General features: G+C 44.7%; 2 long non-coding RNA genes across 6 annotated transcripts; both read right to left on the bottom strand.

Annotated features, from left to right (window-relative positions):
- Positions 1 to 11095: 11095 nt before the first annotated feature.
- Positions 11096 to 14048, bottom strand: LOC109250615 (uncharacterized). Its single transcript, XR_002073107.2, has 2 exons — positions 13612 to 14048; positions 11096 to 11366 (listed from the first exon to the last, which is right to left on the bottom strand). It is a non-coding gene; the product is annotated as an uncharacterized LOC109250615 (long non-coding RNA).
- Positions 14049 to 17105: 3057 nt separating this feature from the next.
- On the bottom strand, positions 17106 to 23697 carry LOC109254560 (uncharacterized). 5 transcript variants are annotated; one of them, XR_002074883.2, is made up of 5 exons: positions 23527 to 23697; positions 22999 to 23078; positions 22528 to 22713; positions 21134 to 21225; positions 17106 to 17322 (listed from the first exon to the last, which is right to left on the bottom strand). It is a non-coding gene; the product is annotated as an uncharacterized LOC109254560 (long non-coding RNA). The 5 variants fall into 5 exon arrangements; XR_002074884.2 differs by lacking the exon at positions 22528 to 22713 and having other exon boundaries at positions 21134 to 21218; XR_002074881.2 differs by lacking the exon at positions 22528 to 22713.
- Positions 23698 to 71906: the final 48209 nt, after the last annotated feature.

The following is a 71906-nucleotide window of genomic DNA, read 5'->3' on the forward strand; positions in this document are numbered from 1 at the left end:
GCTCTCAGGTTCCTTGCAACTCTAACTTTCTGTGATTTAAGAAAGTTGCATCGGAAACCCAAGTGTGGGTAATCCATTAACCTGAAGGTTCACAGCATCCTTAGGGCCTCAGTGATATGGTTCATGGTGTCCTGAGGTCGAAATAAATACCCCAAAGTTCCATCTGTTCAATGGCCCAAACAATAAATAGCTATGTCCTAATCATTTAGTAGCCATTTGAAAAAATAATACACATGAGTTGAAGTGACATGAATTGGAAGCTATTTCACGCCTACATAACCACACTTACTCGCAGGTGCTTGTGACTTTCGACTACTGCCCAACTTCTCAAATCTTCAAGGCAGACTGGACCACAGCACTGTCATTTCCTGTTCTGCATTGCTGTTTACTCAGTATTTGCTTTTTATCGCAGCAACCACTAAAGTCTAGCTTTTCACAGCTATGATGTCACCGAAAGGAGCATAGCACCATCTATCTTGAAACTGTGAACAACCTCGAAACCCTGGTGAGTTTGCGGCATCGCCCTGGGGTGCCTGGGTGCACGGTTTGGGAACCATGGCCTTAATCAGTGTACAAGGTCTCCCTCTCACTTTCAATGGTACCGCGGGCACCTCCCCGTGGCAGACATTTTTGGAATCCGTGGGCTAAGCACAGAATGAGATGTTTTTCAAAACTTGAGTGCACTCCCTCTCTGAATCCTGCCCTGTTAAATAATGAATCACCCAGGGTGATCTTCCCCACGTCCCAGTGCTGGGCATTGACATTCCAGAGATGGGCAAGTTTCATTCTGACTCCACTGTGGCCCCTGCTTGCTCCCAGGGCACACACTGGGCTTTGTCAGCCCTTGGAACTCTCCGCCCTCCTCTGAAAGCCCAGGATATGACTCTGCTGTCCTGCCTACCACTGGGCTCCGTCCCTGCTCCCGGCCCACTTGCTGTTTGAAGTCATGGAGACCCGCTGTCTCCTGACTTTTTCTTGTTAATCTCCCGAGGGGGCTTCACTTCTCTGGCCAGCCCTAGGATCTATCCCTTCTGCCGTCTTCTCCCCAGCACCCTCAGTGGCTTACAATCCTGCAGAAGCTCCTCCTTGCTTCAGTCCAACGAATCATTTGCATCACGCCTTCTCTCAACTGAGTTCAGAGGAAGTAGTCCCCCAAACGGGTGCCTTGGGGCCACGGCGGGTGGTGATCTGTGGCCTCAGCTGGGCCCTTAGGTTCCAGGGCACATTTTAATGCAACCAGATAAGCCCCTTCCCGTCTGCCCCCGCAGCTCCCAGTAAAACACTGCCTAGTTTCTCCACTCTCCTCCCTCATCCCAGCCTCTCTTGCTCAGCAGATAACCTTGTAGCTCAGAGCAATGCAGAGCTCTGAGAAGCAAGCGCCAAAGCTCCGGCCTCTCTGCGAGGCCTTCTCCGCGAGGCCTTCCCTCCTGCAACCCGCCTTCTCATTTTGTCCCTCCAGGCTCGAGGAAGAGGTATCGCCCCTGCGCCAGACCCTCGCTCTGGGGCCTTGATCCCCTCCCTTCCCGTGACTCCTGGCCCTGCATCTGGCTCCACTGACTGAGTCCTTCCTCTCCCTGTGATGTTTTCAACGTCCCCTTCTTCGCCGGTTCCTTCCAGGTAGCCTATGAGTGTGTTTTAAGTCTCATACTTGAAAAAAAAAAAGTCTCTGACAACATCCTTTCGATAACTGGTGCCTGACCGTCCTCCTTGCAGTAGCAGACGCATTTCTGGCGAGGAGTCCGTACTCACTGCCTCTATTTCTTGACCCCCACACACTCCTGCACTCCCTGCAGGCAGCCCTAGTCCCTCACTACCCTCTCCAGCCTCAGCCTGTCACTTCACTTGTCCCCACCCAGCCCTCCAGCCGCAGGAGCCACCTGCCATCTCAGAACAGGCTGTGCAGGCCACTTTTTGATGTCATTGTTCCCCACGCTCACTTTCTCCCTGGTCCACCTGGTAAGCACCACTTAATTCAAAACGTCCTCTGAGAAGCCTTTCCGGACTCTCCCTCCCTCCTCCGCCCACCAGGGAGACATGGTCACTCCTCCATTGTGTTTTCAGCTGTCCTTCGAGTCCCAGTGTCTGTGACCATTTACTTTCCATGTGTCTGTGCTTTTTTCCCCCCCAGCAAATATCAGAAGCTCCTGGAGAGCTAGGATTGTGCCTTAATTGTACCTGCATTTCCAGTGCCCAGAATACCTGGTGCATCTCCATGACCCCCAGGCAGCGAGCCAGGGAATGAGGTTTGGTAACTCAGTCTCCCCACACGGCAGTGGTGGGGTGGAGGGTCTGCCTCGTGACGTCCCTGTAGGAGATACATGATCCCAGAGAGTTTCCTCTAGATCTCTGAGCATGCATGGCACTTTCTAGAAGCTATCTCATTCTTCCTCATGGCAACTCTCAGGTAGGTAGTATGACCTATGTTTGACAGATGAAGAAACTGTGGCGCAGGGAGTCGAAGTAAGCTTGCCCTGGTCACACCGCTGATAGCGGTGGAAGCAGGATTCCAGCCCCACCCCGGTGCCTTTCCACACACCCAGGCACCCCTCCATGGCCCAGCCTGTCTAGGCTCCTGGACCGCCACCTTAGTCGTCAGCCTCCAGAGACATGATTAAGACGGCAGGGCAGAAGCAAAACCGGTAAGTAGTACATTCAGATCCCAAGAGAGTCCTAAGTGCTGTGGGTTATCAATGTTTGTTTGGGGACATGAATTTGTGCTTTATTTTTGCTAATTTAGCAACTCTCATTCCTTTAATTAACAAGTGCACCTTACTGAGAAATTAGACTTTACCAGAACTATCAGCAATGGCACCCTGAGAAGCCCTCAGCTCTGTTCATCAAGGTATGCGTGAACATCCCTCTTAACACTCCTGCCTGGGACAGTCCAAGAAGTCCCCTTTGTGGACACCAGCTGCCGACCTCTCACCTTGAAGCATTTGCAGGGCTTCCCTGTGGCCTGCGGAACTGAACCCCGGGGCTGGGGTGGGGCGACGGGAGGGGGTCGGCCCTTCGGGGAAACTTGGAGAAGTCTCCTAGCTCCTCAGAGCCCCTCAGCTCTCGTCCTCCTCCCCACCCTTCCCTTTTTGTTTAGTTTGACCTTGGTCACTGATGACAAGGCTTCTTTTCCTGCCAAACCAATCAATAAGCTAAACAGACAGAAGATGAGTATTTAGAATATGGGAAGCCAAACTCAAACACAGATAGGTTATCAGTCTAGACCAGAGCAGACTTCTGAGCAAATATTTCATTAACAAATTTTTCATGGCAACTTGCATGTTAAAAAAAAAGAGGGGGGGGGGAGGGAGAAAGAGAGAGCGAGAGAGAGAGAGAGAGAGAGAGAACAGTGGTAGGGGGTAAAGAAAAAGGCTGGCTGCATCCTTGACGTTGCACTGCCCTGGGAGGGGGTGCTTTTGGGAGTGAGGGGCACAGAGTGGGGAGAAGGGTAGGGCGCACCGAGGAGCCCCCAGGAAGGGGAGCCCCAGACCCTTAAAACCTTCCAGCTTTAAACCTCCCTCTCCTTTCAGCACTGGTCTGTGTGATTCATCTTTAGCCATCTCCACGCACTGGAGCGGGTTGAGTCTCAGCATGCTAACCCCACTCAGGGAGCCAGCAGCTGGCTGCAGAGACCTGGGCTGGTCACACCGAGGGGGCTTGGGAGAAGGGAGGGGACACGGTGCTTAGAGAGCCCCACTGGGGAGCTGGGAGACAAAGGGAACACTGACCACAATAATAGTAAGAGCAACTGTTTACCGGTGCCTAAGTTATAGGAAGGCTCCCAGTCTCCATCACTTCATCCTCCCACCCAGGCCTGAGCTGTGGCGAGCACGGGTACACAAGCCCACCGCTGTCTGCTCTGACGGCTCAATATTTTGCACATCGTACTCTACGCACGGCAATCTACGGGTAAAGTACTTCGGTTTTCATTTATAGGTGAGGAGCCTGAGATTCAGAGAGGTGAAGCAGCTTGCTCAAGTTTGCCCAGCTGGTAAGTGGTAGGGGCAGAATTGGGAACTAGGTCTGTCTGACTCTGAAGACAAACCATTTCTGGCTCATTTCCACTGCTTCCATGATAGTTTTAAGAATACAGTAAAGCCTTGGATTGCAAGTGACTTGTTCTGCGAGTGCTCCACAAGACGAGCAAGTGTTTCTAAAAAAATTTAACTTGATAAACGAGCGATGGCTTGCAATACGGGTAGCACGTGACGCCGAATGTCATCTGATCACAACCGAGCCAATGGTTCTTAAAATTCACTTCGATGCACAAGTGCTTGGGATTACAAGCGTGTTTCCGGAACGGATGACATTCGCAAACCAAGGTTTTACCACGCTTTAAAGGAAGGGTCAACAAAACGTGGAGTTACTAATATTCAACTCTTTTAAGTGCTGAGGGAATAGAAGTAGGACAGAGTGGGTTTTCAATTCCTTGTGTCCTGTGCTCCTTCCACCTTAACTTGTGTAGACACAGCTCCTGCCTCCTGAAGATGCCTTCCTGCCTTCATCTGGACTCGTGTGCATACCATTCAGGCTTCAGCCGACAGCCACTTCATGGGGCAGCTCCCCGGCTCGCCCTGTGCTATTTGTTCTTGTTAGTTTCCATCCTTCCTTTAGAGCCCTCTGCACCAATGCTAATCTTCACGTGCAATTTATTGATGAATCTCTGTGTCCCACATAGACTGGATTAATACTAATACCGATACCTAACCTCTATTCACTGGTTCCTATAATCCTGGCACTCTCTTAATGGTTTTACATACGTTAACTCATTTAATCTTCTCAAGGGCTCTGCAATAGTAACTGTTAGTGTTCCCATTTTACAGATAAATGAGACATAAAGGAACTTGCCCGATGCTACTTCACTAGCGCTTGAGCGAGTGACAGAGCAGGATATGAACTCAGGGGGTCTTTGGTTCCAGAATCCACGCATGCCCTCTCTCTCTCTCTCTCTCTCTCTCTCACTCGCGCGCACGCGCGCTCTCTCTCTTTTAGATAGAGAGCCTGTACATGTGCACGCAAGCAGGGAAGGGGCAGAGGGAGAAGGAGAAAGAGAGAGAGAAAATCTTAAGCAGGTTCCATGGCCAGTGCAGAGCCCCATGAGGGGCTTGATCTCATGACCTCACTGTGAGATCATGATATGAGCTGAAATCAAGAGTTGGATGCTTAACTAAGGGAGCCACCCAAGTGCTCTTAATCATGATGATGGCCAGAGTCCTCCCATCTCCGTCTGTACACTCCTTAGAGGTGAATTCTGTTTCTCTACCTCGAATCTGGGATGCTCACGTGATTTGCTTTGACCAGCAAAATGCCATAAAAGCGATGCTATATGACTTCCAAGGCTAGGGCCTGACTTTGCAGCTTCTGCGCTCTGTTTGTGTGTGTGTGTGTGTGTGTGTGTGTCTCAGAATGCTGCCCTGGGACTACTGCATAAAGAAGCTGGAGGAGAACAGAGACACTCCAGCCAACAGCCTGCACCCACCGCTGGACTTGTCGCTAGAGTGAGGCTATCTCGGACCTTGTGGCCCAGCCAAGCTTCCAGCTGAAGGCAAGCACACGACCCAGCCAGGCAGTCAGCAGGGGAACCAGCCAGCCAGCCCACAGAATCATGAAAATTAATAAATCATGGTTGTGCTCAGCCACTAAGTTTTGAGAAGTTCTGTCGCACAGCAAAGGCTAACTGGGCGAGAACTGTCTTGCTCATATTGTATGCCTCGTGCCTGGCGAGATGTCTGGTTCATTGTGCTTTCGTGGCAAAAATGTGTCGACTTAGTGAATAAACAGAAGTGGAATTGAACCAGGGAGACCCCTGAAAGATGGTGGCTGGCTATACAATACGTTATGGAATCCATTCCACATGATGCACTGTGGAATACCAGAACAGATGATAATTTCAAAACACTGGCACTCTTAGTTTTCTGTACTTGTTTTCAAGTCCTTATTGACCCAGTTTGAGAATAGGTTATAAAGTCACTTGTTGACATTTTAACATTTAAAAAAATTTTTTTTAATGTTTTTATTTATTTTTGAGAGAGAGAGAGAGAGAGAGCGCTTGAGCAGGGAAGGAGCAGAGAGGAATGGAGACACAGGATCCGAAGCAGGCTCCAGGCTCTGAGCTGTCAGCATACAGCCCTACATGGGGCTGGAACCCACAAGCTGTGAGATCGTGACCTGAGCCAAAGTCAGACGCTTAACCGACTGACCCACCCAGGCGCCCCAACATTTTAACTTTTTATCCTTTGTGTTCTCTTCTTTTTTAAGGCTCTCCAACCCATACCTTGACATTTTACATTTGTTTGTATGATTATTTGATTGATGTGGGTCTTCCTATGAACTCAGACAGGTCAGGGACCCCGTCTCGTTTTGCTCATGGTTGTAGCCCTTGTTCTGGCTCATATCAGGAGTCCAGTACGTACTATTCCATGGCCTGAATTAAAAATGTGAATTTTAATTTATCTTAACTTCCGGTTTCCTTAGGCTGGTATTAAGCCCTCATCTACATGTTTGAGCTTTCCTTTTCAAATTCTCAATTACAGAATGCTAGCGGGGGCAGGGGGCCTTTTTTTAATAGGAAAAGGACATTCAAAGGATAGCAGGATGTCCCGTGGTCACACAGCTGGTTTACAGCAGAGTCGGGACATTAGGTCACATGGTCGTCATCCACTGACTTTACATTCTTCCAAAGGGTAGACTCTGAAGTCCCCATCGTACAGATGGGCAAACTGGGCCAGAGCCAGTGCCGGACCACAGATGACTCATCTCTCAGCTGAAATCTGTCTTCATGAGTCCAAGCTGGCTCTAGGGTTAAGCTTCTGCCAGCTCCAAGTGTTTTTTTTTTCTCTTTCATGTTGCTCTCAAATATATTTCTATCCTCGTCAGACCATCCCCCTTGTTCCCATTTAACCTGAGAAAGTTAAACCCACTTTTGATCATCATGTGAAAATCTGAAGCAAAGTGCTTCCTTCAAGGCAGATGTTTGGAAATGCTGAGCTGCAGGCGTTCAACTTGTCAAGTAACTTTTCAAATGATGAAAAAAGGGGGAAATGTAGGTCAGAAAGCAATAAACTATATTCACATCCAATATATCATTCTGGTTAAGGAGCTGACTTTGAATCTCCACCTTTTACTAAAATGAAACAAAAATCCAAATCCAACCCAAAGCATTACAGCTTTAAGTACTGAAAGTATTTATTATTTCTAGTCAAGTAATCCAAAAACATAATCTCAAGAACATCTATGCTCCAGGAATGTCTCAAAACGCCATGGATTTGATGTGATTCCTTTATCCAGATGTTTGTAGAAAAGACTCTGGATGGCATGAGGGGAATTAAAGGTTTATTTTTAATATTTGAGAAAAGTCATATTTCTAATAACAGTGAGCCTTAAAATGTGTCCTCAATCTTTGCTGCCTCTCTCATCTTTCTCATTATTATTTCCTCAAGTAAGAGCTCTCTCCTTCCAAATTATCAGTCTGTAGTTTTCCACACATTAGTATTTAGATATTAGAAGAACAAGGTCATTGAGGTGCCTCCACTATGACTTTGGCATTTACATCAACTTCATTTCAAGAGACAGTTTTCACCCACTGGGTACGTTAGAGCCAAGTCCTACAAAAAAATCACTTTTCATGGGGCTAAATCTCCAATAAACTGCCTGAGTCTTGCAGTCTTGCAGTATAGCGTGACTTGCCTTTGAGGACGATGATATGTTTCCCAAGTGTCCCTGAAATCTAGAATCATGGCACCAGAGACCCCAACAGTTGCTGTATCCGTCCTGTGTCCAGACATCTGACAATAAAGTGGCTGGGAGTCGTGAGCTTTTTATTATTTGAAGGCATCTCCCTCACCCATTATCCTCTTACCCGTAGAGAAGGATATTCTAAAACGTGTTAGATTGTATGAGTTGACTGAGTTTACCTGCTGGAGAAGATACATTTCAGGTTCTGGTGGCAGAGAGAAATTTAAAATTAGGTCACCTCATGGTTACAAGTTGTATCTATAACAGAAACTAAAAGGTCTCGGAGATCATACGCGGTCTTTGGTTGGGAGCCCAAAAGGGGCCTACTGTGAAACATTCTTTAATTGGTTTGTTACATTCAAAATAAAAAAATATATACTGAATATCTCTGTGGAAACTGAAGTTTTGATATAAAGTAATACAGCTAGGTTAAAATCCAAAATCTGAGCTCCAAAATCAGTCCCTGGAATACTGCCGTGTGTGTGTGTATGTGTGTGTGTGTGTGTGTGTGTGTGTGTGTGTGTGTTGGGGATGCCAACCTGTGTGTTGTGATTTTAGGGAAACACAATAGTCCTCTCTAGCTTCCAAACCTTTCATTTAGTTTACTGTTTCTTGAAACTTGGTGCATTAGAATTCAGTCTCCTGTTTTAAGATTTGGAGACTTCTGTAACACAAATACTTCTTTTCCCTTTCGCTAACATTCATATGGTGCTTACTTCCTGCTAGGTACTCTTCTAAGGCTTTATGAGGAGTAATTTACTGAATCCTCTCAGGAACCTTCTGACTTAAGTGCGAATGTTGTCCCCATTTTGCAGATGAGGACGTCAGAAGCCCCAGGGTCATGTGTGAAATCAAGAAGTCTGACTCCTGGCTTTCTTTCTGCACCATGCCGCCTCGTTGGCCCCTTGGTCTGCATGCTTCAGGAGGCTTCCTCCTTAGGGAAAGGCCGGGAGGATGAATGGAGTTACATCTTACAGAACAGGGTAGCACTGGGGGGAAACAGGTGCACCAAGTACACTGGGGAGGAAGGGAAGCCTAAAAGAGAGCAAAAAGAACAAAAGGGAGGGTGTGAATAATGAGGACAAAGTCTGCTTATGTCTTCATTATGGCAGCAGCTGAAAGAAAATTGTCACAGTGGATGCCCTTGCAACTGTAGGCAGGACCCTTAATTGTGGAGTTCAATCCCTCATTTTACAGCCAAGGAAAACTGAGGCTGGGAGAACAGACTTAGGACAAGGGAAAAGAAGGTACTGAGACTTCATAGCCGGTTAGTGGCAAAACCAGGACTGGGGCGCCATTGCCCCGATTCTAGATCCGGGGCCCTCTCCTCTGAAAGTAACCTTGTGGGCTCCTTGTGGGCTCCAAATCACTGAGGGAGCGGGAGGAAGCTCAGTGCAAAGAAGCCTTCTTCTGTCTGTGGTTCTTCTCATGAAATGTTTGCTCCCCGGGTGGCATCTGGGTAGACAATGACTCATGGAAGAGAATTTTTGTCCTACGTCTACAAGGATTATTTCCTTACGGACACATTTCCTGGGAGCACCCTCTTCTCTCCCTCGCGTAACTTTTCGGGAGCGGGTGATGTAGCTGAGACTAGAAGCAGAGTTCATTGTCACTATGCCATTTCATGAAGACGCCCCTTCATTTCTGAGGAGCATCGGAGGGGCCAGGTAAAAGCACAGGGGCTGAGGTGAGGGAAGAAATGGAGAACACGGTTGGAAATGAAAAGTATTCAAATATAAATTAATATAAACCCAGGGGTCATCTTGCATGCAGTCCTGGCAATAAGAGAATCCACAATGTGGATGAACAAGTTAAAAAAAAGTAATCAAAGGTAAGAAAGAGGCGTATGTGAGGCATTAAGCATCAGGTACAGAGGCGGCCGGGGAGGATTACCGAACAAAGTCCAGAGAGTGTAAAAAAAGATAAGAAAGGCAAAGGTAGCGAATGAAAAAGATTGCACTGAAGGTTAAGAGAAATCATGGGAAAATTTCCCTAGTGCGTAAGGAACACAGGGGTCATTGAGCTAGACAGCTGGGTGGCGAAGACACGGGAAGGGTAATTTATTGAAAGGAAAAAAAAGCGGTAGAGGTGACTAAAAAGGTTTAAATAAATTTTTTGCCCTGGAACTTTCAGGAAGATGGGGAACAAACGTTGGAAACTGACATACATTTTCTAGGGGAAACCAAAGAAAGATCGAAGACTAGCGAGGAAATGTCACTTTGACAGATTCAGAAATGAAGCACGGAAAATGGAAAGAACCTTTAGAGACTTCAGTCCAAGGAAGAACATACACTATCACACCTGAATAATAAATAACAGGAACTTAAGAAGGGAGAGTTTGAAAAGCAAAAGGTTTTTTTTTTTTGGTGGGGGAGGGGGGAATCCCATCAGCAAATGGTCAATGATGGCTCCTAGCTGTCTTACATCATTAGACCCACCTCATATTTGAGTCCTCTCTCTTCTCCTTACCTATGTTCCTTCCATATATATTGGAATATATATGGAATATATATATTGGAATTCCATATATATTGGAATATATATAACTTTCATATATATTGAAGATTTGCTACATGCTCGGCATTATGCTTTCTATTTGGGGAGGTGCGTAGACGAATAAGATGTCTGTGGTCCCTGCCTCAGGGACTGTACATTTCAGCGGAGTGCACATGCTCAGTGTGCAGCTGTAGGATGTAGCCAGAAGCCACGGAACTATGGGTGGTCATTTTGGGTAGGAAAAGAGAGCTGGGTGGTCATTTTGGATTGAGGCCATCAAATTCCACCTGAAGGAGGAAATGGATCACATTAATACTTCTTAGAATCACAGTAAAGAATAATGGCCCCAGAGTGTTGGGTTTTGTTTAGTTTTGTATAGAGTTGAAAGGTTTCGCATGAAGTCAGGTGCTGGCGGTAAGGGTTATCTGGGGGGTAGATATTCGAGGAGCCCCTTCCATCACATTATATGTGGTAATTTCTGCAAAAGCTTGGGGAATCCATTCCTGGATGAGGCTGGTGAGTGATGACTGTGTCGCTGAACCTGGGGACTAGAGTAGGGGTGAGTGTTCGACCCACAGGGAAAAGGTATAGGGGCTGAGCTGGGCATACTCGTCTAGGGGACCCCCAGTCCCCCACACAGAGTGAGGGAAGCCCCGGCGGGAGCTGAAGAGCACGGAAGTGCCTGAGGCAGGAACAAAGGCGGTCAGGAAGGACAATAAAACTCTAAGCGGTCCACCAGGAGAGATGGGTAATTTGATTATCCAATTCAGTGTAGTGACAAAGAAGGCAACGAGACTAGGGACAAGAAATTCAGAGGTCAAACAGACCCTCCACGGCCACAGGCAGTAGACTTGAGAGGAGGAATCCGAGGGCAGAGGAAGATAAAATTTTAATGCCTTTGGCACCAGGATCTGGAGCAATAAAAGAAATCAAACGTTATTCTGGATTGCATAAATGGAGGGACTGTGAAGAAGTCAAAGGCGATTAACTCAGCAATAAAAGGGAATGGTGGTGTTTGACCAAGGAAACTGGGGGAGATACCTGCTAGGATGTCTCCATTCCCTGTCTCTTTCCACCCAGCTCTTCTCGTTGCTTGTGTTCACATTTCACCTTGACTTTGGTTCTGTATGTTGTTGCTGGCCCTACGCAGCGAGAACAAAGTTGCATTAGTAACAGTCGTTCATCCAGATGATATTCTTATAGACAAGTAGGACTGGGTGGGAGTGGGATGTGGGGAAACATAACATTTTCGTCCTCCTCCAAGCTTTGCTAGGGGCGAGGTGCCTTATGCTGTCTGAGAATCCTTCCTTTAGACCTCATTCCAACAATACAAAATACAGATTCAAAAAACCAATTAGTCATTTCTGCTTCTCAGACTGTCTTCTATGACTACGAGGTACCAAAGAATATTCTCTCAGAAAGAAATGAGTTATAATCGGGTACAATTATTATATTACTAGTGGTCGGAAGGAAAGTTGCTACAATCTTTAAATTCAAACAGAAACAGATCACGTTACTGATTTAAGAATCTTGCTTCCTTTGGGGGGTGGGGGGTTAACTTCTCACTGACACAAATGTTCAAGTTTCTGTCTGTTACAATGCAGCTTTCTCAACATTTATTCTCGAGACGGTTATTACCTGTGACCATGCCAGAGGCACATAAATGCCTGTAAAGGCGTATCGTCCACAACATCTCTCAGAAATAAATACCTTCGGATACCTTGGAGTCTATCGAGTTTTAAAAAAGAAAACGATAGGGAAAGGGGAAGTAGTTTATCTGACTTCAGGGAAACTATCTCCCCCATCCCTTGTTTACACCTGATACGTCCACCAATTAAGCATTTAACTGATTTCTTTAAGGTCAGGTTGCAAAGGGGTCAATTCAAGTTGGGGCGTCAGGGACAATTTCACATGGGAAATCCACTTTATTCCTACAGCAGGTGTGTGTCTTGGGTCAAAGAACAAGCTTCTCAGGTGTGGTGGCCCCCATGTGCTCTCGGGGAGATCCGAGGTCACTGGTTTAATATTAGCTCCGGGTGCCTCAGCCTGGTTACAAGGGTCCCTAAAGCTACCCTCTGTCCAGGAGGCGAGTTTGTTTTGAAATGGTTGACTGTATAAGGGACAGGCAAAGATAATTCATTTCGTTGGGGGGGGGGACAGGGAGAAGAAACGGGAAAGGGAATGAAGTTTAAACGGAAGCCAGTATCTCTAGAGAATGTGAAAAATGTCAAGTGCCAGGTTCTGAAGCCTTAGGGGATTTTGATGTCAGTGAGCTCATTTTAGACCCTCCTCTGCCTCACCCGCCCAAGGCCTCTGGGCACATGTCTGGAATGCGGAAGGGAAGAAAGTGATCTTCACCTACGAGGGCAGCCCCAGGATTTCCATTTAGAAAAAGGAGACCCATTTGGAAACAAAACAAAACAAAACAAAAGCAGTCATTGCTCACTGACTCAATTTAATTAATCACACATTTATTGAGTACCTACTGTGGGCAAAGCCAACCCGCAAAGAAGATTGTAAGTGGCTCATTTCTTTTTAGATGTGTATTTATTTATTTATTTTGAGAGAGACAGAGCATGCATGGGGGAGGGGCAGAGAGAGAAAGAAAAAGAATCCCAAGCAGACCCCTGCTGTCAGCAGGAAGCCAGACCGGAGGCTGGATCCCATCAACCGGGAGATCAGACCTGAGCCAAAATCAAGTCGGTAGCTTAACTGACTGAGCCACCCAGGTGACCCTCAGCGGTTCATTTTTAAGCCGCTTAGGAAGCCTGTTGCCTATACAAATAACACAAACGCTTAGAAGGCTGGCATCGTGACTTTAGTAAAAGAGAAGGAATGAAGAATCATGTCCTCTGATTGTGGTTTATGCCTCCCTTTGTTCACACTGCCTTCTGTGGCCCGGAGAAATCAGGGGGTAACCGTGCAGGCCGGCCTCCCCCTCCCCGAAAGCGTGCACAGTAGGGCGCTGCGCTAACACCACCGGCTTCATCCAGGGTCTGGAGAAATCGTTCTCATCGATTACGGTCATGCGGCATATTTACCCATTGTGCCAATTAGCAGCCTGTAAGTCCTGCGGCAAGATTTCAGAGGTCATTCTGCCTTTAGAAACCAATTCTGAGCAGCGAGGCTCCATTCTGTCAGTTTGAACCTTGAGGGCTGTTTTCCCAGCCTTCTCTGGGAGCCTCTTCTAGTCTGGAACATTTTCATCTGAAGGGAAATGCTTTAAGGTATGGCTGAAGTCGCTCCGACGACTGGTTAATCTTGTCCCCGCTTCCAGATCCCAGAGCTGAGGCCACCCCCCTCTCTTTACCCTGGCAAATGGGAACTCCCTTCCCCGACATGCAGCCTTTTTGAAATTACAAATAAGTCGATAACTACAGGACTGACCCAATTACTGGCGCGTGAACTGGGTGAGCTGGAGCCATGTCCTAGTCTGGAAACCCGGGGCCAGTGTCAAGGAGGCCGATGTGATGGCAGGATCTCAGGTACTGGGAAATGAAAAGCAATCGCCTGGGCCCAGATCTGGAAGTCGGCGGAGTGGAACGGCCTGGGCGAGCCTCCTTGTCATGCCTCCAATGGCCCTTTTCACAGTGTGAGCAGACCTTACAAAGAGGCAGTGACCTCGCCTTTCAGATGACTAGCAGCTCACCGTGATAACCAACCCCTCGGGGATTTCTTTGCAGTGATGTATGGTAAAGGTCAGCCTGAATCAGGAAGGAGCCTGAAGTGGAGGAGGAGTTTAAGAAATGCACTTTTACTTCTTATGAGGGCAGATGATAGCTCAAGCACCCAGACCGGGTCTTGTTGAGGAGCCAAAGGATCCTCTTTAATGAAACGACAAGAGGGATTTATAAAGAACATCGCCTCCGCCATTTTACGTGAACGATGCTCGTCAGGATGTGGGAGAATAACGTGAAAACGTTTGACTCTCTCAAATGTGGTAGATGCCCCCCTGAAATATTTAAACGTGCCATGTGTCCTGGTTTATGAAGCATGAATTGGCTTAAATGAAGGTGAAGTTTTGCCTAGCCAGTTAGAAGAGTCACAAATTCTAAATTCGTGGAGCTGGAATTAGTGCCATACCTCTGTTTTCATGTTAAGATTCTAACTATCTATATTCATAAAACCCTGAAATATAGATCCCACCGAATTCATGTTCATGTGATTGGAACTGGACTGAAATTTTGAAGAAAGCACTTACCATATCCATCCCCAGGGTGAAGTTAGACGCAGGAAGAACCAGGTGTTTTCAGGACCTTTCCTTCCCTTCCCTCCTTGTCAACGTAAGAAAAAGATCCACCGTCTGACTTTGGGATTACTGGTTTGGCTTCCTTTTTCCCAGGCACACAGGCTACACCCCCAAGAACCACCTTTTTTTTAAAAAAATTTTTTTTAATGTTTTTATTTATTTTCGAGACAGAGAGAGACAGAACATGAGCAGGGGAGGGGCAGAGACAGAGAAAGACACAGAATCTGAAGCAGGCTCCGGGCTCTGACCTATCATCACAGAGCCCGACACGGGGCTCGAACTCACAGACTGTGAGATCATGACCTGAGCTGAAGTCAGACGCCTAACCGACTGAGCCACTCAGGCACCCTGAGAACCACCTTTTTTGATCACCCCTGCTCACACACCTACATGACAACTACATGACAACTCCTGTCTGTTCCTGTGACGAGTATCTTATCAGATCCTTTCCCTCCATCTTCTTGGAGCCTTCCTTACCTCCTGCCTGGTCTATTCTCACACGTTATTGATATCTCCTTGCTCTCTGTTTCTGTTTCCTCTGATTCATTCTACTCACTATCAACTAATTAACTTTCCTACGGCATGACTTTGATCATATCTCTTCTGCTTATAAATGTTCAGTGGTTCAAGATTACCTACCAAATACAGCACACACTTCTCGGCCTGGAGACTCTACTGGTCCAAACATCCTTCTTGCTCCCTTTAAGTGCCCTAAACTCCGGCCAAGCTGGCCTGCTTGCTCATGTGCAAGCTCACTTTGCCATTTTCTGTTCTAGACCTTTGCTAATGATCTGCCCACCTGTTTTTGTCCCCCATCCCCAAAGCTTTCCTCTTAAATCCAATCCAAGTTCATTCATTCATTCATTCGGTTCTTTTAGCAAACCTTTACCAAGTATATGCTAAATGTTGGGCACAGCCTCTGAAAAAAGCATCCCCTGATTTCCCCAGCTGGAAGCAGCCTGCTCCCCTCTCACTGATATTTTGGTGTTTTCTACCACTCTGAGAAAAATTTCTCCTAGGCAGCAAGTCAGGTCCCGGCTCTGCCTTCTGGACTGTCTACATCTCTGTTCCCCCATCTGTGAACGTATAGTTCCTCCCTCATGGGGTAGTCGGGTTGTTGTGGGGATTAAATGTGATATGTTATTGTCCTTACTATTATTATTTATTGTGTTATTATATCTCATTTCGTTCTCCTTGAGACAAGGGCTGGGACTCTCTAGAACCTTGCAGGGGGTCTTTGCCTTCATCTTTTAATCAGTTTTATTTACTTGCAAGACACAGAGCTCTTCTCTGTTACCTCAGGAGAAGAGGGTTGATTACAAGTGTCTAGACTGGAAGTGAAGCCTCATCACATTCCAGAGGTAGCTCTTGTTCTCTATGTGTCAGCTCCTCTCTCTACATCCATTTTGTTCTCTCTTCCTCACTAATGGCTTCTGCAGCTGACTTAGAGTCAGGACCTATTCATAATTTGGTAGGTCCGTTGCAAAATAAATGAAGGGTCCCTTGTTTAAAACGGAGGAAAAAATGCAAACTAAAATGTAACACTTCTTTCTTCAGCGGCCCTTTGTCTCTCTTCTCTGTCTCTTTCTGTCTCCACTTCCTTGGTGTTTTATATTTGCTATTTAACACCACCTTCCCCAGGCACGGAGACACTGGCAGGGCAGCGCAGACTCTCTTGGTGTCTAGGAGCCCAAGCCTGAAACTTGGCACCCACGGCTGGGTTCCCCTTCCTTGCCATCCACCAGATGAGCACCATGCCTAAGGGAGGAGTGGAGGAGTTGAGCCAGGCATCATCCCTTCCCACAAGTCCACTGCCCCAACCCAAGGCAGACGGCCATCCCCAACACCCAATCTCTGCGGGTGATGATGCACCAAGTACCTGGGTTGGGGGAGGCTGAGAGATTGCTCCACTGAATCACCAAATGAATCACACCAAATGAACCATGGTGTGCCAGCCTGGGGCAAGGACAGCTGTCACCGCACCCCATTTCCAGATGCCACAGGGCACAGGGGTCCAGCCCTCCCCGGCCCAGACTCGGCTCCCTGCTGGGCAGTGTAGGGAGGAGGAAGGAAGGAGAAGGTGGGACGGACGAGGGGGAGCAGGTCTGAGAACTCAGGGCTGGGACGCAGCCTCGGGAAGCCGAGCGCCTGGTCCATGTTCCATTGTCCCATCCACTTCACCAACAAAACCCAAACTCAAAAAAATAAAATTCAGCACTAAATCCAAGCATGGGGCCCTGTTTGACCACTGGCTGCCTGTCCACGAAGCTGGCCCTTTTCGGAGTTTAAAGGGGTCAACATACATACGGAAGAGCATAGTTCTGTCTGACGACTCTTGGGGTTGCACCTTCTACTGCAAACTGGTTTATTCTTTCAGTTTCCCAAAATTAATTTGCCGAAATAGAAATCTGACTGGCCCCACTGTTTTTCTTTATTCTTTTTTTAAAAAATAAATCACATGAGAACACCTGGGTGGCTCAGTTGGTTAAGGGTCTGCCTTTGGCTGAGGTCATTGTCTCATAGCTAGTGGGTTAGTGAGTTCAAGCCCCACATCGGGCTCTGGGGCTGTCCCACAGAACCTGTTTCAGATCCTCTGTCCCCCACCCCCCCCCCACTCGTCCCCCAACCCCCCCCCCACTCGTCCCCCACTTGTGGCGGGGGAGGGGGTGTCTCTCTCTTAAAAATAAATTAAAAATAAATAAATAAGTCACATAGGTCGTTCGTTGCTGTCCAGCCAATGGATTGGCTGCTTCTGGGTCAGGTGTCCATTCGGGTCCAATCATTTGGAGCTTTAGAGGACACAGCCGCTCAGCATAAAACGTGGACTCCTGGGATGCCCCCTCGTGGAACTGCGGAAAGCAAGTCATGATTAAATCGTTAGTTTGGAGTTCATCAAATATGTTGAATTTTGAATGAATTAATTTTATTTTTTAAATTAAAAATATCCATTGAAGGCCCCTCCTGTGCAATATTTTCTGGCCAACATTATGGTTACATTTTACATATGGAAGGACTAAATGTTTTATTAAGATACATCTTTTCAATACAGTGTTTTCTGAAATTTACACTGGCTGCCATATATTTGTCTGAATCAATGCAGTTCTAGATCATGTAAAATCCTGACTCTATAGAACATCTTTAAAAATTACCTTGCTCAAGTCCTATCATTTTACAAATGGAGAATGCATTAATTAGGTCAGGACAAAATAAGACAATTATAGCATAATACCAAGCCAGAGAGAGTAAAGAGACAATCCCTATGTCAAAATTAAAAATAATTTAAAAATATAACAAAAGTACCTAAAACTTGCAGATAAAAGAGTTAATATCCTTAGTACACAAAGCATTCAAATAAATCAATAAGGAAAAAAATCAATAGAAAAATTGACAAGCAGGAGCAGACAATTAAACAAAAGAGTGTACAAATTGCCAGTAAAATGTTCAGCTTCACTATTTAAAAAAGAAATTAAAATGACAACAGATAGAATTTTTCTCCCAATTGTCCAAGATTATAAAACCCAGGGCTGGTCTATAAACCCAGGGAAACAGGAATATTCAGATGCATAGGAGAATATTTCAGAGCAGCCTTGTGAAGGTCAGTTTGACAATATTGATGAAAATGTGAAAGATACAAGAATTCTGACCCTAAATTTTGACTTCCAGGTTTGACTCCAAGAAGCACTTACATATGTAGACAATGGCATATATATGGAATGTTTCATGACAATACTTGTGAAAGTGACAAATTTGAAATATCCAACAATCTACCAAAAAAAAGTTAAAATAAACTTATGATATTTTAGTCCATTGGATATTTTAGTCCAATATTTCGATGAAATATTATGTAGCCAATACAAAGAATAAGGAAGATTTACATGCACCTACATAAAAAGATGTCCAAATTGTAGTGTTAAATGGGAAAAAAAAGTTAAAGAAAAAATATCCATATTATGAACTCATGTATTTAAAAACTTCTATATATTACTATGAAATGTTACTTAATGTCCATTAAACATTGTGTATAACATAAAATAATGTTCCAGTACAATTTCAGAAGATAGCATGTAGTCTGCATACGCCTGTGGGTGTGTAGGAGGAATGTCATCCAGGACCCTGGTCTCAGCAGTGGAGCCACAAGACGTTATTCCTGCTCTTAAAGAGCTTAGAGTCCAGGAGAGGGGATGAAATTGCTTCAAAGAATAAAAAGCACAGGATAGAGTGTCATTGGGTACTTACTGGCTCTGAGGCATTTTCATGTTCACAGAAACCCTGGGAGGTAGATCCCCATTTTTCAGATGACCAAACTGAGACTTTTCTAGCAACACAAGGTGGGGCTAAGTACATGGCCAATCATTTCCCCATAGCCCTTAGACAACCACAATTATACAACTTCCATACCCACCTGTCCCTTGCAGCAGAGGTCCCGCACCACCTTTGACATTTAAAAAAGAAATTAAAAGTAGCACAAACATATTGTGATTACGTATATAAATATTTGCAAAAATGTCAGAATTCTACTCCTGTTTTCTCTCTGTTGTAACGTCACGGAACTTTTTTTTTTTTTTTTTTTTTTTTTTGAGATTTACAGTGACAAGATTGTTCGAGAAGCCCTGGGTTCCAGGCCTGGTTCTGCCACTTGCTGCCTGTGGGCTCTGGGCAAGCCCAGTGATAAAAGTGTCACTAACAGACCTGCTTTGTTTGTCCACCTCCAGATGAAACAAAGCATGGGCGAGCCCTTTGAACCCAATAAAATAATGAAGATGACAAGTTTCTCCTCCACAAGCCTTGAATTTGGGCTCTTCCCCGGCCCCCCCCCCCGCCCCCTTCTCTCTGATTGAAGCATCATCACACAGAACCAGGAAACAAGGTCATTTTCTCTCTAAGAACCAGCTCACGTGCATCTCCCTGCAACATATGGGGATCTTTCTTTGGAGAGGTTGCTTGGCCAGGTGAACAGCTGTTGCTGGATGCCCTTATGAATAAGTGGCAATAACTCTGATGGAGTGAGCTTAAGAAGACAGCTTAACTACTTTGCCTTGCGAGTAGGCTTGTTTGGGGTTTTCCTTCACTTACGCCACCCCTGGATTGATTTCTCCTTTACTTTGTGTGGTAGCGATCACGGAAGTTGGCATTCGCTGAGAAAAAATGCTCTTTGGGATCTCTAGCTACTGTAGCTGGACAAAATATATGTTGGCTGGCAAAAATGTACAGAAAAACAGATTTTTACGAAATGTAAGTTAGATGGGTAAACGGCAATATGCGTCAAATGCCTTAAATTATGCCCATCCTTTGTCCCAGTAATTCCACTGGGAGGGTTTTATCTGTCTGATCATATTGGATAATTATGAAAATGTGCATTTTTAAGGAGGTTTATTACAGTATTATTTATAATGGTAAAAATAAAAAATGATCTTACTAGATCCTATTACAGGATTGTTTAAATAAATGAAGGCACATCTACCCAATACAATATATACGACTATTAGCAATGATGTGGCAGATGTGTGTATACATTCACACACATGCTCATACACAAATATGTGGAGAGGTATTTTGTTGTTAAAACTGGGGTGGAAAACAGTATGTGTAGTAAAATCTCATTCTGCTTTAAAATCTCTATCTTCACTTCTATACAAAGTCTAGAAGATTATACGTCAAAACGTGAATGGTGGTTATCCTTGGATGATGACATAGGATAAACACAAACACACACACACACACATTGTGTGTGTGTGTGTGTGTGTGTGTGTGTGTGTGTATAACAAAATGACCATTGATTTTATTGCACTTAAGAAAAATATGTTGAGTTCCCGGGTGGCTCAGTTGGTTAAGCGTCTGACTTCGGCTCATGATTACACCATTCATGAGTTCCAGCCCCATGTCAGGCTCTATGCATAGGGCCTGGAGCCTGCTTTGGATTCTGTGTCTCCCTCTTTCTCTGCCCCTACCCTCCTTGCTCTCTGTGTCTCTGTCTCTCTCTCTCTCAAAAATAAACACTTAAAAAACTTTTTTTAAAAACATGTTATTTTTTCTTTAAACATAGAATTAGGAGATTCTATCCCCCCCCCCCCCATAAAGATTAGATGTATAAATGCAAAAGAATCCCCACTCACTGCACCAAGAATTCTGGTGAAGGGAAAAAATTAACAAAGACCTTAGATCTCCCAGGAATTAACTGTTCTGGAAGGGAGTCTGCAGAATTTTCAGAACTTTGTATTTCCTTTTAGCAATTTCCCTAGTCCTGAATCTCTGATCTTTGACAGTCTTGACGACTCTTTCATCCTTAGACCATGGAATTTGCACATCCACTTGTTAAAGGTTTATTCCACCATGTTATGAGTGCTGACCTCTCTGCGGCCTCCACAGACCGGGCGCTCCTTGTGGGCAGGCACCTGAAGAGGATGTGGCGAGTGGGCAGGCGGAAAAGGACAAGGTTCTCTGTAAACGTTGGGGACTGAATGCTCTGACAGAGCGACAGGCGTTAATGAGGTAGGTTTGTTAGAGGTCTGTGGCGGGAGAGAAGTCGATGTGGAAAAGTATGGAATGGGTTATGGAGGAGATGGTATTTGACATGACTTGGAAGGATTTATCTGAGCGAAAATGCAGAGTGGAAGGCCACTGATTCCAGGCAGAGGGAACAGCAGGGGGGAACCAACTGACCTGGTGTGCTTAGCACTGAAGGGGTTCCGGGGACTTGGGCCTTTCGGTGTTAAAATCCTATCAGTCCTCGGCAAACCGTGATTGACTGGTTGCTTGGCAGAATAGTGTAATCAAAGGCAGGAAGATAGAAAAGCCAAGTTAAGAGACACGTCATCTACTTTGGTTAGAGAGTGGCTTCAGCGTAGGGAAACCGTAGACAGCAAGGTCAGGGAGGTTCCGTTGGGCCTAACTGAAGAGGGCCTTGAATGCCCCAGTGAGATTCTTGTGCTTCATTTTGTGCAAGTGGTAAGACCAAAGGCACTTTACATCCGAAGGCTTGACTCCTCTAGCACACATTAAATCTCTCTCTCTCTCTCTCTCTCTCTCTCCAATATCTCTCTTCAAAAGCATCTGTTACACTTCCGGCTCTTTTGCCCTGACATGATGTCTCCCCCTGATAAAGCACACCTCGAATTTTCAAATGTCGTAATCAACTGCAAACGAGAACTGCCTTCCCTTGTTTGAGGGAAGTCGCTTTACCCCTCATGGGGACAGACGCCACGGAGCCCTCCACCTCCACATCCAACCCTTCTGTCACTGGCGGACATGTAGGAGATGACTCACTGGCTGGAATTCAAGACAGGGCGGGTGGCGTCTAGGGAGCAGAGCAGAGGTGGGGGGCTCCTGGGGAGTGAGAGCGGGTGACCCTGGCCTCGTGTGCACCGTGCTGCTGAGCGGGGTGCCGCCCGCCTCTCCTGGAGCATCTGAGCAGAAGCTTGGGCTGTTGCAGCATCGGGGTCTACACAGAAGGCCATTGCCATCCACATCCTGGTGTCTCTGTCTGTGCACCATAAAAACTGACAAAAGGGGCCTCACTGCTGAGTTTCAGACTGAATGTTTAATGCAATTAATGCATATTTCATAGCACAATAACTGCCAGAGCTTTGCTCTGCCATCCTCCCCGGCTGAGTTATTTACACAGCCATTTTGAGCCCAGTCACAGAGGAAGTTGACAAATGAGTATCTGTGCAACACGTCTGGTCTTTTCCCATGCAGATCAGGGCCTCACAACTTCAAAAAGTCCCTGAGCAGCATCTCAAACTCACCCCCCCGCCCCAGTTGGGTGAATAGATTTTCCCTTGGTAAAAATCCCTTGACTTCCATCCTTCCCTTTTCTCTCCTCCCTAGCCCCAAGAAAAGTATTAAAAAAAAAGGGAGGGGGGGTATGCTAATATCATCGTGCCCCGAAATGAATCTTAGTGATTTCTCTCATTACAAAATCCCTAAAAACGAAGAGAGTGAGCTGTCCCCCTGGTCAGTGACTTCGTTTATTCATTGATCAGTTCTGACAGTCCTTTGCAAGGCAGCTCTGCCCCTAGGATGCTTTGACATAAATCAGGGGCTCCTCAGCTCACCTGCTCATCACCGGTGATGGATTTGGCAGGTTTTCAGGTTCCTGTGAAACAGATCTCTGGACCAGGAGAGCCAGACTGGGACTCAGAAGGTAGCATTCAGCACGAGAGGGATGTCGACTGACTCACATCTTGTGTCGTTTTTCACTTACTAGGCATAAATCCAGCCCTTTGAGTCTTAGTTGTAACCTTCGATTAAACATCAAGAAGCTTCACGTGTACTTTGTGCAACTGTCGTGTTCCTGACAAGTTGTAGATAATCATTTCTTTGGGTAAACGTGATCCTGTGTTTCCAGTGACTCATTTAGAGACTTTCCGGGTTGCTCTTTCTGTACCATGTGAACTTTTTCTGCCTCCCTCTCCCCACCCCAGTCACTCTGCCAAATACTTAGTAAGAGAAAAAGAAACCAATTTAGGAAAGAGCAGTTGAAATGAACATTGAAACGAATCCTTTTACAACGTGTGAATATTCACCCTTAATATATCGATTTTGTCACTATGGGCTTTTAGATGCCAAGTTTTCCCAAATAGAGGTCCGTCCATGGTAAAGCACCCTAGCAAATCAAAACAGCCGGATGGTTTTATTTTTTAATATAAGTACAGAGCTAAATTCAGCAAGTTTGATTTTTATGATGAATAGATTCTTAAAAGTGCAGTCGGATGTAGCCAGCTCTCCCCTATCTACCACGTTTGGTTTGGGGGAAAGCATGGGGATAGTTGTAAAACTCAGGCCTCAGAGTCAAAAACTGGGCTCCAAATAGGACACCCAGACACTCAGAGAGAAAGGTCATTTAGCCCTTTTGGCCGAGGAGAAGATTGAGATGTCAGTGACAGACTGTGGTGACATGAGACACTGTCACGGATATGACTTTATACTTGGAAGTCCTACCGGCCTGAGTTTGGTTGCTCACTCCACCTTCTACCAGCTGTGAGACTTAGCGTCACTAGTCTTCATCAAGCCTTCCTTTTCTAACTGCAAAGTGGGTATAAGATAAAACTTACCTCTAATGCCCTTATGATGGTCAGACGAGATAGTGCACGTAAGCCGCTTAGCGTGGCACCTGATCGTCACAAACATGCGCTAACTACCAGCTCGAACGGGGTAGACTGTGATTCAGTGTGTTTTGATCTTCCCAGGCTCTCAGTGAGGCTGGCGGGACTTTGGATGTTATCATCCCCATTTCGCAAAGAGAATACTGGAACCCAAAGAGATTCTAGGTTCTAGGTCTTGCCAGCCACACAATGAAGGACGTAGGAATAGAGGCCAGTGAGTTCTAAGAACACAAACATTGCAGCCCTTTACCTCGCCCCTTAGACACTGGGCAACGTGGGATAAAATGGAAGTCCTCACTTCCTTTCCCAGCACCCAGTTATTCAGCCTGAACTGACCAGGGCTGGAGAGGGAAGCAGCCAGCCTCCCACTCCGTAGATGTGAGGCCTCTGACACTTGGCTACTCCTCTCTCTTCTTTAGCATAGAAAGGATGCTGAAATGCTAACAGCTTCTGGTTATTGAGGGCTCGCTGCTTTTTGCCTGGGATCTCGCTAAATGTTTTACCCACACGACTGCTGTCCTTTGTGGATGTTACAAACGCCGGCGCAGGCTCAGAGAGGTGGGGTGACTTACTCAAAGGGGATAGCTAGCAAGTTGTGACGTCATGACTGAAATCAGTTAAGTCAGGGTGATCCCAAGTAGAACTTTAAATTGCTTCACCACGTGGTGAAGCAAGTTCAGGTTTCAGGTTCCCTCAAGCAGAAATGACCAAACCTGACTGGTCATCAGAATTGTCCAGGGTGCTTATGAAATAATGTAGATTCCTAGGCACCACTCTTGGAGACTGATTCTGTAGGTCTAGGCGAGACCAAAAATCTGTATTTTTTCAATCCTCAGTTGAATCTTGTCATCAACCAGGTGTGGGAAGTCAGCTTTAGGACACATGCCCAGCTGCCCTCCAGAGTGACCTTGCAGATGGCTTATTCATTACTTCCTTGTCCTCTGGGGCCATTTTGATCTCTGGTGCCTTCCTCACCTTCAGACTCAGTGTTTCAGTCCACACATCAAATATTTATGGAGTGCCTATTGTGAGCAGGACACCCTTGCTCTAAGAGACCAATAACTTAAGGCCGCTGGAATGACTGTGTTCATAGTCCAGAGCTGGCTGTGTGTATGCAAGGTTCTGGAGGCATGTTTCTTTGTAGAGGCTTTAAGTTTTTTGCATATGTTTTTCTGTTATCTGTTTTCCCAGAAATCAAGAGCCAGTCCCCTTTGTCTGTTTTTAAAACACAACCCATACAAACTAATGACGCTTAGTACCTGGCTCCGTAGTTAGTAAAAATGGTTGATAGCATGGGTTTGAACAAAAAGGAAAATCCCTCCTTCAGAAGGTATTAAGCAATCACCAGTTGGGGGTCTCTGACCTGGCCCACGGAGGTTCTTACCTGAGTTCTTTTCTGCCTCCCAATATACAGCAACCCAGCCTTCTTCTTCCTAATTACCCTTCCCAACCCCACCCCAAACATAGACTCAATGAATTTGAACAGAAGCTGGGAAAGAGGCTGAGAAGGAGCATGCAATACAGTGATCCTGAACTCTAGCTCCACATGACCATCATATAGGGAGTTCCTAAAATATACTGATGCCTGCATCCCCCAAAGTCCAATGAAATGAGAATTCTGTAGGGATATTGGCAAAGTTTTGTTTGTTTGAAGATCCCCAGGTGATTGAATGTGTAGCCCATTGAGAAGTACTACTGTAGGAGAAGAGAAATGGGCTAGGAATTGGAAGGATATCTGGGTTCACTCTAGCCTATGTGACCATTTACACATGGCTGTCGCTGGCTGAGCTTCCTAACACCCGTACAATGAGGATGCTGGACTGGATTTCTCATGGACTAGTCTATTTTCAGCTATCACATTCTAAGTTTTAATGATCTGGGGTCAGCTCAGATGAAGAGGGAGGGTTGGGTGGGGAATAACAGCACAGACCTTGTTTCTTTATAAGGGCCAGATGCACAGAGGGAGGCAGACAGCAAGAGGGAAAGAACGGGAGCTGGATGCTAATTGGAAAGGATAAGGGACATGTCGAGTTGTCAGTTTCACTCGCAGGGACCTGGTCTGTGCCTGCTGGAGCAACCCTGGTGGATCCCAGGAAGGATCTTGGGCCTGCCAGTGTCTGTCCTCTCTCCTATCTGTCTATCTGCCGGCATGCTGTTCCATGGCAGAGGGCTTCTGTTTGTTTTCTTAAGACGATTAAGTCTTTCTAAGTCCCCCTCAGCAGAGCCTGTGATTGAAAGTGACAATTGAAGGCTACCCTATTTAAAAGCTGCCACTTTGTATTAGCAGAAGGATCAGCTCTGGTTGGGGGATATTTTACTGATGCATTTTTAAACTTGATCACAGAGAAACGAACAGGTGTACAGGGGGGGCGGGGTGGGAGGTACAGAAAAGTTGGAGAAGAAGTGACAAGGTTCCAGTGTTTAGAAAGCAGCTCCAAACAGGTCAAATCCAAAGCCCTCATCCAAAAGGGCCAAATACAACGGGAGACTGGGCAACGGGGAGGTGACTTTGAGTGGTGTGAACAGCTGACCTAGGGGACCTAAAGGCCAACGGGGCAGAGGACTGTGACCATCTGTCCATTGCTGAATTAGAGCTCAGCCCTCACCACAACTTTAAGTTGTTGCAAAGTATTTTGATGCCTTCCTACCTTCCTTCTCCCACAGGAAGACAACTCCGCACATGCAGCTCCTTTCTTTCATCTCCATTCCTCAGACAAAATTGCTATGAGACATTTGTAGTGCCTACTACGTGACAGGCACCATCCTGAGCACTGGAGGCACGAAGACGAATGATTGGTACTCTCCCAAGGACTCTAAGGACTCTAGGAGACAGAAGTAGGGCCACATGTGACCAGTGCTAGGGGGAGGGAGCTTAGAGCATTGGAGGCATAGAGCACTCACCAACCTGGAGAGTGAAAAGGGATGCTTAAGCTGATTTTTGCATTAAGAAAGAGAAAGTTATTCTAGAAAAAGAGAACAGCATGCACAAATGTATGGAGGCCCCAATTCTGCATGTTCTGTTCAGAGAATGACACGTGTTTCAATAGAGCCTTAAGAGAATTGGAAAGGAAGCTAGAGAAGAAGACAGGAGCCAGATCACAAAGGATAGTGTAGATTCAGTTGAGTGAGAAATTTAAGAAGCCATTGAAAGGCGTGAGACAAGAGGGGAGCCTGGGTTACTCAGTTGGTTAAGCGTCCGACTTCGGCTCAGGTCATGATCTCATGGTTTGTGGGTTTGAGCCCCGCATCTGCTGCTGTCAGCACAGAGCCTGCTTCGGGTCCTCTGTCTCCCTCTATCTCTGCCCCTCTGACACTCGCTCTCTGTCTCTCTCGAAAATAAACATTAAAAAAAAAGGCTTGAGAGAAGAATATACAATTAAACATATATTTTAGAAAGATCACTTCAGCAGCAATATGAAAGATGCATTAGAAAGAGAGAAACTTGGTGAAAGGGAAAATAAACCTACTTCACACTAAAGGTAGAGGGCTTCTCTAATAGCCAGGAAGAGGGAGCTGTTTCTCCAGCACATATTGAAACCTCGTGACATAGGGAGATGTCTTTGTACTAAGAGTCTTACCCTCCTCTTGCGCATCTAGGTCTGGTCATGGGGCAGACACCCTGGTCGGAATTTCTATAGATAGTGCTTGTAAGAGTGCCTGACCTTGACTGGGGAACATGCCTATTTCATGCTCAGAACCCACACCTGCCAGGGATATGTCATCAAATTCTAAAGCCAAACCCTCATCACTTCCAGCTTCTAACATCCACTGAAGTTTTTCTAGTGTGAGCATTGCTAGTCTGTCTTGTTCTCAGGTGGCTGACAGATTCACCTCTCTTTCCTCTTCAACACTGATGAGATCTACCAACAGTGAAAATCTAAGTGGCTTCTAGACAAGCAATGAAATCCAGTGCTGTTTAAAATCCAGGGTGGTTTAGACACACAGTGTCTGATTGTGTGTTTCCCGGAGAAAACTTGCCTTATTCTACAGTCCCCTGGCAGATGGGGAGTTGAGGCATTTTTTCTAATCAGGAGTAACAGCACAGGGCATCTCACTGGGCCGCTGATCCATGGTTATGAATCTAGCATATGAATCCCAGTTGCTGTCACCCCTGCGTGAGAGCTTCTAAATCAGAACCACATGGAAACTTTAGTCTTTCATGGCTTTGGGCCCAGGAAAAATTCTTAGTGTTGAAGCCCTGGAGGCTCTCTCATGCATAACTCTCTCTCTCTCTCTCCCTCTGCCCACAGTTTGTCCATCCCTGTGTAGCTTCTGTGGAGGTGCTTGCCACCTGTAGCTGGCACCACATTCTAGCAGGTTTCTCTAGGATCTGACGGAAGATAATGTGTTTTGTCTGCATTGGTCCTTCCACAGACTGAATGTTTGGCTGACCCAGACTAGCGTCCAAGGCACAGGGTCTAGTGGCAACCAGGGGAGTAAAAAGAATGCCTTGAATTGGCCTGAGAGTACCTGGCACCAATATCCTCTTTCAAACTGGAAGGACTCAACTAAGAAATTGAATATTTGTGGGGCACCTGGGTGACTCAGTTGGTTAAGCATCTGACCCTTGGTTTGGACTCAGGTTCATGATCTCATGGTTCTTGAGTTCGAGCCTCTGCTGACAGTGCAGAGCCTGCTTGGGAATCTCTCTCTCTGCCCCTCTCCTGCTCACTGCCACTCTCTCTCTCAAAATAAACAAATAAATGTTAAAAAAAAAAAAAAAAGAAATTGAGTATTTGTAGGGTCCAGATAAAAATCAGTTCTGACCCTTATTTCTTAGGGAGGTTTTACTTTTTCCCTCTCTTAGGTTTATAAACTTAATATGATATATAAGTCTAGTTTTGTTTTTTTTTTAATGAAAAGTTCTCTACCTAACGGTATTCTCCCCTAAATTGTAATTTTAATCTTACCATGGTCTTTTCAAGGTGCCTATGATTTTCTTAAAATCATCATGGCTCATAACTGGGCCCACATTTACTTTTTTTATCCATACATTCAGCATCTAGGGATTCAAATATTCTTAGCACCAACTTAGGATAATCATTCTAATGTTGGGTACAGGTGGTTATGGTACCCTAAGTCTAGAATTCTAGATGACATTTCCCCAGATTATAATTTTATAACTATGGACCATGTGGTCAAGTCCCATTGGGTTATTGTTGTTTAAAAACAAATCATCAACAAGCAAAAGTCTTTAAAAATAACTCAAGTTTTCTACTTGTATTTTCAAACCTTTGTCTTTCTCATTCACTATTATATCCCCAGCCTCTGAGTTAATGACTGATACATACTAAATGCACAATAATGTTTTTGTTAAATTAATGAATAAATACATTGACCATGCCAATTTATCCCCACTTCCTCTTTTTTTCTCTCTCATTCACTTCCTCATTTACAAGAGCTCCTCTTGGGATTTTTACCCCAAACTCCATCCCTCATCCTTGCCCCATCTTGGCCTTAAAAGGTAGGAGAGGAAAAACAATGAATGGGCCAAGCCAGAGGAAGGGCAGGCAACTCTATTTAAGTTGTTTTGTCCCATCATACAGAGACTGGCTTATAGTCACTGGTGAGTTTTTAGTAGGGTTCCCTTTAGAAGAAGGATTGTGAATTTGGAGACCTGCCCCACTCAGTCCAGCATATATAAGTTGACTGATTCCTTATATAGATGGTCTTCCCAAGGAAGAGTTATTATGGAGAGTCTTTCCTCCGTGCCACAGAGCTGGGTGCTCATGGGATAAAAAAAAATATTGCATCTTGGAAAATGAAAATTCTATGTTTTTATATTTTAAAGAAGTAAACAAAGACAGAAGGGAAAGAAGTATATAACTTGGAACTTGGGCAGGCTCTTGAGTTTTCCTAGCATAACCTAACCCCAAACTCTCTCTCGCACTGTTGATATCCAGGTTCTAACATCATGATGGGAATATTCTGGGTAGAGAAGTTAGAAGGAACAAAGACCCCTAGAAATGCAAGACAGAAAACTAGAAAATGAGACTGAGGTTGTATGCAAGAGAATGGTCTTGGAGGTCCATAGGAACCAGGGTGGGGTTATGATAAGATAAAAAAAAAAAAAAAAAAAGGCTTCAACCCAGGAAGTGCCATGGTCAGATCGACATTTAAATGGACTTTTTTTTTTTTTTTTTTTAATTTGGTGGCTCTCTAGAGGATGGATTTGAGAGGGATAAGATTAGAGGCAGGGGGATCAGTTGGGAGAATGTTTCATATTGATGGGAAAAATAGAGAGGATGGGGCAGATTTGAGAGTTTTTAAAGAAGGTGCAACAGACAGGACTTCAAGTTTGATGGCATTTGAGTGGAGGGACAGGGATTCTCAAATTTCTGGTAGTATGGTCACAGGGTGAATGGAAACGCCAGCAACTGAGATTGGAAATGGTCAAAGTAATGCTGTTTGCAGATGAGAAATGATGAGTTCACAATTGGATAGGTTGAGTGGTCCATCTGGGTAAAAAAAAATCTAGCCCAACTATACAAGTGTGAAGCTGAGGAGAAAGTTTGGGGCTGTAAATATTGATTTGAGAGTTACTCGTTTACATGTGGTAGTTGAAACATTCAGACTGGATGAGGTCAGAAGACAAGAGTCTAGGATAAAACGTTAGAACGCCTGTATTTCACGGGTGAGCAGAAGAAGAGGTCCCCACTCAGGAAATGAAGGAGCAATAAATCAGAGGGATATGATGAAGACCAAAGGGGTATGCAATCACAGAAGCTAAGGTAATCTAAAATTTGAAGAAAAATGGCATTTTAAGTGTGTTATTTCGGTGAAGAGGTATGATCAAGATTTGAATTTGGCACTTGATATTTTCTAATGACTTTGGCAAGAGTCCTTTCAGTAGAGTAGTGAAGGCTGCCAGCAGACTGAAATTACTATGAGAAGGAGAGGGAGCTATAGAAAGAGAGGCTCGGAGTCTAGACAAATCTTTCATGAAGTGGATGAGAAAGGGAGGAAAGAGAGTGGGTTGTGGGCATCTTTGTATGGAGATGTTTTTCTTTGCATGGAGAGTTTTTGTTGATTATTTTATAGGATGAGATATATTGAGCATGTGCATGGACTGAAAGGAAGCCTTGCTCATAGAGAAAGAGGTTGGAAATGGCCAGTGGAACAAGGTCCTGAAGATATGGGTGGGGGTGGAATCAAGATCATCCCGGTAAGACTTGAAGAAGAGGGACTGACTCCCCATCCTTTGATACTAGGATGGGTGTGCTTAAAGATCCCTGTATAGGTAGGGATTGGGGTTGGAAAGTTGAGGGCCATCACCCTTGCTAGCCTCAATTTTCTTAATGAATACAAAAAAAAAATCTGGCTGGAGCTGAAGGTTGTGGAACGCTCAGATTTTCTCCCTCCTCTGTGCTTTTCAGTCAAAGCTGCCAACAGTTACACATGAATTTCGCATTCCAAACTGCTGAGTGGGGCCCCATCCTGATTGAGCCCCACAGCTTCCTGAGAGTGAATAGTACCAAAGGTTTGAATCGGCAATACTGTTGAGTGAGCCTGGCTAAGCTAGGGACCTGCTCAAGGTCACAGAGGGAGTGAGTAGGAGCACTGGAACTGGAAGCCGTTTTCCTGGCCCTGTCCCTCAGCCAACCGACAAGCGACAAGCAGGAGGGAAGAAGGGATGTGCATGATTCAGTGGGACCATCCCCACCACAAACGAGGGGAAATCAGAAAAGCAGGTGCACTCCGCTGCTTCCAGGTCAGTCCTCGCCTGGCAGGTGCAGCCCAGGTGCAGATGTTTGCAAACACAGCCAGGCCCCCCATCCCAGCCTGGGGGAGGGAGGCAGCCACTCACTCTCCATTGTTATGCTTGGCTCTTCTTGCTGGGGGAACATTTGCTGTCTGTTCTTGAGAGCAAGGAGGCTTTGATTCTGAAGGAGCGGTACTTCTGACTTTGATCTTTCACAAATCAGGTCTTTGCACACTCCCAAGAGAACATTTTACATTTTAAAGGCTCGGAGCTGGCTGTCTCTTTTGCTCACCTGTGGAGCTGCTCTTCCCCCCACTGGCTCATCCTTCCAGCAAAATGGGCCCCTGGGCAACTTGCCCAGGATGGAGTCAGTGAAAACAGGCTGCCCGAGAGGGCTTCTGAGCGAAGAGCGAGCTCGCAGCAGCCCAGATCATAGACTGACACAGACCCCTCCCTTGGCTTGGGGCTTTGGGGGGCATCCACAGTTAAGGGGAGAAGAGTGAGAATAACAGAAACTGGGAAGCCTCTCTCACCCGTGAAGAGCACAGGGAAATCTTCAAGGCACTTGCAACACCCCACTACTGAGGCATCACTGCCTGTGGGAGGGGGTGGGTTGGGCAGGTAATGCCACCTCCCTGGTGCAGGTGACAAAGCTAAAACCCGGAGCAAGTCACTTGAGCAATTTCGGATCCGGCAGGTCCAAGATCATAGCACTCACCTTCAGACTTCTTACCCTGCCCCCTGTTAACCACTCCAGAGGCCCCGCAAGTAGAACCAGAAGAACCCAAAAAGGCTTTCCGGGGCACGGATAGCCAGGCTGGCAGACAGTGCTAGCCTTACAAGGTTTCAGACCCCATAGCTAAGGAGCACTGAACTTGGGAGTTAGAAGAAGTTGACTCTGATCATGGCTTTCCCGTGTGTCAGCAGTTGGAATCTTGACCAAATGATGTAACCTTTCTGAACTGCTTCTGTAATAAAACCTGTCTGCCTGCATCATAGGGAAAATTGAATAAGGTAAATTATTTGAAATTTCTCTGTGAATTGTTAAGTGCTCCAAGCAAGTAAGTAGTTCTTTGTCTTCATTCTTATTTTGCTCTGGAATCTTCTTTGAGTCAACCTGGGATCACTGGGGTCAGGAATCCTCAAGCGAGGCCAGGGACACAACTCCCTGGCCTCTACCTTCCCTGTTTGCTGGTCGAGCACTGCTCTCCATTGTTCTTTATTTATCCTCAGGATGTTGGAGGTGGAACAGACCAAACCCCTAACTGTGATGAGAAATCCATTTCTCGAGGTCTCCAGGTTAAGGCTCTTTCCACAATGTACACAGTTAGAAAAATGCGTTTTCCTTCCCACCTGCTACTTTCTAATCCTCCTCACCCCACCCCCTTCTCACCCTCTAGGGACTTGGCCCAGGCCTCCCGAACTCTCCATTCCCCACCTGTTGCTGTGATTTCTTTGGTGGTGGGGAGGGGAAAGGGCCTCCCAGAAACCAAACACTGGCCATGGGCAGAGCCAGCTTCCTTCCCCTACCTGGGAAACCTGGCCTTGCGTGGGCAAGTCCTCCTTAACTAGAACTACCTGGAGCTCCTTTCCAGGCACTAACTTACAGCCATAAAAAACAAAACAAAACAAAACAAAACAAAAAACCCTCTTTCCAATACCATTCAAAGAGAGAAAATAAGACCAACTTTCTGAGACCAAGTTTCAGACCAAGCTGATGTGTGTGGAGTTTCCGTATGTAAGACTGTGCATTCATGGCCCTGGTTTTTCTGACCTGGCAGTCCAATCTAGTTACCATTCTCCTTACGCACCCTACTTACTCCTGTCTCCTGTCTCTGCTGATGGTAGCCCCTTGCCTCAAACACACTCTGATATTTATAAATCTCTTTCACTTAGCATTTCAAAAGGCTTTCATGTCTGTGATCTCACCCAATTGGATCATATCATGATCCTCACGGCTACCCAGAGGGTTTTGTTATTACTATTATTTAAATTATTATTCCCCGTTACATTTGAGGAACTGAGACCCAGAGAGGCTCAATGACTTGTTCAAAGTCACATCAGTAGTCACATCAAGAGCTGGAATTAGAACAAGGACTTTGCGGCTGCCCCTCCCGGGGCTTCTCCACTGCCCCATGCTATATCCCTTTCACCAGTAAAACACCTACCTAAGAATGCCTCCAGGACCTGCCCCCAACTCAGCCTCTGGGTTAATTTTTGCCTGAGTCATAATACCCCAATTTCCCCCAGTCTCGAGCCCCTCAGATCATGTGATTCAGGTGGGAGTGACCTCATCCTTTGGGTCTATTGGTGAACGCAGGATCAGAGCTGGGCATTCCAAGCAGTGTATCCCCTTGACAACAGAGATTGGTTCCGAAAAGAACGTGTGACCAAAACCAGCAGGGTGAAATGCATTCCCAGGTCTTCTGCTGGAGTTATCTGGGAAGAGACTCTTTTCTGTGGCGATTTCTCAATCTGGAGAATGTAAGCACGGACCTGTGGGGCCACCGCTGGGAGATGCCTGCCTGAGAATAAAACTGACCAGGAGGAACGCAAGGCCAAGTAGGGACCGAGGGAGCCAAGTCCCGAAGAGATTGCTCAAGTCATTGGGTTCTATTGTGCATGAAGACAAATTCCGGCTGGTTGGTTGCCTGAAGCTGGTTTCAGCTGGGTTTCTGTCCTCTGTATTAAAAAACGGCCTTGACTCATTTTCCCACCAACCCCCCCCCCCCCCCCCCCGCTTGGGAAATCCTGTATTTATTCCTTGCTTCTACATCCCCTCATATGGTCTGCTTATCTGTTACTCTGGATTAAAACGTTATCAGCATAACACGCTTCAGTCTTTTTTCCACTTTCTTACAAGCAGTTTGAGGACAGGAAACTTTCTTTTCTTTTACTCGTGCGGTGGAAAGAGCACAGGCTTTGGAATCAGACAATCAGGCATGAGTCCTGCCTTCACTACAAGCTGAATGGTCTCGAGTGAATAACTTCATTTTCTTGAAACTTAGTTTTTAAAAAATCTGTAAGAGTTAAAAAGAGAGAGACAGAGAGAGAGAGAGAGAGAGAGAGAGAGAGAGCCCTACCTTTCAGGCTTATGATGAGGATCAAATGAGGTGATGCATATAAAAGTCCTCCTCAAACTTTAAAACAAAATGCTGTTCCAAATGTAAGACATTATGCAGAACAGTGTCTGGCATGTCGTCAATACCGTAGAAGCATCTGGTAAACTAAAAAAATAAATAATTATTGAACACAGCTTTTGTATACTGCCATCCCCTGCTTGTCTGCCTTGCTTTATGAGCAGGTTGATGGCACATTGGGAACAGAGCATTTGGATGTTTCAATGATGTAAACATTTTACTTGGCAAATTTGTCAGTAGAGTTCCTCATCGCGGGACATCAGTCACCAGGTGAGAGAAGGTGTGTAGCCTCCGAGGGAGGTGAGGAGACATAAGGCATTTCTTCGCCTTTCATTTGCACTGAGGCCACACAATGGCTGGCTCAAGCACCATCTCTGAGTTGGAGGCCATGTTGGAGGAGAGGGAGACGAGGGGGTGTCTCCCATCTCGGTCCACAGCTGCTCACTCTAGTCCCCTTGTTCCAACCATTTGCCAGCCCTCTCCATCAAGAAAAAGTCCAGAGAAGTGAGATCGGCTTAGAACATTACCCTCTGGAAGACACCCATGCATTTCCAGAGCCTTTTTTGCGGACCTTCTTTGGAGGCCACAAAGCTTTGGCGCACTCATCCGAGGGAACGTGTGGTAGCTGAAGCTCCTTTGTGGTTCCAGCTGAGAGAGAACTCCTGAGTTGGAAACCGAGGTCGGTGTAGTTCAAAAGCAAGCTCCTGGCAACCTTGACCTTTTTAGATTCCTGGTCACTCACCCAGGTGGACTTCACCCAGGGAATTTGAAAATGCCCTGAGGAAATAGTTGTTTGTTAAATCGTTTTGTGTGGAGGACCAGGAGAACTGAATGTCTGAACAAGGCATCGTGTCATGAACGTCCCCCCTCTTTTTTTTTTCTTTTCCTATTAATTTTGAGCATTTACCTCTGGTAGCCCTCATAATGAGCACATAATATGCAGTATATTTTTAAATTTTCAACTTATCTCTGAGACACTTTCTAGTAGTCCACTATTATAGACAGGTTTAAATAACTCCCAGAAGGTCCCATTGCCAGTAAAGGGGAAAGCTGGGTCTTATGCCCAAGTTTATATCATTCTAGGGTCTGAGTTCTTGCTGGCCACACCTCACCCCCTCATCTGTGCTGAGAATCTATGGTGCCCATGCCTTTTCCTACACAAATGGCACTTCATTGAATTATGTGTGGTACCACATATATGAACGGATATATAATACCATAAACTCATCAAAGTTAGGGATTGAAAACTGTTTTCCTCTGCGTTTGTAGCAGGTGAAAACCGTAGGGAAATATGCCACACAGTGGTAGGTGGTAGATAAATGGAGATATGTGGAGACAGAAATGTGCTAGAAGTTCTCTGGCCTCAAGGACTTGACAATTAGCAGGAGCGACCAAGCATCTATGAACGGCTAAGAAAATCCCTACTACAGCCATGATTATTGGCAAGGAAATGATAAACCCATCGGGCATTAATTCTCACAGAGAGATAGATGTCTTTGAGTTGGTTCACCCTATACTGGAGATATCTGCAATCTTGGGTTCTGACTCCCTAATTCACTCCTGCTCAGGTTCCAAGGGAGTCTCCGGGAAGCAATTGCACCCAGTGCCTGTAAGGCAGGCCCTTGAGAGGAAGATGCCAAGTAAATGCCAGTTTATGATGATTGATGACCACTCCCAGGGTACTCCCAGCCTGCGTGTGGCCCCAAGCTTCCTCAATTTTCATTTAATTAGCTTCCTCCTTTCTACAGCTTCTCCCAGGAAAAGCAAGCTCTTGTTGCTTCTAAGAAATGTTTTGCCAGTTCCCATCCTTTTGGAAGACACCTTATGTAATATGGAAGACACAGAGAGGAGGTAGCTCTCCCTCTGCCTACATTCAATAGCTCAGTTCCCTCTTCCCCAATCTCAGTTCAAGGCCACCTCTAGTAGTTCTGGCTATACACTACCTGAGACAGTCCTCAAACTCCCTGGTGTCATAAATATCATCATATCACTTACTTTGTTTTATTGGCCCGATTGAACTTCTTCCTTAGTCCCCACCCTCCTTGCACTCTCTCTAGAGATTCTCTGATCTTTCGGTCTCTACAGCTGGGAACCTCCTGGGTTGAGCTTCTAACACGCCCAGAGGTAAATCAATTTGCTTTTAGACCTCTCCCAGATAAGGAGCAAGCTGGGGGGGGGGGGGGGGGGGGAATAACTTAGCTGCTTGTATTTCCCAAAACTTTCTGAAAAATGGGCAAGTTGCCAGACCTGATGGGTAAAGATTGACTCACTATGATGTTGCCCTTCTCCTCAGAGAACTACCTTAAGTACTCCTTAGATTAAACTCCCACAGGGGTGCCTGGGTGGCTGGGTTGGTTAAGCATCCGACTTTTGGTTCCAGCTCCGGTCAAGATCTCAGGGTTTTGTGAGATTGAGCGCCGCACTGGGCTCTGTGCTGGCAGCGGGAATCTTGCTTAGGATTCTCCCTTGCTCCCTATCACTCTCTGCCCCTATCCCACTCACACTGTCTCTGTCTCTCTCAAATAAGTAATTAAACTTAAATAAATAAATCTCGGGGCACCAGGGTGGCTCAGTCGGTTAAGCATCCAACTTCAGCTCAGGTCATGATCTCATGGTTTGTGGGTTCGAACCCCGTGTCAGGCTCTGTGCTGACAGCTCGGAGCCTGGAGCCTGGAGCCTACTTCGGATTCTGTGTCTCCCTCTCTCTCTACTGCTCCCCTGTTCATGTTCTGTCTCTCTGTCTCTCAAAAATAAATAAATGTTAAAAAAATCAATCAATCAATAAACAAGCTCCCCCAAACTCACCATCTTTCTGTCCCTGTCTCCCTTTTCTGAAGGCATGTGTGTGTTGTCTATTGATTCAGGATTTAGCCCTGGCATAACTGTGAAGCAAGTGGGGTTTTCTCGGCAGCCCCTTGCCTTTGCATTTCACACACACAGTGATCCAGGCACCACACCACAATCACCACCTGCTCTGTAGTGAGCCTCCCCGGCCTGTTAGAGAAAACACACTTTCAGAAAGCTGGGAATTTTTCCAGCACTGTGGTCTATCTTCCCTCTAACTAATGTTCTTTTTTTTTTTTTTTTTCTCATTTTTTTGGGGAAGAGAGAGAGAGAGAGAAAATAGGAAGGCTGGAGAGAAGGGGATGGCAGTGAGATTCATCGTCTTGCAGGTGAATCTAGGTATACTTCATAGAACTGCTGCATTGTGTGTTGAGGACTCTTCATTGAATGCCCATCTTCCTCTGGCAGGCTCCTGGCAACAGTCCGAGGAGGGCTCCCCCACTAACTTGAAGCTCATCTCCTCCCTCTGTCTGGATTTTAGAGGCGGACCTGGGTCAACCCTCTGCACAGGTGGCTGAGGGCTGGGCTGGAATGGAGGAATGATCAATCTCTGGGTCCCCCCAAGGTCCCTTCCTTTACTTCCCTCCCTTTCATGTTCAGTGCTTCCTCAGCACCCTCCACCCTCAGCTCCAGGACTAGCTCTGGTGGCATTGTCACAGGACCCGCCTGCTGGATGGAAGTTGCAGGCTCCAACTACACAGCCGTGAAGTAGTTTTCAGTCTTCTAAGTCTCCTCCCTCTAGGGCCCTTGAAGGTCTCCGTTCTCACACTGGGCTACCATGATTCCACGGTTCAATGCATTTCCATTCTGTGAAGGCCAGGATTGTGTTTATTGGGTGTAGGTAATGATGGGCTGTGTAAGGCAAGAACCTAACTTCCCTGAGTTTTGGTTTCCTCTTTTGCAAGTTGTGGACTCGATCAAAGGTTCTCAAATTCCTCTGAAAATGAGAATTTTTTAAAAGCTGCTTCATGTCTCAGATCCCAGGGGTTCTATTGCCATATTTCTGTAGCAAGGTCCAGGAGTCTGCATTTTAAACCAACCTCATTTGGGTGCAGATCGTCTGGAGAACACCCTTTGAGAAACATTGGGTGAGGTGGTCTCCAAACTGAATGTCTATTAATAAACATACAAGGGCCCCTCTTGTGACCACCAGGGCAGAACTCCCTAGAAACCAAGAGCCTGACTATTAGCCCTACAGGAAAAAGGGGGTTGGGGCTTTCATTTAGGCATTTTCCTTCAAAGGAGAAAGTCAACGGGATGAACTTCCTGCACAGAAAGTGTAGGTGGCTGCCTGCTAATATGAAGTTCTGTGAGCTGATGATAGCTAGCCTTTCCCTCAAATATTTTTATAGATTTAACTTCTTGAGTTTTGAATGCTTCAAGAATCCTCGGATTACAATCCAAAAGATGTGTGTTCAGGGGTGGGGGTGGCAGAGGGAACATTGGCAATACATAGTCTGTGCAAATTGTGCAGAACTCCAAGGAGCCACAGGTTTTGGTCTGCAAAACCATGGTGTTGAGAGACATGGAGAACAAAGGGGTCAAGCCAGCCAAGGACTGAGAGGTTGATGAGTCTGGAGGTAGACATCCTCCTTAGGTTGCCAAATTGGAACCTTTTAAGTGCCCCCCTCCCCACCCACCTGCTGTGTGGTCCAGGGACAAGAGAACAGTCTCATGGAGCATAGTTACCTTTAGACTTTCCTGAAAGGTTCTCCTTCCTTTGTTCTGGCTTGCCTTTTCCAAGCAGCTATCCTGTGAGGGATCTTCTCCAGGCATGCCCCTTGGCCTTTTGCCTCTTTCCCCCACCACACACACACTTGTTCTTTGCTATATGTTCTTCCTGTGTTTTCCTGTGTTTCCTTTGCATTGGTTGGAATGGCTCATGTTTATTGCTTTGAAAGTCCCTTGTATAGCTCACCCTGTAGGTTTATCTTGTCTCTCCAATCAGGCAGCAAAGTCCTTGAGGGCTTCTATTTCTTCTCTTTTGTTTCTTCCCTCAGTGCTCAGTGCAATCAATGCTCAGGAAGGATATTTTCTATTTGTTTGTCTACTAGCTAATGATACCTACTTCTACCTAGCAGGCCATTTTCCTGGTGGCAGGTAAATGAATAAATTTTCTGGAAGGGAGGGAGAGAAGGAGAAGCAGAGAGAGAGAAGAGAAGAGAGAGGAGAGCAGAGAAGAGAGAGAGAGAAGCAGAGAACCAAGTACTCCATGTCCTTCCAGTTCCCTCTAGAATGTACTATCTCATCAGTCAGTCACTAGACACTTGTCTAGGGAAACCCTCCCTGTGATGTGACCCCAAGTTCACTGACTGGCCAAGCAAAGGGTTTCCACGTTGGTCTCCTAGCATTGGGAGTAGGGTGCACTGAGCTGTAAGACAAGATGATCTTATTCTTTTTTGGAGGGGATACTGTCTCCAAAGTAGCTTAGAGCCTAGGTTTTGAAATGAGACAGATGTCCATTGCAATTTTGGCCCTACATATTGCCAGCTCTCTTACTTTTTGTGAACTTCTCAATCTCCATGAGCCTCAGTTGTCTGAGCTGCAAAATGGGGATAAAAATAGAGTGTCTACCTCATAGGTTTGTTGGTGAGGGTGGGGGGGTAGGAATAAATATACATGAAATAATGCAATTGAGACACTTTATCCAGTGACTTGCACAGAGTGGGCACTCCAAAATATCAGCCATTGAAGGAGCACGAAAAAGGCTTTCCACTTGTGTGAAAGCCCAGGGCTCTCCCCACAGTTGCCTTCTTTATTATCCCACCATCTCCCCCTTGACTGCTTTACTCCCCACCCCTCAATCTGTTGGTGGACATAATCCAACAGGTGGACATGTGTCCAACAAGAGACAGTGTGAGGGGAACCCCTCGTCCCTCCCTGGAGGGGCCCCTCTCCAAGAGCTGCCCACTCCCTTTTCTTACAAACCAAGCCTGTAAGCTCCAGGAAACAGGCATCCCCCCTCCCTTCCACTGGTCAGCTTGTCCACTGTAAGCCTCCTGGGCTCAGGGCCACCCCCAGCTCACCCCATCCTCTGTTCTTCTGGGCCAAAATAAAACTGAGAGACTCACATTTTAATTGAAAATCCCCAATCAGGACAGTACAAAAAGATTCTCTTTTTAATGTAAACCTCCAAATGCAAATACTTGAGCGGATATGCGGTCCTCTTATCTCATGCTTTTCTTTCCTGTCTGTAGCAAACTCCTCTTGTGAGACCTTGGGGTCGCAGTAAAGAGGCCTCTTTGCAATCGTACATTACGAATTTGTGCAAAGGGACTCCTTAGTGGATTGGTAAGTGCCCTTAAAACAGATTTTATAAATATTTCAAGCAGGATTTTCTATTAGATTCCGTCTTGTAGAAACTTCTGCTGCTATCTGGATAGCCAGTTTTTCAAGGATATACTTCCTTTTAGTGGAAATCACAGTCTCAGAGAAGTGCCTCTGCCTCCAAAGCACCTTCTAAACAGTGTGGTTGACCCAGGAGCCCAAATTAAATAACTTTGGGTTCTAATGATAGGAGATATTCAAGGAAAAAAATGGCCCTAGGGAAACCGTGTTTTCTTATAGTTTTGGCTAGTGGAACTATTAATCTGGGACGTAGTGGGGTACTGAAAGCACCCAAGAGAAGGAATTTTTCAGGGCTATTTCATCAGAGGTGTGAGGAAGAAGGCTTATCAGGACTCAAGTCCTTATCAGAATGCATCTTCCGTAGGCAGGAGGCAGTGACCTTCTGGCTGGAGAGCTTTCCTAGAGGGGCAGGAAGGCTCAAGGACAAGTGACACAGAAGGGGACTAGGTATCTGCAGAAGACCCGCTTTCACTTTCCCTGAGGCTCCAGTTCCTGGTACTGACCCAAAACCCTGCCCTAAGGGGCTTAGCAAGGACATCAGGATACACCAACAAAGGCAGATAAGAACAAAATCCAAAGTCTGGCCTTCAGGGCTGGATTATGTCAACTGCCTCCCAACTGTCCTCTGGTGTCCCTCCCCTCTTGCCTTCCTCCAGTCCATTCTCATCTGCCAGAGAGGGTTTTCCAAGAGTACCTTCTGGCTATGCCATCCCGGCTCCCACCCCCAGCTTCCATTCTGACAAACTTGTGTTCTATCCTTCAGATCTCAATTTAAGATGCTTGTTATAGACACCCTCCTCCCACCCCACTCCCTCATGCCGAGCTTGTGGTTCTCGAGCTGTGTGTGCGGGTATGGCAACGGCCCTTTGCACGGCTGCTGCCAAACTAGACTGCGAGCCCCCTGAAAACCACCCTTTGTTTCCTTACAGGTGTGTTCCTAGCGCCCCAAGCCCGACAGTCAGGGGTGGAAAAGGAACCCAACAGCTGCCGTCAAACCCCTCGTTCAGACACGACAAGAAGGGGAGACAACACCAGGTGGTTCCCGGCCCACAGAACAAAAATTACGACCATCCTGCCCCGGCTGAGGAAGGAACCTGGTCGTGTCGGCAGTCCCCCACCCTGCTTTTCAGAGAATCACTATTATGCAGGGTCCTTCAAAGCAAATCAGACGAGGGCATGGAGAAGAAGACCCTTTCAGGGGGGCGACAGTAACTTGACGGTCTACTTCCTATGGGTGTGAGTTTGGGGGGCCCGGGCATTGCCTTCCGTGTTAAGCAGCCAATAATACATTTCTTTTAAAAACTAGCTTGGTTTGGAATCTGCTAGTGCCCAGTGAATTCCACGGGGCAAAGATTTTGTCTAGTCATGGTCCTGGAGTCTGAGAATTCCCACCCCCACCCCCCCCCCAACCATCTGGCCTCCGGGTTCTGTCCGTCACCCCAGCCCCCACTTCAATGGCCCCTGCCTTGAGGCAGTTTGGAACAATAGCTTGGTGGGGAGACACCACCCATAATCTGATTTTTCCCAGCTAGCATCTTCACAATAAGCATGAGTGTCTCCTTTGTCTCATGGAGAATGCTTAACAGGAGGTGCTGGGAAGGCTGGGGATCCGGATTATAGTTTGGCTCAATCTTATCTCCTGCTCAATCTCCTGCCTCTTTGCCTCTGCGCCCACTGACTTTATCTAAGAGTAGAGAATTCTGCTTTTTCAACCCTGAAAGGCTTCAAGTTATTGGACTCCTAGTCAATCAATTTAGATCTCAGAGTGTAGACAGACAGAAAGTGCCTCTCTTAGCAAAGCTTTTTTTTCCCCCCTCTCTGTTTTAAGATAGGTGACCTTTAGTCTGAGCTGATCTCATTCATGTAGAACTCGACTGAAGACTTCAGAAAATAAGAGACGCCAATATTCTGTGTTTCCCCTGGCATTTCCCCTAATACCACAGGCTCTGTAAGCTCAAGGCTAGCGTCCTGACTGGCAGGAGACAGACAGTTGGACTGCATATCTAACATCCTCTAACAAGAGTCACCAACTTCCCCACGAGGAATGCCGCGGTCCTCCCTGCTTCCTGCCTTTCCTTCCTCTGTCCGGTCTAACTGTAGGGTCTGCTTCTTGCCTAACCCAGTTCCTGGTATCCATTGTGTATCATGACGATTTTGGATTAAGGCAACACAGGACCATATGAAGGAGGATAGATTCCCCTCAACAAGAGTAATTGTGTTTTGTTTAGTTAGGAAGGAGGAAGAATAAAAGGAATGAATGCTGGGGAGAGAGCCATTTTCTTTAACATTCATGTATCAATGAGCATTTACTGAACATCTACTCCATTCCAGGCACTAAAGAGGCAGGAAAAACCGAAAGGCAAGTTCTGATATGCCCAAATTCGAAAGACCCCCAAGAACAAACCACCAGAGTCCAGAGTCAAAGCCAAGCGGCAAGGGTCGTTTATTGCAGGTTCGAACCCAGACCTCCACGCACTCGTTACTGGTGACGCTAAGAGGTCCCGAGCGAGGATCTTACAGCTTCTTTTATAGACAGGCACAAACAAGTTAGGGATTTTTCGCGGTTACAGAGCTGTTATTGGTTGACATTTAAATTTGAACACTCAGCAGAACTTGATTGGTTCCTGCCTTTTTTTCAAACCACTCAGCAGAACTTGATTGGTTCCCGCCTTTAGGTCAGACCACAACTGGGCACGCCCTGGCTGGTTCTGGGAATGGTGGGGGGGGGGGGGGGAGGGGTACACCTGGTAATTTTTCTCTTAGTCTCTCAGTTCCACCTCCCCAAAGCCCCACAGACCTATGGAGACAGATGCCCAGCGTGAGAATGGCATAACGGAAGCCCAGAGAGTATTGGGAGAAACCCAGAGTTGGAGCAGCTGACCCAAACAGGGGGTCCCAGTAGAGGTGACTCCTTCCCTCACTGAAGGTACATTCCATGAGGCTGGGCATTTGGTCTGACATACTCATTGCTGCTTTCTTAACGTCTGTCACAATGCCTGCCGCATGGTAGGCACTCAATAGCTATTTGTTCAATGAATGACAGTGGCATCTATAGTGGGGGCAGAAGGAACGCTTTGCAAAAAGAGGTTTTATCTCCCCTTTTCTTCATGCTCTCAGTGGGCAGGAAGCCCACTGGTGCCGCTAATGGCATTCTATTAAGAGGACTCTAGGATCAGGACTGCAAATCCAGCTTGCAACAGGCTGGCCTTCCCTTTTGGGGATTTTGCCTTCACCCAGGATGGGTGGCCATCAGGCCGGTGGTATTGTTTTATCATCTCATTCTGTAGCCACAGCTGGGCAAGACATCAGCATTCTTTTCTACCCACCTGCAATTCCTTTTGAGACAGCTTAAAAGAACAGCTTATTAAAACAGCTAAGGACATTCATCAAAGGGTAGAGTAGAAAGTCCAAAGTGTACTGCGTTTAAATAAAACACGAAGCATCTTAAATTGTTGTCAATAACTTTATTATCATTCTTATCTTAACCTCAAAGATGAGAAAGCTGGTCTCTTAAATTGTCCGAAAGCTTTGGCTTGGATCCCTCCAAAGCCTTCGGTCAGATTCAAATCCAAACTTCCTCCAGTGAACTGCCTTCGCCTCCTCCACTGCCTGGAATCAAGGTCATCTTGCAACAGCCCGTAGTTGTTGATTATCTCATCAGTGTGGGAAGTGACTTTTGATACTGTTTTGCCTTTAGGTTGCTGAGGAAATAATTCCTGCACCCCTTTCACCGTGAAATTCTCTCCTTAAGAAAGAAGCTGAGAGAAAGAGCAGAAAACTTGAAAGTGTCCCGTCTACGACTTATTTAAAACTTTAAAAATTTTCTTTCTTTCCAATCGAGTACATTTCTCAACCTGATATTTTCACACCTTTCTGAGCAGAGTGTGATCTGATAATCATTAACAGATACAGTCATTCTTCAATTAACCAGAAACGATCATAAAGACTCAGAATCAGGGACAATTCAATATATGCGGGAAACTCTTCTAAAACTGTCCCTTCTAGGGGCGCCTGGGTGGCTCAGTCGGTTGAGCACCTGACTTCGGCTCAGGTCGTGATCTCGTGGTCTGTGGGTTCGAGCCCCGCGTCGGGCTCTGTGCTGACAGCTCAGAGCCTGGAGCCTGCTTTGGATTTTGGGTCTCCCCCTCTCTCTGTCCCTTCCCTGCTCACATGTGCACTCTCACTCTCTCTCTCTTTAAAAGTAAATAAACAGTAACAAAAATTTTTAATCTTAATGCTCTTATTGCACAAATAGAACTTATTAATGTAAAGGAATCCTCTATCCTATTGAAAGCTTTTTGCCTCTAGGGGTTCCTGGGTGGCTCAGTTGGTTAGGTGTCTGACTTCAGCTCAGGGCCTGATCTCACAGTTTGTGAGTTTGAGCCCCGCATGGGGCTCTGTGCTGACAGCTCAGAGCCTGGAGCCTACTTCGGATTCTGTGTCTCCCTCTCTCTCTGCCCTCCCTTGCTCATGCTCTGTCTCTCTGTCTGTCTCAAAAGTAAATAAACATTAAAAATTTTTTTCTTAAATAAAAAATAAATAATAAAATAAAAGAAACCTGTCCCTTCTAGACAAAGAGCCATGTACCCAGCTAATGTTAGAACATTGTCTAAATAGAAATTTTAATATGCTTAGTAAACGTAGATCTGTACTTATATAAACCTTATACATAGTTATAGTTGCTTTAATTATGCATAGCTACATCAGGGATATATATTGATTTCACTACAACTGGTCTTTGTGCCCCCAGAACCAGAGCAAATGAATCATAACCCGAGCCTTGGGTCCTGAGATCAGGATGTAAACGAAATCCCCAAGGCTATAGCCTTTTGTACGACCCGGAGTTCCCTGTGTGGTTAAAACAAAGTATAGCCATCTGGTTATTTTAACGTTAAGGTGTGATGTCCAGAGGCAAATCCCTCTTTCCCTTCATCTCCACAATTATCAGCATTTCCCCCCTCAGTCACACCATGCATACAATCAGCACGTACAGACTGGACTAGAAACAGGGATGAATTAGCTCCATTTGGAAGAGGCTGTATTTCTGACTTCAGTTTATCTTTCGTGGTTGGTTTTCAGCCACCTGAAGGCTACACTATTTTATATCAAGAATTCCCAAACCCGGCTACACATCATAATTACCTAGGGATTTGTAAAAAATGCAGAATATCGGTCTCCGACTGAAACCTGCTGATTTCGGAGTACTAAGAGGCGGGCCCTGGGAAACAATATTTCTCACAACCTTTGCAGCGGCTAAAACAGCCAGGTCAGTAGTCACCAGGAGGCCAGCCCTGGGGAAGCCCACATCTTGGTGACAATGGATAATTGTGCAGATTTACATTCCTGATGGGTTTTTGTTTGTTGGTTCCTTTCTTTGTCTGTTGTTCTTTGTTTGTTATCGTTGTTTTTAGTTCCTGTGTAGACTGAAGTTAGTTTGGGGGCAGAGATGCGAGGCTAACTGTGGACCTCAGTCTCAAAAGGGTCCAAACAGGCCAGCATTTCTGGGTGCGGCAGATCGCAATCCTCTGGCGAGAAACCCAACAAGACAGGATGGGGTCCCTCTGACCCAACATGGCATTCACCACCCTCAAGAGGAAAGTGTCTCCCTCAACCCCAGGGCAGGCTGTAATCAGCAGGGACCCTGTTTTATCTCCTTTGGGATCTAAGAACACTTGTCTCTCCATCACTCAGCCTCTGCCATCTCACATTTCCTGAGTTCTGTACCCCGGCTTCAATCTTGCCTGAGACCTGAGACTGAATCTAACAAGGACCATCGTCTGTTGGGACCGCGATAATTTACAGAGTTCCATGCTGCCTGGCTTGGCCAAAGCAGATTGATATAAAATGGAAGGCAAAATCTTTCCCCTGCCCCTCAGCCCTATTCTTTCCTTTTCTGTTGGTTCTGGTGGTTTCCTCCAGGATTCTCCTTAGTGTGCTCATCCTCCAGTGTATTGATTTCTCAACTTTTGACAATATTTAAGAAACAACCTCATTTCTACTTACCTTCTTGCACACCTTTCTCTTTCTAATATTATGTCACATGTTTTGCTTGTTTATTCTATTGATTTTGTTTATAAATTTTAATAATATACTTAAAACTTTGTTTCTTGATACATTAATTTGAGACAACCTATCCTGACTCTTCAGTAAGTTGAAGAAACTAATACCTCTTGAGTTTCCCTCCACTTCTTCCCCTCCCTGAGCCTCGTAAATATCTCGGTCATATTTCTTTGGCCCTGTCAAGGCTTATTACATGTACATTATGAGTGTAATTATATTTCAATTTTCTGGGATTTATTCAAAGTTTGAGTCTAACTGCCAAAAAGCAAACGGTACTTTTATCTATTTTAGAGTTCATCTTGAGCCATGATTTTCTTGTGCAACTTTCGGAGTTTCCAATTACCTGTTATTTTTCCTGTTGGAAAAGAAATATGCTTTTTCATTCACCATAGGAGACGCTCGCTTTTTAGGATGTTCAGGGCTGAAAGGGGCCATGTATTTTCTTTCCTAGAATCCTAACAACTAGGAGCAAACATGAGGCAGAAGCTAGGCCATTTGGATGAACCTGAGGGTTTGGATCTTGATGGGGTGATTCATAGAGGATGGTCTGACCATTTGTGGCAGCTCTGGGAGTCCAGCAACGCAACATGGGGAGTAGACCGTACAGATGGCTTTTATGTGGCCTCAGCTGGGTCTTGCTTCCTTTGGATTTTAATTTTATTCCCAACCTGGAGCTCTCAAAATTTTCACCTTTCCGCAGAATAGTCCAATATTCTTCCAGTAAATTCCTTTTTTTTTTTTTAAGTTAGCCAAAGTTGGTACCCACTGTTGACAACCAAGCATCTTGAATTATATAGACAATTTGTACCGATAGTGGATTATCCATAAGAAACACTTGCTAACAAAAGGGAAATGGAAGGAATCTGGGGTTGGTTTTCTGGCCCAGCATGAAGACAGCAGGACTCCTAATATTCAGAGATGGGAATCTTCATACGGCATGGAGGAATGAAATCACTAAAACTAGAATAAAGTTTTCGTAGTGCTGTAGGACCAAAACAGATGAGATACTCACAAAGGTCCCACTTGAGAAGAATGACCAGAAAGTAAACAAAAGCAACCGAAGACAAAAAACAAAAAAGGCAAAAAAGAACAAACAAGACTCTCAATCCAATGGATAAAGGCTTAGAGTGACCCCTTCCTAGATCTGTCAATTCACAAATCCAGAGCTTGTTGAATAGAGGGAGGGCTGGCTGGGACTCTACAATAACATTACAAGGAACCCCTGTACAACTTCTTCCTAATCTTCCCCCCAAAGACTGTCATTTACTAAAGCAACAGTACCCAGTTGTCTTCGACCAGAATCTCTGGAAAAGAGAACCTGAGGCAAGGATTTTTTGGGGGGGAAATAAAATCCCAGGGTAATGGGAGTGAGGTAAATGGGAAACAAGGAGTAGAAAATGACAGATAAATGCAGTATTGTGCATTACTGCTTCAGGACGTGCTGCTAAGGGAGCTGCAACCCAACAGGTGTACCCCCTCAGCCAGAGGGGATCCTCCAGAAAGGTTGTCGGCAACAACTGTTCCTCGGGACAGGTGATCAGATGGAGGATTAGAGAGGAAATTTATCTGTCTCCTGTCGCCTGCCTCTTTTGGCTAGTCCAGTGGAAAATTAACTCCCTTGCACTTCCGGATTGTGTCACTTGGCTCCTTCTGCAGCTGTTTGGGAATTCAAATCCTCCAATCATTGGAGTGAGGCCTCACCAGAGTTTGGAAGCAGTTGGAGGAGACTTGGATTCTGAATGTAGTCCTGAGTCCTCGTAGGAACTATGTAGGGCCCATACATTGGTCTGGCTACCCCAGTTGAAATACGTGAAAAAGGATAAGGGACCAGGATATAGATGAAGCCAAGAGAATCTGAGAAACGCAAAGGATGTGTCCAAAACATGGAAAGTAAATACTTTGGTATTTCTGAAATTATTAGACAACGGTTCTGAGTCTCACTAATTCTTTGGGATCCAGAATATCCTTCCAGCCAAAGTGGAGACTTCTGAGGTCAGATAAAAAACAAAACAAAACAGAGTTTTGAATTGAGTCTGCTTCAAGGTAAAACATTGATTATTTTCCAGCTCTTGAATATACAGTTGAAATTCATGTCTTCAGAAACCCACATTACTTCCTTACTTATAAGGATAAAATGGATAAGCCTATGTTAGTAGGGAAAGCCAAGCAGAAGCCCCAGGCTCTTCTCCCTCCCAAAATGGTAAATCAAATATAATGACCTTGAGGGGATCACAGAGATTGGTACCACCATCAATATGTTAAATGCTAGAATGATCGAGATTTCTAACACATCCACCATTGGATTATGACAAGCTTAATCAGTTGACTTTAAATGCAAATGACGTTCTAGATATGCTTCCTCACTGGAATAAATCACTTTAGTCCCTGAAACCTGGTATAAAACTAGTAATCTAGTAAAAAGCTTTTTCTTTCTTTCCCAACCCCCCCAAATATCAGGATAGTTTGTCTTTACTGAAGGAGTTAACAGTACCTCTCAGAGATACATCAGCTGTGCTCAGGGATACATCGACCATGCAATGATTTAATCTGCAGGCAACTTCTCTGGCTCACCATCCCATGGTATACCAAATTAAAAATATTATGCCGGTAAGACCCCAAGAGCAGGAAGTAACAGGTACCCTAGCTTCCTTGTTAAGACATTTGTTTGCCAGCAGAGTGAAAAATAAATCCCATAAAAGTACAGGGAGCTGCCATCTCGGTAAATGTTCTGGGACTCTTATGTAACATAGTCTCATTACATAAGTTACATCCCATCACCTTTGTGATGCTCTATTGGTTAGAAGTAAGCCACAGATCCTGCCCTAACTCAGAAGGAGGGAATTACACGAGGCTATGAATTCCAGGAGATGGAGGTCATTGTGAGCCATCTCAAAGCCTGCCCATTACCACAGACGAGCTAGATTTTTCTCTCTGGAAGCTTTTAGTAACTGTTTGTGATCACTGATGTCCTGATAATCCCTGAGGATTTGTCTAGATGTGTGTCTTTTTTTATTAGTCAGGCTAGTACTGGTTGTTTCCTTATAGTTAGCCTTACAAAGTTTTCTTCTATTATTTCTCTGTTTAATCTCTCCTTTCCATTTTGCTATTTTCCTCTTTGGGAGAAGAGAATTGGTCTTTCTGGATTGATCCTTTATGTCACCTACCCGTGTTATTTTCCCCTCACTTGAGCTGTCACGAATTGAAAGCAGTGAGTTCAAGTCTTCTATGTTACAATGTTCCTTTATATTCCTGAATTTCTACTTTCTTAATTATAATACCATGTTATTTCTGCACTGTGAATTTCACCCCTTAGCATTATAAATTACCATTCTTTATTTTTATTTAACTAATTTTGGCCTTAATTCCCCCTTATCTGAACATCCACTCCTTTTTTATTTGTTTTTATTCATTTACTGTATCTCTGCATAAAGTTAGGTTTTGCTTTATTCTTTTTCTAAAGAAATTTTAAAATTTAAAATTATTTTTCTTTAGAATGATAAATTAGGCACACATATTTTTAGCACAAGAAATATGTTTAGCTTTAGTCTGGTCATATTATTTTAAATATTGTTTAAATATATGTGTACACACACATATATTATGTGATTTGTTCTATTTGCTTTTTGTATATTGTTCCTCTGATATTTAGAAAGGTTTGTATTATAGTGCTTACCTTTAAAATATAACTTCGGGGGCGCCTGGGTGGCTCAATTGGTTAAGCGGCCGACTTCGGCTCAGGTCATGATTTCGCGGTCCGTGAGTTCGAGCCCCGCGTCGGGCTCTGTGCTGACAGCTCAGAGCCTGGAGCCTGTTTCGGATTCTGTGTCTCCCTCTCTCTGGCCCTCCCCCGTTCATGCTCTGTCTCTCTCTGTCTCAAAAATAAATAAACGTTAAAAAAATTTTTTTTAAATATAACTTTGGGTAATACGTTTAGTTCTCTATTTTTTAATTCCTTATGAGCAATGACAAAATTAACATATCTCTTCTTCTTCCCTATCCCCCCTTCTTTCTCCATTTTCACTTGCTATTAGTAGATAACATTATCTTCTTTAGTATTTACCTTTGTACTATTAAATAATATATTTGACTCCCAGCTATTGCAGAAACTTTGTTTTTATTTTTATTATTTTTATTTTTATTTATTTATTTTTTTTTATTACGTTTTTTTTTTTATTTATTTTTGGGACAGAGAGAGACAGAGCATGAACGGGGGAGGGGCAGAGAGAGAGGGAGACACAGAATCGGAAACAGGCTCCAGGCTCCGAGCCATCAGCCCAGAGCCCGACGCGGGGCTCGAACTCACGGACCGCGAGATCGTGACCTGGCCGAAGTCGGACACTTAACCGACTGCGCCACCCAGGCGCCCCTATTTTTATTATTTTTAAATGTTTATTTTTAAGAGAGAGAGAGAGAGTGAACAAGTGGGGGAGGGGCAGAGAGAGGGAGACAGGGAATCCGAAGCAGGCTCTGGACTGACAGCAGAGAGCCCGATGTGGGGCTGGAACTCATGAACCACGAATCATGACCTGTGCTGAAGTCAGAGGTTCAACCGGCTGACTCACCCAGGCGCCCCAATTGTAGAAACTTTAATGTACCTCTTTCAAGCAATGAAATTAGTTTGCCTCCCATTTTCTTTCTTTCTTCTTTTTCTAATTTTATTAGTCTGATCATTTCTACATGGCCAGACTAATAATACATATGTCTGGCTTATCACTGTAATTCCCACCTGTGATTCTACCTTGATTTTTTTGGATAAGTATATTTAATTCTGACAGAATATCATTTTTCCATACTGTTCTCAGTTATCACTTGCTTGGGTGAAGTTCATTTCCAGTAGTTTCCTTAAGAAGAGCTCATCGGGACAATACTCCTTGAGTGCTTGCTTGTGCAAAATTGCTTTTTTTTTTTTCTTTAAGTACTTGGTACATAGTGATTATTATATAATGGTTGGCTGTGATTATTTTGTTATAATGATTATTTTCACCAAAAATGTCAGGTTGGGTTTTTAAAATTTTTCTTTGTGCTTTTGGATGGTTTCTGGGAAGAAGAAAGTGCTGACTTAGCCATCTTTACACATTATCCTTCCCTTTTATCCTGTTCATTCTCCTCAACATCTATCCTTAGTTGTCCATTCATACTTGACAATGAAAGATTCAGGCGATTAATACAGGTGGCTCCTCTGGGTTTCTTCCGCCATGTCGGGCCTTTCTTGGTCCTGAGAGCCCTGAGTACCTGTCTGGGCAGGTGTGAAGGGCATGGCATAGTGTGGGCTTCCCTTCACGGGTGTATTCCCTTCGCTGTGTAAGTCTAGGTTCAAATCATTTCTCGCAGAAATTTGAATCCATTCTCTCTGCCCAATGCCAAAACAAGGAGGGCCCTATTCTCAGGCATCAACTTCCACTCTGGGAACTCTAGGCCCTTCCAGGCAGATTGGCTTGATTTCTTTGGAGAGTATTTCCTGTGTTCCACCATTCAACCTGGAGATAAACATTGCTGCTGCTGGGGGTGGAGGAGACCAACAGTGCAGCCATTCACAGGCTGTTTGCCAATCAGCCCTCAGGAGAGAGACTGACTGCGGGCTCTGTGTGTGTGTTGGGGTGCGGCGGGAGGAGCATCACTCTGCAGGCTTCCCTGTAGGAAGGGGGCAGCAGGGCCAGGGGCTGCAGAGAAGAGTCTCTGGGAGTCAGCAGGGGCCCAGCGTGAGGTGGGAGGAGCAGAAGAGCAGAGAGATTGTTCAGATCATAACCGAGGAGAGAAGGAAAAAGCCAACCCTGGGGAACTGAGACCCTCATCTAGGTCTAAGCTGTGAGGCAAGACTGAGAAACGAAGACAGGGGGAGGTCAGAAGTAGGGACAGTTGGAAGGAAGTTGAAAGAAATATGCGTAGTGGTTTGTAAAAGTGACTGTAAATGTTATGAAAGTGTCAGAAACTCGTGTTTTGTTTTTACGAGGAGCTGTCTCTGATGTGGAGAGAAGTCAGAGACAGATCCAGGAGCTTAAAACAGCCAGGAGACTGTATACTTGGGCATTTACATATCTTCACATGTGGACAAGACCATGTTCCTAGCCTTCTGGAAAAACGTTGGGTCCCAGACAAGTGCCTATACATTTTGATTGAATAGGGAGATGGTTAAATGTCTCAACTATCCTTTATTAATGAATCCAAATGCGCAACACAGTCTCACCTTGCATTTGGTTCAGGTCTTCGAGGTAAGTGAGAAGCCAACAAAATAAGATAAGACCTGGGGCCCCAAAGAATTCTAGGTGGCACTCATGGCTTGGATCCTAGCTGTTTGAAAATTCACAGAGGGCCTTAGAAACAAAGATACCTCCTTCTAAGAGGTAAACTCTGAGAAGTATGTATTTTTCTTGAATTGTTTGAGATCTGCCTGGACCCCAGTAATGCAAATGGATCAGAAAGATTAGTCCGTCATCTGTTTTCATCATTGTGGCATTTGTAAGAAGGAAGAATATAATAAAGCCAGGCAAGGCACTTGAGATTGAAAAATCAGTCATTCATTCTCCCCGTTAGCCCTTTCTCTCTTTGCTCTGATGAATCAGTAAGGTGCATGTAGGGAGGATCCATTGTGTCCAAACTTCTCTTTCAAATGCTTACATACTTATAATAAATACACAAACTTATGTGAGAGGTAACTGGTAAGTTTTAGATCTGTTTTATTTTTTTTTCCAGCATTTCCCAAAATAGTCTACACAAGTTCCTTGAAATGTTTTATAAAATGTAAAGTTTTATGGTCTAATAAATTTGGGAAATATGGCTTTATTTATTTTCCTCTTTGAAATTTTTGAAGCACATTAATACATTCAAGAATCTGAGAACTACAGGGGCGCCTGGGTGGCGCAGTCGGTTAAGCGTCCGACTTCAGCCAGGTCACGATCTCGCGGTCTGTGAGTTCAAGCCCCGCGTCAGGCTCTGGGCTGATGGCTCGGAGCCTGGAGCCTGTTTCCGATTCTGTGTCTCCCTCTCTCTCTGCCCCTCCCCCGTTCATGCTCTGTCTCTCTCTGTCCCAAAAATAAATAAAAAATGTTGAAAAAAAAAATTAAAAAAAAAAAAAAAAAAAAAAAGAATCTGAGAACTACAATGTGGATGTCTATTTAATTTGTTTAAATAGGAGTTTCCCAAATGTGAGTTCTTTTTTTCAATACAATTCCTAGCATCCCCTGGATTGCACATGGGGGAAGGCTTTTTACTCTAGAGCCCATGGCTCTGGTCCAAGCACCCACTTGGGTGCTGCTGAGGACCGCAGCTGGCCTCTGTGGGTCAGGATTCCTGGGCTCTTTGCCTAATTCTGAGAGACACTTTTCTGATGCTCCTGAAGACAGCTTGCTCCAGAACATTCAATCTTCTGAAAACTCAGCCCAGTAGCTATTTTCCATGAAACTGGTGTGCTGGTAACAGAGACCATTTTCCCCTGCTATTCTTAGGGAAGTGGACAATCTCCTTCCTAATTCCCCAAGCCTCCTATGAATAAAGTACCTCATGTTTTTAAGCAGATCTTATTACAAAATATTTTAATTTAATTTGGCAATTTCAATAATCTCACTTTCTAAAATATGATGAAAGATATATAGAAACTGTACTTCTGTGATTTTCTTCTTCAGTCCTCTGTAGCTCCTGATCTGTACTTTTCTTATAATACTTAACATTGTCTATAGTTTATTATTGCCATTGGGATACACATTTTTTCATATCTATTATATGATAAATTACTTAGGCACAAGGACTATGACTTTTCACCTGTTTTACCCCTGAATAAAATTTCATACCAGCTTTTACACAATAGGGGTTCCATAGGTGCTTATTAAATATTTAGCTAATATTTATGACATTCCTATGAGAAAGACTGGGGAAAGTTTCATTATATCTATTTAACTTATGGAGACACTAAGGCAAATTAGAAAGAGCGAGTCATTTTCCCAAGATGAACTAATTATGGCAGAAGTAAAATAAAAACCAAGTTATATAGACTCTGAATCAGAGGGCCAGAAAGAAAGTTTAAGAAATGAAATTCCGCTTCCAAATCCTCTTGTCCTTGTCCTCTTTATTAGCTGGGGGAACCCAGCTAATAAAGGCGGAAGGTGCCAAGCGAGGCTGGCTTGTTAGCAGCATGGCGAAATGAATAGGGCACTGGATTTGAGAAGCTCCAGCTCTGTCCTTGATCCAAGTCTGGTGGTACAAAGATAAAAAAGACATGACCCTGTCTTCCAGAAGCTTATAGTCCAGGGGTAGGTGCTGTGTGTAAATTGTTAAATGAAGTGTGCAATAGAACCACACACTGTTATGTGTCGCAGAAGCACAGAGGAGAAAGCGATCATCCCTGCTGGAGGACAGCAAGGGGGCTGCACGGAGGGGTACCTTCTTTGGGGAGGAGGGGAGGGGAGAGGGAGAGGGAGAGGGAATCCCAAGCAGGCTCCACACTTAGTGCAGAGTCTGACGTGGGAGTTGATCCCACGACTGTAAGATGATGACCTGAGCCGAGATCAAGAGTCAGACCCTTAACCGACTGAGCCACCCAGACACCCCGAGAGATATTTTCTGAGATTGGCTTTAAAGCAGGAGTAGGAAAGGACCAGACAGACAAGAGGGAAAGAGGATATTTCAGACAGAGGGAAGAGCTTGTGTGAAGTTAATGATACCTTAAAAACACACTAAACTGATGGATTGAAAAGGGCTTTAATAGACTTAAATGTTTAGTTTATGTGGGAGGGATGACAGAAGTGGGGTTGGCCAGAGAAGAAGCTAGACAGGTAGATTGGGGTCAGAATTTGAATGGCCAAAAAAAAAAAAAAAAAAAAAAAAAAGAATTTAGATGTCTTTTTTTTTCTATTTTTTTCAGCTTTACTGAGGTATCATTAACAAATAAAATTGTAATATATTTAAAATGTACAAAATAATGATGTGATATATGTATATATTATGAAAGGATGCCCAGCATTGGGTTAACTAACATATCTATCACCTCACTATTTTTTTTTTTTTTTGGCAAGGGGAAGAATAGTTAAGTTATACTCTCTTGGCACATTTTAATTATACAATATGGTATTTTCAGCTGTAATAACCATGTTATACATTATATCCTCAGAGCTTTTTCATCTTGTAACTGAAAGTCTGTACCCTTTTACCAGCCTCTATTTCCCCTGCTCCTTAGTCCCTGGAAACCGCCATTCTAGTCTCTATTTCTATGAGTTCAACTTACTATTATATATATTTATATATTATATTATATTATATTATATTATATTATATTATATTATATTATATTATTTGCTTTATCCATTCATCCATAAGACACTTTGGTTGTTTCCATAGCCTAGTTATTGGATGATGCTACAGGGAGCATGGGTATGCATGCTTTGAGTTCTTGTTTTCATTTCCTTAGGATATATACCCAGAAGTGGGATTGCTAGATTATATAAGAGTTCTATTTTTAATTTCTAAGGGAACCTCCATACTGTTTTCCATAGTGGCTGTGCCAGTTTACATTCCCGCCAATAGGGTACAAGGGTTCCCTTTTCCCCACATCCACACCAGCACTGGTTATTGCTTATCTTTTTGATAATAGACATCTCAACCTGTGTGAGGTGATCTCTCATTGTGGCTTTAATTTGCATTTCCTGATGAGTAGTGATGTTGAGCACCTTTTCATGTACATTTTGGCCATTTTTATGTCTTTTTTGGAAAAATGTCTATTCAGAATGTCCTTTCTCCATTTTTTAATTGGGTTATTTGGGTTTTTGCTATTGAATTATATGAGTTCTTTGTATGTTTTAGATATTAACCCCTTGTCAGATATTGTGGTTTGCAAATATTTCCTCCCATTCCATAGCTTGCCTTTTCTTTTTGTTGATAGTTTCCTTTGTTGTGAAGAAGCTTTTTAGTTTAATGTGGTCCCATTTGATTATTTTTGCTTCTGTTGTCGTGCTCTTAGTGTCAAATCCAAAAAGTCATTGCCCAGACCAATCTCAAGGAGTTTACCCACTAGGTTTTCTTCTAGAAATTTTATAGTATCAGGTCTTATGTTTAAGTCTTTAATTCATTTTGAATTTATTTTTGTGTATCACATACAATAGCGGTTCAATTTCATTCTTCGCTGTTCAGTTTTCCCAACACCATTCATGGAAAAGACTATCCTTTTCCCATCGTATATTCTTGGCTTCCTTTGTCAAAAATCAATTGATCATTTATGCGTGGGTTTATTTCTAACCTCTCTATTCTGTTCCATTGATCTGTCTTTTATAAGCCAATGCCACCCTGTTTTTAATGCTATAACTTTGTAATATGGTTTGAAACTAGGAAGTGTGATGCCTCAAGTTTTGTTCTTTCTCAAGATCGCTTTGGCTGTTTGGGGTCTTTTGTGCTTCCATATGAATTCTAGGATTTAATTTTTCTCTTTCTGTGAAAAATGCCATTGGAATCTTGATAAGGATTCCATTGAATCTACTGATCAATTTGAGTAGTATGGACATTTTAACAACATTTATCCTTCCAATCCAAGAATGCAGAAAATCTTTTCATTCATTTGCGTCTTCTTCACTTTCTTTCATCAGTGTTTTATAGTTTTCTGTGTATAGGTCATTCATCTCCTTGGTTAAATTTAGTCCTAATTATTCTATTATTTTCAATGCAATTGTAAACCTGATTTTTTTCTTAATTTCTTTTTCTAATAGTTTATTGTTAGTGTATAGAAATGCAAGATTTTAGTATATTGATTTTGTATCCTGCAACCTTACTGAATTTGTTTATTAGTTCTAACATTGTTTTTCTTTTTGCTAGAGTCTTTAGAATGGTTTTGTGTAATATCATGTCATCTGCAAACAGAGACAATTTTACTTCTTCTTTTCTAATTTGGATTCTTTCTTTCTTTCTTTCTTTCTTTCTTTCTTTCTTTATTCATTTTTTGCCTAATTGCTCTAGCTAAGACTTGTAGTACTACATTGAATAAAAGAGGCAACAGTGTGCATCCTTGTTCTTTTTTTTTCTCTCTTTAATAGACTTTATTTTGTAGAGAAGTTTTGTGTTCACGCAAAATTGAAAGGAAGGTACAGAGATCTTCCTTATACCTCTTCCCCCCCCCCCCACACGCACAGCCTCTTCCATTTTCACCATTCCCCACCAGTGTGGTACATTTGTTACAACTGATGAACCTACACTGACAAATCATTATCATCTAAAATCTGTAGTGGACATTAGGTTCACTCTCGGTGTTGTACATTATATGGGTTTGGACACATTTATAATGACATGCATCCACCATTACAGTATTGCACACAATGGTTTCACTGCCCTAAATCTTCTCTGTGTTCCACCTATTCACCCCTCCCTTCTTCCCTCCAAGCCCCTGGCAACTATGCATCGCATCTTTTTACATAGATATTACCTTCTGTGTGATGGGAGTCACTGAGAGTTTTAAGAGAAGAACGGATGTGATCATATACATTCCTTGAAGGCAGGAAATGTGTTTTCTTTCGCCTTTTATTTTCCGATTGATCCATGGCACAGAGTATGCACTCAACGAACACTGATTGAATGAGTGTGTGTATTTTCTTTCTTTCTTTCTTTCTTTCTTTCTTTCTTTCTTTCTTTCTTTCTTTCTTTCTTATTTATTTATTTTTAAGTGTGTATATTTTAGAGAGAGATGTTTTCTCAGGGCCCGTCTTTTTACCTGCAAAAATAGTTTGCGGACCAGATTCTGCCTGGATGTGAACCTCCACCGAGAGCATCAGATCCCCCCCTTTCCCTATGTTAATGGTGATGTGGACAGATTCCCCAGAGACCCTCCTCAGCCGCCATTATTCTCCCAGTGCAGCTTCCCACCACCATCTTTTCACCCCCGCTGGACTCCAGAGTGCCTATGAAGACGGCAAAGGGAGGCCGGCGGGGTCATCTTGTCGCTCCCACCCCACCTCTTTCTCTGTTGCCTCTTTGTGCTCCCCAGGCCGACTAGAGACACGGACCTTCAACAAGCTGAGCAAATCGTCTTCTGCTAATGAGCTTAAATGCTTAGTTCTCCATCTAAAATAAACTTTAAAATTTTAGAAAGGCCTTTCAAAGCCATCGGTTGTCCCTGCAGGTACTTGTGGCAAAATGGTACAACTGTTCTAACCTCCTACAACCCAGTAGTTCGACTGCCCAGACCACGAGGCTGGTGATCAGCTGCCTCGTCACACCTGGGACTCCACTGGAGCTCCCCGAGTGGTCAGGATGGCGGTTATTATCCCTCTTTTACAGGTAAGAAAACTGAGCCCTGTGAGGGTGAGCCGCTTTGGCTGCTTCTAGCACTAGTCTGTTTTCCTTCTGGTTACACCATGCCCTCTTCACCTGTGCTATCGGAAGCATTGTAGTCCCTCCCTTGGGGACATTTCAGTCTCCATTTTTATTACCAAAAGAGGCTGACTGGATGAGAGAGACGTCATTGGGAAGCAATGACAATATTCTCTGTTTCTCCAAGGCTTCAGGGAAACAGGGGCTCCAAGGGTCCCATCCTCTACACACACCATCTGCTGGTAACTATCTCCTTCAGTCTCCAAAGCTCCTTGGTTAGTCAGCCTGTCATTTCTTAGACACCTAGTCCTCATCCAGCATGAGCTGGACTTTGGAGAGGTACCATTCTGACTTGCATTTGCATGTGAATCACCTGGAGAGCTCCCTTCCTTCCTTCCTTCCTTCCTTCTTCCTTCCTTCCTTCTTCCTTCCTTCCTTCCTTCCTTATTTCCTTCCTCCTTCCTTCCTTCCTTCCTCCTTCCTTCCTTCCTTCCTTCCTTCCTTCCTTCCTTCCTTATTTCCTTCCTCCTTCCTTCCTTCCTTTCTTCTTCCTTCCTCCTTCTTTCCTCCTTCCTTCCTCTTTCCTTCCTCTTTCCTTCCTTCTTCCTTCCTTCCTTCCTTCCTTCCTCCCTCCCTCCCTCCCTCCTTCCCTTTTTTCTTTCCTTCCTTCCTCCCTAAATTAATATATTCATCAATGGGCTGTACCTTGCAGTTTAAAAACCACTGCTGTGGGATAAAGAAAGCAAATGCAGTTTATGATGGGTACCAGTTTCAATTGATTGCCAATGGTAACCTGGAATAGTATGTTAAAAAAGATTCTGTGATAGAATCTAAGCTTGTTGGCAAAGAAAGGATGATCTATTAATCAGGCCTACAATCAGTTTAGAAGTAGAAAATGGCAATCCACATGGCCATTATTTGCCAGTTTTTATTATGGCAAAATTATTTGCCAATTACTGGTGAATGAACCAAGAGTTTTCTATGAGATTGGGAGAGATGGACATATCCATACACCTTCCAGTACAGGCCATGTGTGACAGGCAAAATAAAGACTTTCAGAAGCACTACAGGGATTTGAATGACTCAAAGTTCTTCTCTCCGGGTGTAAATACTCAGAGCTATGAGGCCTTCAAACGACTCCAAGACTGGAAACGAGTTCTCAGGGAGATTTAGAGATGTCGAGAGTGGAGTTCCCCGAAAGACAATCATTGCAGACCTCAGTGTGCACAGGTCAGAGTAGGGCCCAGACCCACAGCAACTTCCTGGCAACATTACAAAGGCAGACGAATGACGAACCCACAGATTGTCAGCTTCTTTGTGAAGTAAGCTCTAACCGCATATTCTCCAGAGGGTCAGCCTAACCCAGGTGGTACCGAGGCTACGTGGACAGTGTTTCAATTCAAGGAAGAGTTCCCAAGCATCCTCCGGGGTCCAGCCCAGTGAACGTTGTGCACTACTGTGGGCTCACTGAGATGGAAGGAGAGCTGGAGACATCAGCCACCTGGAGACCTGGAAAGAGCAAGATCCTCAGGCAGGCAGGCGTCAGTTTCTGAGCAGGTGAAGAAGCTTCTCCTGAGCTGCCTGCTCCTGCAGGGGTGCTGAAGTGAGGGAGACACGTAGAGAGGAAGAGCAGTTGGAACTGGGAAGGGGGAGAAGAATGAAACTCCCTCTAAAGCTCATTTTATCGAGTACTGGGAGAAAAAGACTGATACGTAAAGTGGTCTGTGGTTAAAAAAAAATCAAGGGAGACAACGTGAGAAGGAAAATGGCAGAGAGTGATTGAGCATATGGGGGGGTGCAGAGAGAGTGGTCACCTCCTGTAGGAGCTTGCGTGCTGCCCGGCAAAAAGTACAAGCAGAGTACTGAGGGCGCAAGACTGGGATGCTAAGAAAGCTCCCTAACACCCGCCTCCTCCATCAGCTAGGCGAGAACAAAGCCCACCAATGACCAGCTGGTCTGCCTCACTCCCACAGGAGCCCAAAGGCAAGACTGGCTCTTCCTTACCCTTGGGCCCATCTTCTCTTCGCCTTCTATTTCTGGGTACATACCGTATTCAGTAAGTATTTGCTTTGAAAATGGATATTCCTTGTCAAGGGCACCATCCAGGAACATAAAACGTTGACCTGGGAATTGCTGAGGCGACCCAGGTGAATGCCAATAATAATTTAAAGTTAAATACAAAGGATAAAGTTACTGGACCTTCCATCAGCACTGTCTGGAGAAGGATAATTTCAGAGAAAGCCCGAAGCATTTTCATACTGAGATCCTGTATTTGTTAAGGCTGTCATCTGTGACTGAACACCCTTGGTCAAGGAATCACAGAGAGAGAGAGTTTGGGAAATTTCCATGGCTGTCACTCCAAGCCCTTTGGTGAGAAATCAGAAGATGTTAAGTTAGAGCCAACTGAGTTTCTTATAAGGAGTGTTGGGAGACAGGTCTGTGCCAAAAGTCTTCATTTCTCTCTCTCTGTCTCTCTGTCTCTCTCTCTCTTTCTGCCTCCTTCTCTCTTGTGCTCCCTACTTTTCTGTTCACTTCTCACTTGTGTATCTTCACTTTTGCCACGAGTGCATTTCATCTGCGCACATCTCTCCCCACAGTCCTTGCTTCCAAATCTGTAAAAGCTGAGAAATGCAAATGATTGAGAAGGACAGTCCTGGAGGAAGAAGCGTGAACCTAATGTTTAGTAAAAAGTCGTGGGAAGGTTTGATGTTCAAGGGTTCAAACAAGAGTCATGGGAGATCTTGTTCCCTGGTATGTTGCTCAGGCTGCTGTAAAGTGGTCAATAAGGAGGAAATGTGGTGCTCAAAGTCACAAGAAATTACCACCTCTGTTCCACTATTTTGAACAGTCTACATGGTCAGAGATTACCAAGGAGCTGATTCTAGGAACCAAGCCAAATCCAGTCAATTAAGAGAAGTCGGGGAGTGTTTAAGATCTAGTAACACCATCTATCGTTAGAATTGAAGAGATCAACAGAGGATAGCCTGGAGGCTCATCACAAATTTTTCTTGACGTTGGAAAAATTGGCTTAAGGGAATTTTTTAAAAAAGTTCCAAAGGTTCTTGCTTGGAATTTTAACATCATGTAGCTTGATTACAGCTAGAAAGAAGGAAGTTACTCAAATGGATTTACATTTTCAGCTGTCTGGCACAGCAATAAAGAATAAACTGCCAGAGAACTCATTGTAGGTATGGAGGATTGGGAGATGGGGAGATAGACACGGTGACCTACAGAAAGATTTCACCTAAGATGGCGAAGAGCTATTACAATGCCCTTATTTTCAGTTTGTAGTGGCGTCTACTTGTATTTCAAACCCCTTTTGCTCAAGAAAAATTAAGAGACAATTACTACATGTCCTGTGTTTCGATGCCATATGACCTCACTATATAATCGTACAAAAGTGAGATGGTCTCTCTCACCCTCCATTGCCATCACTAGGAAAGACGATATAATGCATCAAAGCACAGGGCAATCTTCCAGGGCAACTCTAAGTATATACATAAATGGGCTGATTTAACTCTGGTTTCAGGGAAGAAAATTCTATAAAGCTTCTGAGCAAATAGTTGAACAAGTAATAATAAGAGTAATAACATTTCATCCATGGTAATGGGGCAAAGGAACTGTGGATAATGGAACTCCTCCTAGTGAAAAAGCAAACCCTCTCTCAATTCCTGTCTGGTCTGCTAGGTCCGTGTGTGGCTGGGGAGAAGAGGGAAAGTGACAGGTATTGACAGTGAAGCTTAGTTCTAGGTATGGGAACAAATAAATCTTGATGTGGCCTCCTATGCCACCTTCTTCGTCCTGTGCTCACTTAACGTGGCTCTGCCTTCTACTCCAAGAAGACCAGACTAGTCACTGCTTGCCACATCTCAGAGGCATCACCAAGAGCAATACCTACTCCCTCTCCTCCCACCGTGCCTCCAGAAGAAGAGTTTTGATAAAGCTAGGAGCGATCCAGGGACATTATTAATGGTGCTTCTAAATCTATGCTATGTGTTATCTTTGGGGATTCATTCTCATTCATTCTCTCTCTCTCTCTCTCTTTCTCTCTCTCTCTCTCCCTGGAGTGGAAAGGCAGATTTGAGGCTACATCTTTCTGAGGAAGATTTAGGATGAGTGAGTAACTTTCACTACTTCACCCGCAAGTGAGAAGTTTCTGCCTCCATATCCACTCCCTTTCTTTTGCTTTCCCTGTGCACACTGCCAGGTGTTGAGATCTTGAAGGCCGAGATTTGGCTGTGGTGTGAGTATGGTGGCACTGGGGTCTGCATGTAAAAGGACACAGACAGGCTATTCCACGTGCTCTCCCCTAACTCACCAGGAGTCTCCCTGAGGATTTTGGCAAAAGACCTGAGTCAGAAATGAAGTAACCGAACATCACTCAGATGCTTTACTCATTTCCCCCAGGGACGTAGCTTGGAGAGAAGTGGCTGGTCTCGCCATACCTCCGATCTCTTCTGCGAGACATGACAAACACACCTCATGCCCAAACCCTTTCCCGGCATTGACTTCTGCAGTGCTCCAGCATTGGAATGTTCCGGCCTATTCCTGCCTCGCTATCAGTCCCCACATAGTGATGCTACATGACAACTACAAGTCCCCGTATGACAATTCAAGGAGACTCTGCTCCTGGCCCCTTCTTCCCTCCACTCCAGCTCTCAGAGTCTTTCCTCTTCCCTGAATTATGATAGCATCTTTTTAACTACAGTTTAGGATGGGGATTACTAGATCCTGTCTTGGGTGTGTTTGTGCCTCTGGTTGTTACGAGTTTGTAAATTGCATTATTTGTACTAGACTCTAGGTTTCCCTAGGGAGGTGAGTTGGACCATATCCCTTATCGCCTCGTCCTGCCCAGCCAGTGTCCAACACACGGAGGATGTTAATGGTGCTGCTGAAATCTCTGGACTGGAAAATAAGGAGGTAAATCAGATGTCCCAGGGGAGCAAGACCCAGAGTAGACTAGGGATACCGTCTGCGCAATAAGCAATCCCACATGAGTTCTTGGGAGTCTAAAGCAGCTGTGCGAGGTGTCTGTCCTGCTCAAGGGAAGGAAGAGGGAACTTCTTAGAGGGCAAGTGCTGGGATGCAGCTGTGTGCTCTGACATTTGCAGTAAAGGAAGAGCAATCCTGGGACTGGGTCCCCTGAAAACTCTTTCAAGTCCTTAGACCCCCTAGGGATTTGCTCAGCTTTTAAGAGTACTCTGTTTCTGAATGGCTATTAAAGAGTTAGTGCTGCAAGCTAATGAAATCCAGACCTTACTTCTGGTACCGAAATCTTGCTCGGTGACTATACTAGTTTTCTTAGGCTACCGTAACAAAGTACCACGGATGGGGTGGCGTAAAGTAGAGATACTGATTTCCTCACAGCTCTGGAGGCTTGAAGCCCAAGGTCAAGGTGTCAGAGGGTTGGTTTCATTCTGAGGCTTCTCTCCTTGGCTTATACATGGCTGTCTTCCTCCAACATCTTTACACAATCTTCCCTTTATGTGAGCATGTGACCTAATCTCTTCTTGTAAGGACAGCAGTCATATTAGATTAGGGTTCATTCCTATGAGCTCCTTTTGCCATCACTACATCTATAAAAACCCCGTGTCCAAATATAGTCAGATTCTGGGGAACTGGGGTTAAGTCTTCAACACACAAATTTTAGAGGACACAATTCAACCTGTAACAGTGACTTTGGGCAATGTTGGATTATACTCAATTGAGTTTTATTCAGTTCCTTCAACAAGATGTGTGAACACCTACACGGCCACAGGCTCTACTCGGATGCTGGGGATCCAGCAGTGAACACAACAGACATTCTGATGCAGACAGACAATAAGAAAACTATGTGGCGTGTCGAATAATCATACAGGCTACGGAGGAAATTAAAGCAAGGTCGGGACACTGGGAGCATCATCTGATCTATCCCCCCACTTCCAGGCAGAACGGAGTACAAATTTTTGACGAAGGTGGAGAAATCGAGGAGGGACAACAGAGGACAGTGGGGAAGGATGAGGCTAGAAATTCTCCCCCTTTGTGAGTCTCCACTCTTGCTTTCTCCATAGGCACAGACATACTCTCTCCTCTCCTTGTCCTGGTCATCTGTCTCACCAATACAAGCACAGGGTCACAAGGGGCTTTGTGAGCAAGGCTGTGGCTGGCTTTCTGCAAACAAGGGCCACTGGTGGAGAAACAGTCCAAAGCACTCACCCTCTGGCTGGGAAGACAAAAGCACAGTCATTCCCATTGATGGCAACCTGACAATCCGTGCGTCACATGACTAACGCGTGCAGACATCAATTGCGGGCGGAGTGTGTGCTGGGCACCGTGTTGTGCCCGCTCTCATTCACCGTCCCCAAAGCCCAAAGAGCACGATTTGTTTCTACACTTACAGATCAAGAAACTGAAGCCCGGAGAGGGTATGTGACTCGCCCAAATCCATCTGATGCACCAGAGTTTTAGCCTCCTTAGTCCCTGTGCTGGGCTGTCTGGGGAGGGGTGGGTCACTGACGGAGCTGGGGTTGCAAGTTCCATCGGCTTCCTCACACTTTCGTCCTCAATTAAAGCTGCCAGCATAGCATCTTACCAAGGGATTAATAAATCTTCTTTCCAATAAGCGACTGCCAACCTTAAACATGCAAAAATTTGCAACATAAATTTTCCCAACAATTGTAACTCATGACTTCAATACAAGGCATGAACTACCGCAGTCTGTCCACAGTGATGAGGAAAACACTGGGCATAAACCCAGCAACACGGTCTTTGACAGCAGCATGAAATATTTTACAACAGTTCCAGAAGTTTTGCTGGCTGTCCCGATTATAATGAAGTCTTCTTGAGGGCATCTGTTGCAAGGAGATTTAATGCACAGTCTTCCTGGTGTTTCAGGCCACTCAGCAGCAAGTGGACCGCATGGGTAGGAGAAGTCCTTTTTGAGATGTTTGTCTGCTCAAAAGCATTCTGGGCTCTCTCGGGGGACTCTTGGTCAACGCTCTGGGTCCCGGACTCGTTGCTGTGAATGCTATTTCAGCCACAGAAATCCAGAGTCTCCTTCTCTTTTGTCTCAAAGTAGATCTTCGCTCTGGGGACAGTGTCCTCTTTTGCTAAGTGTGAGGACCAGAATTTAGCTAAAAATCTGATGTTGGCAGGTAACTCTGCTTGTCATATAGATGGAGCATATTTCACGTGGTTTGAGTCACTTGATTGCCACAGCCGAGGATTTCCAGTTCCCATCCTTTGCCCATTTTTCTACTTTTTTTGTGGTATTTTCTTTATTTTAACAAGTTCTTTATATATTTTCAGTGCTAGTCCCCTGCTAAGTGCACGCAAACAATTATTTTGTGACTCATTTGACCAATTTGGGACTCATCTTTTTACGTCATCATATAAATGTTTTAATTTTAGATTTGGATTTTTCCATTTTTATGTGCTTTTGGTGTCTTAAAGATTATCTACAGACTGCACTCCACGCTTCATACTCCATTGTCAAAAATTATCCACAGTTTTTCTTAAAGTTTTGTTCTAGATTTTGTATTTGTTGTTTGAAACATATTATTCACAGGACAAATGACATTTGCTGTCATAATAAAGAGGTGTCTGCCTTTGTGGCATATCATAATGTTCCTTAAGAATGAGATTTCTCTGGGGCACCTGGGTGGCTCAGCTGGTTAAGCGTCTGACTTCGGCTCAGGTCATGATTCGGCAGTTCGTGAGTTCGAGTCCTGCATCGGGCTCTGTGCTGACAGCTCAGCGCCTGGAGCCTGCTTCGGATTCTGTGTCTCCCCCTCTCTCTGCCCCTCCCAAGCTAATGCTCTGTCTCTCTGTCTCTGTCTCTGTCTCTCTCTCTCTCAGAAATAAATAAACATAAACAAATTTTTAAAAAAGAATGAGATTTCTCTGTCTTGATGGTGAAGGTGCAGGTGATGAATTGCTCAACATGTCTCTAATTCTGCAGTCCATCTTGATCTCAATTGTGGGGCAGTCTGTCTCTTTTCTCCTCTCACTCTACTGAGTAAGTCAAATTGCAATTATTTAAGCATCTAAGAATACTAAATGCTTTTCCACCATATTTCCCTCCATGATGCTAGGCATGTCTATTGATCTATTTACCTATTTAGGTTATGAGATTGATGTACATTATGTGTATGTCTTGATAATGGACTTTTTTTTTTTTTTTTTTTTTGGTACCTGTGTCTTGTATGGAACCATATCAAAATGAATGTAAGTTTTCAAAACATAGCGAAACTAACCCACAAGGGACAACCCTGTTTTTGTAGCGCGGAATGTCAGAGTGTTAGAACGGTAAGATGTGCTACCAGTAAGCCCAGGGCTTCACTCAAGTTCCTTCCTGCTCTCAGCAGTGGTCCAGAACATACCAGGCTGCTTCGATCTTCGGGTTCCACTGTCTCAACACGAGGTCTCCTCAGTCACTGGGCAGGTGAAGGGATAGCTGGAGGATTGTTCTGGCTCTTCTATGCTTTGGCCTGAAAGTGGGGACACATCACTTCCTCCCACAGCTCATTGGCCAAACCCTGTAAGGTGACCCCCTGACCGCATGCGCGTGCAGGCTGGAAAGGTGAGGGAGCACAAGGGCTATTTGGTAGGCATCACGGGAGGCCAGCCTGCCACGAACAGACTATGAATACAATTTGCACCTACATGATTGAGCACGAACTGTAGCCCTCGTTGATATTTTTGATTTCTGCTTAAAACTCACAGGTCAGGATATTCTGCTTGCAAATGTTAACTAGGAAACGTGCCTGGAAGGAAGTCAATAATGCACAGGTCCTCAGGCTTAAGGGAGAGAATGCATTCAACCTCAGCTATGGCTTAGACTATGCAGATTGTCATTTGTATGTGGGCGGGGGTCAATATGGAGAAGGAAAATAAAGCAAGACAATGAGAGGATTTCCAAGAAGTTGAAGACAAATAATACATGTTTCAAGTGTGAATGGAACTCAAGGTCTGCAAAGAAACTGTTTCCGAGAAGCCACAAGAGTGATTTATTGACAGGCTAGAAGGTTACTGCTGACACCATTAAAGTAGTTCTTTGTCAAAATGGGCTCTCAAAAAAAAAAATAAAATAAATAAATAAATAAGAGGGGCCAGAAATACACATGCTACTTTCTCAATGACAAACATTGAAGAAAGAAAATTAGAAGAGATGATCCAGACACCGCATCTTTATGCATTCAGTAAAAACTATCATTTAGTTGGTATTTGGGACACACACACACACACACACACACAAAAGTAGAAATAGACCACTGGTGATGTTCGGCAAAAAAAAAAAAAAAAAAAAAAGGGGGGGGGGGAGGAAAAAGTTGTAGGGAGAAAGGGGAAAAGTTCCCAGTGACAAAAAGTACAGAGAGGAGAGCAATAATTGTTTTCTAACCGCAGGAGATAAAATGCATATCTGAGAGGTATGCCTGACCTTCCGGCAATGCGTGTATCAGACTCAGGAGTGTGGAGACAAAGAGAAGCAAGTCACAGGGGAGAAGGAGCCAGAATGCAGTGGCTGTATGCAAAGTGGGAGCCATTGTGGGCGACTGAACAGATAATAGATGGAAGTGCAGAGCGGAGGAGCAGAGCGGAGTGATAAGCCACGCAGAGTGAAGAGGCAAAAACCGGGCAAGGGTGAGATAAATCCCCCATAAAGAAGTCTCCAGCGGAGGCCAAGAGTTCTGGGAGGAAATTATCTGAGGGGCCCGCGTCTTTGGGGAGCCTTGCGACTCCAAATTTGTGAAAGAAAAAAAAAAAAATGTGTAGCTGGCAGCCAGCAACCCGAATCCCAGGCTATGCTGATCGCAAAGCGGCCACCGTTCACCGTTCCTTGCTCGGCTGCAGCTGCATCAGAGGCACCTCTCGCTGAGCCCACGGTGATAAAAGTTGGAAAAATCACAAATAGTAAATAACAGCTCGCGTGCAGAGTCTGCTCTGTGACAGGCCCTGTTCTCCGAGCCTCACAGGTGACAACTCATTTAAGTTCCCTGGCCGCCCTCTCTTTCTGTGTCTTAGTCTATAAACACAGGATTACAGCAGGGCCCATCGCACAAGCACCGAAGAGGTAAAGGGAGGCCGGATGTCCTGCAAGGGGGTCCCTCCTCCTCGGCTTCGTCGGAAGGATCTCTACACGGGAGGACCACGAAAGGGCGGAGAACTTGGGAGAGACAGGGATCGGGGATGCCCACGCTGACTTCTGCCACTCAGGCCAGAGGGGTCCCTGCTTGGCCCTCCGCTTTGGCATACAGGGCACATGCATCGGGGAGCGCAGTGAAATTCCAGGACTGGCTTGACATTCACACCAACAGAAAGAGAGCTCAGGCTTCCAGATTCCTCAGGAAGGGAGGGGGTTTTTAACAGGGGACTCACCCCCGGGGGTGGCGCGGTGATCACATTTTAAAACAGAGGGCAAAGGTCAGTACAGAGACCTGGAGATCGGCAGATCTGCCCTGGGGGTGCTTAGTGAGAGGTAAAAGTTTACAAGACAACCTTTAGGTTTTTATAGTGGCAAAGGGACAGTTTAATGCCAGGGGCCCCTGAGCCTGTGTGTTCATATTGACCCACTGTTGTTCCCAGGAGCCAGGAAAGTCAGTATGACTCTCGACTTCCGGAAGTGAGCTGGTCACCCCTTCTTCCTTCCACCAGCCTCATTCTTAAGTCTGAGGGTTTGAAATCTTGCAGTATTTACCCAGGGTAACCCAGAAGCAGCTTCTGTAACTTTCACCCAACTCTCTTGGTCTCCTGGGGTCAGGGTTTCCATCTGCTTGCTTCCCTATCACACCTTCCATTTATGGCTGTGATGGCCCTTTGTAACAAGGGATCAAGAAATGTACCTGCGTTTCCAAAGGCAGCATCGTTTATTGTGTCCTGATGCAAAAAATAGCTTCCTTGGGCTTAAACTGGCCAAGATTCTCTTATTTGTCATGTTTTTGTTACCATCAAAGCACCAGGAAGAGGGAAGGCTTTCTGGAAGCCTGTTTGTCTCTGAAAATCAGTCATTTCATAGAATTCTCAAACCAAGAGAGAAAAGAGAGCACAAAATACCGGCACTATCTCCAGGCAATGACTTTTATTCCAAGCCCGCTCCAGGGACTATTCTGTCCAGGAGCCACCATTGCGATTGAGCTTCCCTTGTGGTCTTAGAAGTTTCTCTCACCTGACTGCTGTCTAAAGTCTCTAGGGGCGCCTGGGTGGCTCAGTTGGTTAAGCGAAAGACTTTGGCTCAGGTCATGATTTCGCAGTTGGTGAGTTCGAGCCCTACGTGAGGCTCTGTGTTGGCAGCTCACAGCCTGGAGCCTGCTTTGGATTCTGTGTCTCCCTCTCTCTCTGCCCCTCCCCTTCTCATGTTCTCTCTCTCTCTCAAAAATAAATAAACATTAAAAAATTTTTTTCAAGTTTCTAATGCTTGTTAGGAAAGGATGGAAAATGGACCCCTGCTTCTTCCACTGGGGAGATGTGAGATTCTATAGATTTTCTGAAGAGCACAACTCCTTAACATCCATGCATGAGTTTGAACCCAGCCCTCCCATGCCTAGAGATACAGTGTAAAGAAATCAAATCATTGTGCAAAGAGGAAGGGGCAAGATTGTTCAGTAGAACCCACTTACTGGAACAATCTAAAATGTCCAACAGTAGCAATTGATTAAATAAGTCATAATGGAGTCAGCAGTGAATTATGTTTATCCTTATTTTTTAAATTTTTTCCTTTTTTGTTATCTTTTTTAGGTAGTGGAACCCAGTACTTTGAAAATATAAGTTGACATGGGAGGACTTAGTTACAAGTTACAACTTGTAACTTAGTTACAAGTTTTGTGTTGAATGATATAAAATGCAGTGTTTTTCTTTTAAATGTTTTTTTTTTCCTTTTCGAATTTTTATTTAAATTCTAGTTCGTTAACATGTAGTGCAATGTTGGTATGAGGAGCAGAATTCAGTGATTCTTCACTTACACACAACACCCAGTGCTCATCGTAACACGTGCCCTCCTTAGTAACCATCCCCACCCTCCTCCCTCCATCAACCTTCAGTTTGTTCTTTACTGTTAAGACCCTCCTATGGTTTATTTTCCTCTCTCTGTTTTCTTTTCTTTTTTTTCCCCCTCGCATGTGTTCATCTGTTTTGTTTCTTAAATTCCACATAAAAGTGAAATCGTATGGTATTTGTTTTTTTCTAACTTATTTCACTTAGCATAACATGCCGTAGCTCCATCCGTGTAGTTGCAAATCGCAAGGTTTCGTTCTTTATGATGGCTGAGTAGTATTCCATTGTACATGCATACACTTACTTTATTGTTTTGAAATGTTTATCTGAGAGACAGAAAGAGCATGTGCAAATGGGGGAGGGGCAGACAGAGCGGGAGAGAGAAAAGTCCAAGAGGCTCCACACTGTCAGCGCAGAGGTCAGTGTGGGGCTTGATCCCACGAACTGTGAGATCATGACCAGAGCCAAAATCAAGAGCTGGACACTTAACCGACTGAGCCACCCAGGCACCCCTGTATATACTTATTTTAGGTGATATTAATATATACTCACACAGCAAGATGTATATAACATACCATGAGAAAAGTGAGTTACAAAACAGTATCTAGGTACAATCCCGTGTTTACATATGTGTGCCTAGAAAAACTTTGTGAAAGTAAATAGCGAGGTGTCAGTATTGATTGTGTTATGGGGATGGGAAAGTGTGATATCATTTTTTCTTTCTGAATTCTATTTTTCCTACAATGAACAGCATTTAAAACAAGTAAATAATTACATTAAAAAAGCACATCTCACTGTTTAGACTTGTTGGGATTTCTTCTCCCAGTCAAGGTGGCACCACTTTCTGAGCTATCCCTGATAGGGAAGGAGAAAAGGACAATTTTCCCCTATTTATTAATTTTGCTGTACATAGACTGCAGTGAATCCAAGTGTGGTTTTGAAGCAAAAAAGCTGTCAGAAAGATTTTGCCTGAGTGGTGTGTGTATGAG

This window comes from Panthera pardus, unplaced genomic scaffold, assembly GCF_024362965.1.
Source record: "Panthera pardus isolate Hobbes unplaced genomic scaffold, ASM2436296v1 HiC_scaffold_21, whole genome shotgun sequence".
NCBI classification, from domain to species: Eukaryota; Metazoa; Chordata; class Mammalia; order Carnivora; family Felidae; genus Panthera; species Panthera pardus.